Source organism: Stenella coeruleoalba, assembly GCF_951394435.1.
Source record: "Stenella coeruleoalba genome assembly, chromosome: 12".
Classification (NCBI taxonomy): Eukaryota; Metazoa; Chordata; class Mammalia; order Artiodactyla; family Delphinidae; genus Stenella; species Stenella coeruleoalba.
Genome location: NC_137158.1, coordinates 65,840,349 through 65,912,437, shown reverse-complemented (window position 1 = coordinate 65,912,437; position 72,089 = coordinate 65,840,349). Strand labels below are relative to the sequence as shown.

The following is a 72,089-nucleotide window of genomic DNA, read 5'->3' as shown; positions in this document are numbered from 1 at the left end:
ACAAAGAAGAGGGTCGAAGAGTGACCACTGGGTACTTCACGGTTAAGTGAGTGGGGAGATGAAAAGAGCCAGGTGGGGAAGGATTGAGAGGAAGCTAGCCAGTAAGGTAAGAGGAAAAACTGGAACCTGTGGCATGGTGCCCTGACAAAGGGAGTGATCGCTGTATTAAATGCTCATAATTTAAGTACAGTGAGGACTGAGAAATGTCCACTAGCTTTAACATATGGAGGTCACCGATGAACTTCGCAATAGTGTTAATGGCGTGATCAAATGAAAACATCACTCTTTGTGATCCTGGTCACCTATGTATTCATTCATTCAATAACTACTCAGAGCACCTACTCTGTGACAAAGCACTATTTTAGACATTTGGCATTTACCAGTGAAACAGACACCCACACCCACCCCAGAAAAATACATGCCCTTAAGGGGCTTAGATTTTATTAGAGACACACACAATAAACAATAAGCATAATAAATAAGACAGAAGGTGAAGACTGCTATTAAAAAATAGTGCAGGAAAAGGGAAATCAGGGATGCCAGAGGATTGCTGTTTAAATAGGGGGGTCAGGGTAGGCTTCGTAAAGGTGACATTTGATTAATAGCTGTAAAGAGCTTTCTGAGCTAAAACTATACTCCAAGATTTTATTTCCCTCAATGTCCTTAGTTTACATCCCTCAGCTGACATTAAGTAATCAAGTATATCTACAAGACCTGTGACTTTAAAGGAGTCCCCAGATGTTAATTAGTTGAATAAATAAACCAGGAGTAAAAACCAGGATTCAGCCTCCACTTACTTCACTGTTACTCAGGATAATCCAATTAGTACTGTGATCTATCAGAACCACTCAACAAAGAAAACTCACCTTGGATTAAGTCTTATGAAGGTTCATAAGATATTATCAACTCAAAAAAAAAGCCATTAATGATAGATTATTAAAAACTGAATTACGGGGACTGGCGCAGCGGTTAAGAATTCACCTGCCGATGCAAGGGACACGGGTTGGAGCCCTGGTCCGGGAGGATCCCACATGTCACAAAGCAACTAAGCCTGTGTGCCACAACTACTGAAGCCTGGGTGCCTAGAGCCTGTGCTCCACAACAAGAGAAGCCACTGCAGTGAGAAGCCCGCACACAGCAACGAAGAGCAGCCCCCCCCACCGCTCCCGCTCTCAACTAGAGAAAGCCTGTGCGCAGCAACTAAGACCCAACGCGTCCAAAATTTAATTAATTAATTAATTAAAGATTAAAAAGAAAACTGAATTACGTGTACGTTTAGCTATTCATAGAAGAGGCTTAGTTAAGCAGACTTGCTAAATAAGAACACCAGCATTAGGAAGTTACTTTCACATGACACAGACCTGAAATTCAACTTGGTGTTTCACATGAGGCAGGCAAGGGCCAACAGCCAGTTTCCATTCTGTCTGGGGAACATGCCCTTGATTGCTCATTCAAGACTGTTGATGTCTGAACCACACACACTCCATGGGGCTCCCGGGTACACCTCCCTCCTAGGAGAACCAAAAATGCATCATAAGTAACAGAATCATTTCACACAAGGTTTCATTTCACACAAGGTTTCCAATCTTAAATTCTTTATGGAAATATATGACCCAGTGCTAGGGGCCAATCATCAGGAACCTGTACATTAAGGTTTTTCATGGTGGAGAGGAAAGAGTTGTGTTGAAAAAGTCTAGTCCAGCAAGGTCCAACAGAACTTTCTCCAATGAGGCAAAAGTTTTACAATTGGCCCAGCCCAGTACGATAGCCACTAGCCACACATGGCTATGGAGAACTTAAAATAGTGCAACTTGGGAATGGGATTTTTTATTTTAAATATATTAAAATTTAATTAGAATGGCCACTTGTGGCTCTTGGCCACTGGACAGGATGGGACGGCTCTGAAGCCCTCGATTCTAAGTGATGCTTGTATCTGTTTCCCTTTCTATAGGAGGCGGATTGACAAAGAGGATTTTTAAGGTGACTTCTATTTCTGACATTCTCTAATTCTGAGTTTTTCATCGTAACCACTTAAACAATCATAAACATGATCACCTTTCTTCTAAATATGTGAGAGATGAAGTGACTTTTTACCAATGCCCCAGGATAAATGTCAGTTCTTATGACCTAGGTATTTCTTTCCTTTTAATATTTTGATATTTGATTTTCTAAAAAGAATCCCCAAAGGAGCAGGCAACAAAAACACAAAACCAGGGAACACAGGATACTGTATGCTATGGTATAACACAGGTATAACATGTATGCTATGGTATAACATGTGAAAAGAAAAACTCTTTGAATTCTCCCACAACTAGCTCTTTCGTGTCTCTGGCATGCAGAGCTGCTAGTACATTCAACTGTTCATTTAGTTGATGGGTAAGGCTCTGTCCTGGGCAGTATGAATACAAGATGTTGAAAACAGAGGGCCGGCCCTCAGGGCATAATCAGAGTGGTATCTGCCTGGAATCCTATCACATGGTTTCCAGAGCACAACAGTCTAGCATCATCTCTGTACCCCACATCTGGGCAACTTCATAACAATAAGAGCATCCTTGCTAAATGCTGACACTGCAATCGTATAAAGCTCTGTTTTCATCTGGCTCTGCCCTCCCCGCTCCTGCACCCCCTGACAGCTGCAGAGACAGTATTGTTTTTGAAGAGTTGAAAGCCTACTTCCTTGGCCCACATTAGAAATCTGACCCGGAAGTGTATACTTTCAAAATGAGCACATCTTCACAAGCAGACCATTTACTTCAAGACATTTCTGATTTTCTTTCTTTGGGGTTTAATGATAAATTTGGAAATCTTTACATTCATAATTAGTATCTTGTTAATTAAAATTATATGTAAACCAAGAAAACTAGTAGTACCAAAGTACTTGTTCCAATCTCAAAACAGAAGTTCTAAAAGAAAAAACTTCAACTTGACTATCTTAAACATTATCCTTCTTAGATAAAATCATCTCTTTTGAATTTTAGCAATTTTGAATACACTTTCTTCCATAGCTGAGATGATTTGCTAGAGATATTTTCTTAAAACTTTCAACTAGTGCAAATCCAAATATGCACATCAGCTTTAAGAGAAATCATAAACTTTTTAGCAACAGAAACAATATGCCTGCCACCTCCTTTGCAATGGTTTTACCTCGAAAGCTATAATAAAACATTAGTATTTCTTACACTAAGCATCATATAAATGCTTAAAGTTAAAATCCCAATTTCAAAAGAATAAGAACCAGAGCCTATATCCCGCCTACACAGACACCAGATTAAAGACATCTGGAACATGACTGCGATTCCAACACAATTCTTCAAAAAGCTCTTGCTTCCCTGCACACAAAATGCTACATATGCATTAATAAACCTGACAAAAATGTAAACGAGAGACATGCCAGGAGTGAAATTTCTCTTTCAGAATGTTTTCAATCTAATAAAATTCTTATTAATTGAAAAATGCAAACCTTGTAAGTCAAACGCTTTGTTAGAACTTCATTATTTTAAAAAGGATCTACATTTACAATTTCATTTCGGTGTTACGGTAATCACAGATGAACACAGTAATTTTGAGCAAGAAGTATTTTAGTTGTACATACCTCGAGGAGTCTTGTCACCTCTCACGGAATACCACCACTTCAAAAGTAGAATTCAGCAGAGTTTTCAAAAGATGCTCACAGCTATTGAAGGTGATCAGCCTTCTGAACAAATAATCATGACTCCTTTTGGCTCCTACGCCTGCACATAGTATGTGCTCAATAAATGCTGAATTGACTAGCATTTAGCATGTCAAGAATGACATGTGAAAGATTTATTTTAGTGAGAAAGTCACAGATGTTTAACACCAAAAGTTAAAGGCAGGGATAGATGCTTTTTTTTTTTTTTTTTTTTGCCATGCGGCATCCAAGATCTTAGTTCCCTGACCAGGGATCAAACCTGCACCCCTGAAGTGGAAGCATGGAGTCTTAACCACTGGACAACCAGAAAAGTCCCAGATGCTATTTTTTTTTAACATCTTTATTGGAGTATAATTGCTTTACGATGGTGTGTTAGTTTCTGCTTTATAACAAAGTGAATCAGCTATACGAATACACATATCCCCATATCTCCTCCCTCTTGCATCTCCCACCCACCCTCTCTATCCCACCCCTCTAGGTGGACACAAAGCACTGAGCTGATCTCCCTGTGTTATGTGGCTGCTTCCCACTAGCTATCTATTTTACATTTGGTAGTATATATAAGTCCATGCCACTCTCTCTGTCCCAGCTTACCCTTCCCCCCGCCATGTCCTCAAGTCCATTCTCTACGTCTGTGTCTTTATTCCTGTCCTGTCCCTAGGTTCTTCATAACCATCTTTTTTTTTTTGGATTCCATACATATGTGTTAGCATATAGGTTTTTTTTTTCACTTTCTGACTTACATCACTCTGTATGACAGACTCTAGGTCCATCCACCTCACTACAAATAACGCAATTTCGTTTCTTTTTATGGCTGAGTAATATTCCATTGTATATATGCGCCACGTCTTCTTTATCCAGTCATCTGTTGATGAACACTTAGGTTGCTTCCATGTCCTGGTTATTGTAAATAGAGCTACAACGAACACTGTGGTACATGACTCTTTTTGAATGATGATTTTGTCAGGGTATATGCCCAGTAGTGGGATTGCTGGGTCATACGGTAGTTCTATTTTTAGTTTTTTAAGGAACCTCCATAGTGGCTGTATCAACTTACATTCCCGCCAACAGTGCAAGAGGGTTCCCTTTTCTCCACACCCTCTCCAGCATTTATTGTTTGTAGATTTTTTGATGATGGCCATTCTGACTGGTGTGAGGTGATAGCTCACTGTAGTTTTGATTTGCATTTCTCTAATGATTAGTGATGTTGAGCATTCTTTCATGTGTTTGTTGGCAATCTGTATATCTTCTTTGGAGAGATGTCTATTTAGGTCTTCTGCCCATTTTTGGATTGGGTTGTTTGTTTTTTTTGATACTGAGCTGCATGAGCTGCTTGTAAATTTTGGAGATTAATCCTTTGTCATTTGCAAATATTTTCTCCCATTCTGAGGGTTGTCTTCATCTTGTCTATGGTTTCCTTTGCTGTGCAAAAGCTTTTAAGTTTCATTAGGTCCCATTTGTTTTTGTTTTTATTTCCATTTCTCTAGGAGGTGGGTCAAAAAGGATCTTGCTGTGATTTATGTCATAGAGTGTCCTGCCTATGTTTTCCTCTAAGAGTTTTATAGTGTCTGGCCTTATATTTAGGTCTTTAATCCATTTTGAGTTTATTTTTGTGTGTGGTGTTAGGGAGTGTGCTCATTTCATTTTTTTTTAAAGTAGAAGCAAATGGAGTCATTACTGACTTGCTCACTTTAATAACCTCTTGTGTCTATTTCTCATTAGAGTTTATAAATTCATGAAGCTATTAATTCATTAAACCTCACTCTAAGAATGTTAGAAAGTTGGTATTTACGTTTTCCTGTTGTAACAGAAAGCACGATTCCAAAGGTTAAGTGACGGGCCTGAGTGTGTGAGAGGCACAATTGAAACCCAGGCTTCCTGCCTCCGAAGCCAGGTTACTGGCCCTAGTCGGCTGAGTGAGTTCAGATGCCTGTCAGGGGTTAACGACCCTGCAGCATGTCAGCAGGTGCATTGCAACTTGTATCCCTCAAGCTGCATCGGGCCAGTAGAGGCAAACACCAGTACCGAAGGGCATCATCCTGGCCAGCACAGGGTGACCATGATCTGTTTCCATCACATTCCAAGTGTTAGCATTTGCAAGTGATGTTCACTGCACCAAGTCTGGAGTGTGGATGCCAGCCTCCATGGGCAAACTTCAGATGAAAAATACAATCCCTATAGCACAACTGGTAGGCCGGTTTGTTTTCACCATGAAGGGGAAAAAATGGATCATTTTCCAGCCCAAGAAGGCGTAGGTCTTAGTTTGAAGCTACACCCAAGTGGGAAAAAGCAAACGTAGGTTTCATAAAATTTCTAACCCACCTTATTAAATCAGATTTCATCTGTTTATTAGTCCCACAACCTCCTGACTCCCTTCGCGGCTCACTGAGGCCTGGTTTTAGCTCGCTTCACACACCCACTGATTTCAGCTGTGTGAAGGAATACCGACACTTCAAAAGTAGAATTCAGCAAATGTTTTTAAAAGATGTTCACAGCTATTGAAGATGATCTGCCTTCTTAACAAGTAAGGCTGCTCTCAAAAGAAGCTTTTATGAGTCTGACATAAAGTGTGCAGTTCCTCCCCTGGTATTAAAGAACTCTCTAGACTTTCAGAAGCCCCTTAGGAAGAAGCCTCCTGGGAAGCATCCTGAGATTATCAACTTGTTGGCGATTGCGCGACCTTCAGCCCTGCTTGCCAATGTGTGTGTTGTTCAGCCACTTTCCTCATCTGTAAAATAAACGGATTGAGTCAATCTCTAAGGTCCTTCCTGCTCTAATGTTATAAAGATGTTTTCTGAAATAACACACATGATCAAAATTAGGCACATTTTTAGCACTTACTACATGCCAGGATAAGTGCTAAAGCACTTTATTGCACTAAGCACTTTATTTACATTACTTCACTTAAACCTTAATAATACCCCTATCCCCAGGCAGAGACTCTTAATACTTACAGCTGAGGAAAGTCAGCATTAGCATGCTTGAGCAGTAGAATCTTCCTCAATCAACTTTTCCTTAGCCAAATCCAGCAAATGCACTGACTCCAATTCATTTTGTAAAACTGCACTGTGATGAATGCCTTCAGTACAGTGGATGCCAGCGGCTGGTAGCTTCTAGTAGGCAGGGTCTGCATACAGTTTCCCCCTGCAAAGCTGTGTGCTTACCAAAAGTTAGTCATGTTTGTTCCCAACCTTGTTTATGCCAGTTACACTTGGCACTGCAATAATGTAATTTAATAAAAATAGTACATAAACCACTGACATATAATTATATAAAGAAAATAGTATTTCAGTAACTCAGTAGGATGCTTTGGAACGATAGGACAAATCATACACACACAAAAACATTGTTGAGTTAAACATAGGAGATAATACAGTAAAAGATTAGGGGACAGAAATCCCCAAAGTCTAGAGAGTTGGTAAATTTACACTGTTTCTCCTATGTCTTTAAGTTCTTATTCCATTTTGAAGAGAACGAGATGGGGGGTTTCTCAGATAATGCATCACAAAAGGAGATTTTGCAAGAAAGGCAGCATGGCCCTACAAGTGCAGGAATCACACATGAAAACTAACAAAAGAAGCAAATCTGTCCAATGAATGTGTATTCCTGATGTAAATAAAATGTTTATGGTACGTAAGTCATTGGGGGTGGGACTTCTTTATGGAGGGGTATAATTAATGTAATAAACTACACATATTTGAAGTATACAGTAAGTTTTGACATATATATAAGAAACCATCCTCATAATCAAGATTATGAACACATTTGTCACCCCCAAAATTTCCTCATGCCCCTTTGTAATCATTTTCTCTACACCCCCCCATTAATATTCCTCCGCCCATCCCCAGGCAAAATTGATCTGCCAATACAGGTTCATTTGCCTTTCCTAAAGTTCCACATAAATGGAATCATGTAGTATATACTTCCCACACCCAGCCCGGCTTCTTCCTCTTCAGTGTAATTATTTTGTGACGCATCCCTGTTGCTTGTATCAATAGTTTGTTCCCTTTTATTGCTGAGTAGTATTCTACAGTACAGATATCCCATATTTTGTTCATCCATTCTCCTGTTGATAGACATTTGTGCTGTTTCTGTTTGGGGCTATTACAAATAAAGCTGTCAGAAACATTCATAAACAAGTCTTTTTGTGGACATGCTTTCATTTCTCTTGGGTAAATACAGAGAAGTGGAATAGCTGGGACACAAAATAGGTATATGTTTTTTTTTGTTTTTTACATCTTTATTGGAGTATAATTGCTTTACAATGGTGTGTTAGTTTCTGCTTTATAACAAAGTGAATCAGTTATACATATACATATGTTCCCATATCTCTTCCCTCTTGCGTCTCCCTCCCTCCCACCCTCCCTATCCCACCCCTCTAGGTGGTCACAAAGCACCGAGCTGATCTCCCTGTGCTATGCGGCTGCTTCCCACTAGCTATCTATTTTACGTTTGGTAGTGTATATATGTCCATGCCACTCTCTTACTTCGTCCCAGCTTACCCTTCCCCCACCCCGTGTCCTCAAGTCTGTTCTCCAGTAGGTCTGCGTCTTTATTCCTGTCTTACCCCTAGGTTCTTCATGACATTTTTTTTTCTCTTAAATTCCATATATATGTGTTAGCATACGGTATTTGTCTTTCTCTTTTTTTAAAAAAAACATCTTTATTGGGGTATAATTGCTTTACAATGGTGTGTTAGTTTCTGCTTTATAACAAAGTGAATCAGTTATACATATACATATGTTCCCATATGTCTTCCCTCTTGCATCTCCCTCCCTCCCGCCCTCCCTATCCCACCCCTCCAGGCTGTCACAAAGCACCGAGCCAATATCCCTGTGCCATGCGGCTGCTTCCCACTAGCTATGTACCTTACTACGTTTGTTAGTGTGTATATGTCCATGACTCTCTCTCGCCCTGTCACAGCTCACCCTTCCCCCTCCCCATATCCTCAAGTCCGTTCTCCAGTAGGTCTGCGTCTTTATTCCTGTCTTACCCCTAGGTTCTTCATGACATTTTTTTTTCTCTTAAATTCCATATATATGTGTCAGCATACGGTATCTGTCTTTCTCTTTCTGACTTACTTCATTCTGTATGACAGACTCTAGGTCCATCCACCTCATTACAAATAGCTCAATTTCGTTTCTTTTTATGGCTGAGTTATGTTTAACTTTTTAAGAAACTGCCGAACTGTTTTCCATCAGCAGTGTATGAGTGTTTCTTACTTTGATCTTTGCCAGCAATTGGTATTCTTTTCTTTAAGTCATTCCAATGGGTGTGTAGTGGTATTTCATTGTGGTTTTAACTTGCATTTCCCTAATAACTAATGATGGTGAGTACCTAATCATGTGTTTGTCACCTTCATTTTTTTGGCAAAGTGTTCAAATATGTTGCACTTTTTTTAAAATGGGTCATTTGTTTTGTTACTACATTTTAGGAGTTTTTCATTATTTTCTAGATACAAGTCCTTTTCTTCCAGTCTGTGGCTTGTCTTTTTATTTTCCTAACAATGTCTTTTGAGAAGCTCTTAATTTTAATAAAATTCAATTTATCCAGTTTTATATTTTACATTTAGATCTATGCTCCACTTTTAATTTTTTTTAATGAGGTATGAGTGTGGATCCAGGTTTGGTTTTCACAAGTGGTTATCAAATTTTCCAGCTCCATTTGTTACATTATCCTATCTTAATCGAATTCTTTTTACACCTTTGTCAAAAATTAACCCATATATGTAAGTGTGGTTTACTTCTGGACTCTATCCTTCCATTGATCAACTTGTCTATGTCTGTGCCAACTGGAGGAATCTACTCTTTTAAACTTTTTTTTTAAAGTTTTTTTTTGATGTGGACCATCGTTAAAATCTTTATTGAATTTGTTACAATATTGCTTCTGTTTTATGTTTTGGTTTTTTTGGCCCCAAGGCACGTGGGATCTTAGCTCCCCAACCAGGGATCGAACCCACACCCGCTGCACTGGAAGGTGAAGTCTTAACCACTGGTTTGCCAGGGAAGTCCGTAACTAACTTTTTTGATTTACTGACCAACTCATGTCTAGGTTTGTCAGGTGCCTTTTACCGTATTCCAATGGTTAAGAAACTTGATATAACAGGAGAGGCAGGAGAAAGGACAAGATAGGAAAGAGAGATGGGCAGGTACAAAAAAGATAAAACAGAGATATCACAACAGGTAAAAGGAAAATGATTAGGAAAAGCAGACACTTTTAAAAAATGGCTTTTTCCCAACTCTGCCATCACCAAAGACCACCCCCACCTAATACAACTCTATCTTGTTTTGAAAGGTTACGTCTGTAAAATAAACAACATTTATTAGGTATTAATTCATTTATGTTCTCATATATTATTCATCAAAGGCATATACTACTGCCAGTGTTTCTGAGCAGTATGAGATAACCAAGGGTGCTACAACTCCTGCCCAAAATAAACTGACCTTTTAGATATTCTGTGCAGCTTTGTGGCAGGCAATGTTCTGATCTCCATTAAGCTTTCTGAATTATTCACAATAGCCCCTGGGACTACCACCATCTCACTCTCAGCCCAAACTACTTTCTTCTTAGAGCCATGAGGCTCTGGAGCTTCAGATAAACCCTAGCCTAGGGGCTTCCCCTGGCTTTACTTTCTTCATCAACCACTTGCTGTGTCATCAGAGTTTCAGAAAAATATGTGATTCGTTAATGTAATGCAAATAACAAGAAAGTGTAAGGCACTGATTGCCAACCCATGGTTTTGCAATAACTAGGAATATCACTAATTATTAGCTCAAGAGATAACCCCTACACCATGAAAAATTTTAATTGTCTCAGACATGTAACCAGCACTACAAATAAACAGTGACCAGGTTTAGCAACTCAGAAAAGTCTGAAATACCAGAGCTTCAGACAGAAGAGTACTGAAGAGAAACTCAAAGTGAAACACACCAAGGGCAACTGTTTGAAAAGTTTGAAAAGGAAAACTCTGCCCCAATTGGGTTGTCAGATCCGACAGCCTGACAGGGTTGAATCCAGAAACATCTCAAAGTCAGATCCCAAAGTGAACAGAATGATGGATTCTTAGTGTATATTGTTAAAATGTCACCTTACACTAAGACGCAGTTCTCCTCAAGCAATGACTGATCTTAACAAAAGGAAATAGAAGTCAACAAATGAATGCACAAAAAATGAGGTAAAAGACACAACTATTGATTTCAAATATTATTTCTCCCTTTTAGAAGTTAGAAGTGTTCCATTTGTTTTCTTCTTTCTAAAAACGGGATGCTTTCAAATGTGCTCACCCTCACGCAAGGGTCTCAGCAGGGCCCCTCAGAATTAATTCCACCGGGGCTGCTGAAGCAAGGGCTACTGTACCTTTTACATCCAGTGCCTTGTAAAAACAAACCCAAAGTTCTCAACCCAAAACAAAGTACCTGGGCTTCCCTGGTGGCGCAGTGGTTGAGAGTCCACCTACCGATGCAGGGGACGCGGGTTCGTGCCCCGGTCCGGGAGGATCCCACATGCTGCGGAGCGGCTGGGCCCGTAAGCCATGGCCACTGAGCCTGTGCGTCCGGAGCCTGTGCTCGGCAACGGGAGAGGCCACAACAGTGAGAGGCCCGCGTACCGCAAAAAAAAAAAAAAAAAAAAAAAAAAAAGTACCCTCCCGCTGATGTCATTTTGAGGACTAGGAGAAGGAATCCAGACTTAATTCCCAGTCAGCCGTGAACTACACGGACTTATTTATATAGATTTAAGTTCTCTGGGCCTCAGTTTAACTCTACAATGAGTACAATAGTCAATACGATTTAAACACACAAATGAATGTAACAAAACAGAGAACCAACTAGTGGTTACCATCGGGGAGAGGGAGGGGGGAGGGGCAAGATGGGGGAAGGGATTAAGAGGTACAATCTACTATGTATAAAATATATAAACTACAAGGATATATGGTATAGCACAGGGAATATTGCCAATATTTTACAATAATTTTAAATGGCGTATAATCTATAAAAATATAGAATCACTGTTGCACACCTGAAACTAATATAATGCTATAAATCAACTATACTTCAATTAAAAAAAATACACACACACACACACACTATGTGTATACGACAAAAAACACAGTCCCTGCTTTAAATTCTGGTATCTCTAATTCTATGACTTTATGGCTATGAGTTTTCTATAATACTTTGAGGCTTGTGAGAAATGCAATTAGATAGCTCCAAACTTGACTTTAAGATATGATCTAAACTTTCAAACAAGTGTATCAGAACCACTTGGCATGGTGTCCATCACCAGGAAACAGTGCTATAAGGGCAGATTCCATTTGGACACTGACAAATGTAATCAATGTTTTTACTGAACACCATGAGACAAAGTACTTTGCTTATTTTTACAATGTTTTTGCTGTCCCTGAGGCTTAGCAATACCAAATCGAGCTTATATAAAGTGATTATCACAGTGCTAAAGGCTGCCATTAGAAGAAAAGTATTCTTTAAAAATACATTATTTCTAGTACATCTATACAACACTTTACTATCTTCAAAGATATTTCACATTCAGTAGATAACATTTATCCTGTGTATAGAGAGCTGAAAGAACATGAAAAGAACAAAAGCTCAAGAAAAGCTTTTTTTCTTCCAAAATTTAACTCTTTACTAGAGAAACAGCCTATATAATTAGCAATCTAATTGCTGCTAAATTGAAGTCAAAACAATATAAGCAAGGTTTAAAGAAATGGAAACCACTAAGAACAAATAAGATTTTCTTCCATTAAACTTAATTCTTAATAATCACTGCTTAACTTTGGTTTTTTTCTATAATAGTAAGAACTGTATTTTCTTTTCAATTGCAAAGGAATTTTGTTGATATAAATTACACTATCACAAGTGTAATATCCCAAGTCGTTAAGGCTTTAAATGAAATAAAATTTACGCCTCAGATGTCTGTAGTAAATAATGGTAAGACAGGCTGGGAATCCACTGGAGACTCTTTCTTCAACCATGTTTCCTGTGTTCTTATGACTTTGTGGATTTCAATCCATTGGCTGAGTATAATACCTGAAATGAAGGGGACGAGGAAATTTGAAAGATAAGCTAAACTAGACCACAGTGCAAGTCAGCAAGAAGTTTAACAGCAACTCAGTTCTCATTTTCTTATAATGAAGAAGGATATAATCCAGTCTTTTTATTATGAAAATTGTTACAGGTCTAGAAGCAACAACAACAAAGTGTAGAATAGGATTATCTACTTAGTCAATAGGATTCCCTATAACCAGAACAATAATTGTGGATTATCCACATGGAACCACCTTTGTTATACAGAATGCTTATTTTGTTGCAAAGGGAATTTACACGTGGTACATCACTTTCAAACAGCATAAAAAGTTCATAGTTTTTATTAGCTGCAGTAGTGACTTTGAAGTGGCTACCTGAATAGTGGTCAAACCCTCAGAACGTCTTCTCTACTACCTTTTCTTATCAAACAATCCCAAGTTCAAAAACCTGGAATCCTAACAAAAAATAAAGTGACACACTAAAGAGAGAATACAATGTTAGTTTCTGAAATTTTATTATTTTTAATACATACATTTCACAAACAGAAACCTTCTAACACCACACAATTCCATAACCAAATGTTTCAATTTTATCAACATTCTTTAACTATTTACACTGTCTTCCCTCAACAAAAGTGCAATCCAAGACATTTGACAAGAAATCTTCACTGATAAGAATACATTTTGGAGCTGGTGTTAATGATGCCCATTCATTATATTTTCTTGCAATTACCTGGAATAATAATAAAGTCAACAGGACACAGAGATGAGCTGGGTTAGGCAGCATCCTTTTATAGGAAACAAAACACTGAACAAGAGCACTTTCTCCTCACCTCCTCCCCAACCTCCGACTAAAATTACCCAACAGCTGCTACCATGAGACTAAAGAGAACAGCAACCTGGAGTTACTGACCTGGGCACAGGAGGAGAGACTGCATGTTAAGCATTGATCTTACAGGACAAAACAAAAGATTTCAGCAAGTCAGTTTGGGTGATCTAATAAGTTACGTTATCAGTTTAATCTGTTAGTTTTAGGACTTAAACACCTAATAATATTTTCCTGATGAGTTAATTTCCCCCCAGACAGATACGAAAATACTTTTTACTCAGAAAATGAATGAGCTTCTTCTACAAAAACTGGGAATTAAAGACTGTTTGGGGAAAGCTCTTTCTTAATTACAATGGGATAATTCACCCCACTCCCTAACTTCACAGCAAATGTCTATCTTTTAAGGTGTAAACCCAGTATATCAACTGCTTCAAGCGCAACCAGAAGAGAGTGAAGAACTGAGCTGGCCTGAGAAGAAGAAGATGAGATGCTCAGAAACAGTCTTCCCATTAAACTAAAGCAGGTGATTTTATTTGTTCAAGGTATAACTCTTAAAACTAAAACAAGTTAAAGCAGATAAAAATCACTTATTAGTCACTCATGAGTAGGTTCATGTTACTGAACACCGTATCAGAAAAACAAAAAGTGGATCTCTTGGGTGACTAATACCCTTTAATATCCAAACCACAACAAAAAGAATCATCTTTTCTGATATATTCCAATTCCTATCAAGGTACTCAGAGCAAAGTACTTTGAGAAAGTGTGGAGAACATATTAAGGTCAGCAGTTTCCAAAATGAAATTTATTCTTCACATGGCTGCATACTCAATTACATTTTATTCTCAAATCAGCCAAATTTTCCATTTTAGACAAGAACGCAATGCCTTAAAGGCAAAAGATACTCTTGGATATGATACCTGTGCCTCTCCTTTTATATCAATTCAGCAACCATAGAATCCTAACTTAATCATCAAAATAAAGGCCCAAAGCAAATTTTACTCACTTACAGTGAAACTTCCTCATACTTATTTCTCAGAGTAGACAACAATATGAGGAGAAAATAGTGAACGCATCAGACGCTACACTTGCAGAAGCTATAGGCTGAGGAGCTTGATGAACGTGATCTACACATAAACTTGAAGCTTCAGAACAACAATACAAGCAGGTTTCTCTTTAGAAATTGAGGTGGGTTAAAGAACAAATATTTTACTATTCATTTTAAGTTCAGAAATAAAATCCAATGGTACTCTGAAGACAAGAGAAACTCACCAAGTTTTATAACTGGGTACGTGAGAGAATCAATAGCGAAACAGCTAGTTCAGTTACAGCTTTGTGTATTAAACATAAATTTGCAAGGGATGTGTCCTATAGACCTCTTTTCCTTGCATCAAATACTGTGAAAGCAATGACAATTTGCTGCTTCTTACAGACATTCAGCATTTCCCCTCACTGTGATACTCTTCAGATCATCAAACATCAAACTGGATGTTGTCAGCCGAATTACAATCATGCAAACCGAAAGATAAAGAATATTAGTCAATCTCTCACAGTCAGCTGTGTTCTTTCTAACAAAACATCAAATATTCCATGTAGCAGAACTGAAACTCACTTGCAATGATGCCTGAACACTTCTGAGAGGAAAAACAACTGTTTTTCTGAGGAAAAAAAAATGGTATAAACGAAATAATAGAAAATATTCACATAACCCCAAATTTAGCTGCCCATAAAAGGATCATATTTTCAACATTCTTTTAGCATATATGTGTATTATAGTTGAAATTATCAAATTCATTTTTGAGAACTCATATTCCAATCCCAGTTCTCTAAAGGTATGGGGTGTCAGTCTACTTAAATCAGAAAGCTCTAATAAACAGAAGGCTGGGACTTTGGAAAGCTCAATGCTCTGACCAATCAAGTTCTGTAAAGTATCATCTTCTTCACCAATGGTAAGGTATCACGGAGATCTTCAGAATAATCTATTTTCAAACATATTGTTATGCATTATAATCAGTGATATCCCAAAATGAAACACTTTAAAAAGAAATACTAAAATTATTCTTTTCCTCAAAGGTTCACAAATAATTTTTTCCTTTCCTTCGTAGGGCAAAATCTTTGATTTGGGAAACGCAGCGTTAAAGGGGTAAAATGCAGCCATAAGCAATCTGGGGGGAAGACAAGTACGGCAATTGGTTCTGAAACTCACCAGTCCGGGTCTGTGGCTGTGAGATTTACCTGTGAGAAGGATCTGACGTCAAATGGCACTTCGACAGTGCAAGCTGTATAAATCAGTACCGCTCAAATCATGTTATTCTTGGATTCTCCTTAAGAGCTTGTTTGACCAACTTCAAAGACACAGTTCAGATGACAGCGTTCTGCCTGTTTGCCCTCTTGAGTCAGTCTGCATCATTTCCAAATTCATTTAGCATATTCTCTTTGTTATAGGTCAGCTTACCTAAAAATATATACTTTCATATGCCTTATAATTTGGATATTATTTTCAGTATGAAAACTGGCTGCTAAACTACAACAGGGATAGAATCAGGGCTCATGTCCACCTTCCAATGATCTGTCAGTGAGGGGAAACTGCAGGCCAGCATGCACTGCGGAACGCCAAACCAAGGTGGACAAACACACCATCAGCTCTCCAGGCACAGATTACATTCACTTGTCACATGTTTTTCCCAAGGCCCAGAGAAGATCTAAAAGTGGGTCTTTAGACAGTTAACATTTTAGTAAGAGTTTCTTCCCAACTCCTACCGTGCTCTCAGTTTACGACCACATAATCCCTTTCCTAGATTCACCCCATCTTCCCCACCACCCTAAAAGCTGCCCGAGAGACTCTTAGTGATAGTTAACCGCTCCGCCAAGCTCACAGGAGTACCGGCTGGGCTCTGGTCATGACCACAGACTAACACTCGGGAGTCAAGAGAAGGCAAGGGGCAGCCCCCCTTTTAGTGGCACACATACACAAAGGAACTCTCCTTTCAATTAGAAAAGAAATGAATGTCACAGAAGGCTTCCCTAGAAAAGATATGTAATAAAGTAATAATATCAATAAAATAGCTATTACTAAAGCAAAGCTTTCATCAATAAGCTTCGAGAACTTTGAAGGAGGAAAATGGCTTCACGAAATGGTAGTCCAGGTTGCCACAGTGTGGACACTGCTGGACGTTGCTGTACTCGGAGAAGTACTGCATCCCAATCCGCACGTCGATCACTGGCTTCCCGCAGTGCTTACAGTTCAGGCGGGCCTGGGGGGGGGAACACAAGATGCCGTGAGCCACAGTACCCCTCTACCTCCCAGCGCTGCCAACGTCAAACCAACGAAAACGTGAGACTGCTCTACCTGGGAAACTGATCAAGAGTTTAGTAAAGCATCCCTTTTATTACCCAAAACAGGGTACGCAGAGCATCAGATAAGCATGAGATATACACTCAAATATTCACCCATCAGCCTGACAGATTAATGACTCTTCTCTCCCGATGTGCAGCACTGCTAGTAATTACTACTACTGGTGGGAAGAAAATTCTCAACTTGTACTACCTAAACTTCTCCGGTAAAGTTCCCCTAACAATTGGAAATCTCTGCCCCCTGGATTTTAAAAAGTGACTGAAACCAACTTCCCTCATCCAAATCTGCATGAAATTTCTTTGAAGATTTTTTTTGTTTATTTTTAAAACACATATACATTTTTCATTCTACTGGTTACTACATTTCTGTTTTCTTTGGGGTAAAAATAAAATTTCCCTAAAATACTCTAGTAAAATTGAGGATCCAGGAATAAGGGCCACCTTTACCCTGAGGCTTCTGGAACCTGCGAGCACACTGTACCTTTATTCATGCCCCAGCCTCCCTCTAACAGCACAAGACCCAAGCTTTCAGCAATAGGTCCAAGGACTTCAGTGAATAACCAGAAATTATAACAGACTCTCAATTCAGACTCATTCTAAAAAGGTAAGAGAGAAGTATCATCTAATTCTGTCCTCAAAACGCTCCTGTAGGTAGGTAGTAGTACATGAATTTTAGATGATGGAACTGAGGCACATGGTGATAAAGCAGAAAGGCTGAGATCTGAACCACAGTAGCTTACTCCAGAGCCTGCCCTCTTAGCCATTACACGGACTACCTTTCTGTAACCTGAGAAAAACGCCCTTTTAACTGACTAATCTCTCTGAACAATATTAAAAGTGAGATTCTAAGCAAACCGCTCTCTTTAACCTATTACTCCTTTCTAATGATGAATCCCTGCTTACTTTGGTCTCGAAGTCTTATCGGAAGACACTCCTTGATGCCTTAATAGTGTCTAACACTTGCACCTTCTCAGTGAACATAGTTAATTGATATGTTTTTAAGCCAAAAGTAATCAAACCTGTTTTCCATTTCAGGAAGGGGCCAGAAAAGAAGTGTTTGGGCTTAAATTGTTTTAAGGAAGAAATATATAGTGAGGAACAGCAGGCTGGGTGTGGCAGGATGCCATTCTGCTTTTCTCCCTGAAGATGAGGAAATAACCCCAGTGCCTTTCAGTGGTGGAGTAGAAAGAGCACCAGACTGGGAGTGACAGGCTGTGGTCACGGCTGTGACACGTGTGGGTAGACCTGGGAAAAACATTCTAATTGTTTAGGCCTCCACTGTACGTGGAAAATACGAGTCTTTTCCTGTGCTAACACTCTATGAGTTACAGGCCCACACATCCTTTCACTTCCTTGCTTCTTTAAAAGATAACCCTGTCTGGTGTGTGTGGGAGAGAGGCATCCCTTCCTTTTGTTCCTCTCATTTCAAGAGCTGGCATCAAGGAACAGCGGGTATTATAAAATGCTACAGTGAATAACTAAAAGACGATGATATCTCACTTCCAAGGCTAAGTTTTAAATGGAAATGTGGTCCATGTATGAGAATAGCGTAAAGGAGTCAATCCTATCTGGAATCAAACGACAGGCTACAGATGGCCATTCAGGTCTCTCACGACCATATTTCTCTTCTAAGATCACTAGTACAGACACAGCATAGCTGAAATACCAACTGTGCCAACCTTTTAATTCAACCAACACAGCTTATCTTCTGAATAAACTAATAATGGTAAGGATATTCTCTTTATAAAAGTCAAACCATAATGCTAAAGATATAAAACTGTGTAATAAAACTAATGAAATGTTTATCAGGTATTTATATTAAAGACTTAGCCACTTAAGAGGGAAGGAAAATACCCCTCCAATCCATGAATATCAAAGAATTATATAACAAGTGTTTTCTTTTCCAAAGCACTTGGAAATAAATCAAGATACTTCCAAGGATTTTGTTTTGTCTCCTGTGTTTCTGTGGACTTATGTAAGGCATTTTCCAATGTTAATACTTCCCTCTTTTCCTCATGACAGCTAAAGTTCAGATGCTTTCTTAGCATCAGAAGATGCCCCCCCTTAGCAGAGCTTTAAGGACTACAAATCTTTCAAGTCAACCTCAAACACCTGACAGGGCAGGCAGTTCCTGGATAACTGCACTGTCCCACAGAAAGGAAACAAAAAGAAAATCCTGTCTATTAAAGAAAGTGAAACTTTCTTCTTTCCTTTTAAATGACAACTTTTTCTTACTAGAAACTATGTTAATCATATAAAACATTAAAAAATATAAGTAAGCAAAAAGAAAACTAAAGGAACCACTCAGCACCCCACAACCCAGAGACAACCTCTGGTAATAGGCTAGCGGGTTCCTTTTCATGTTCACTTTTTACAAATGGAAGCATGTTATTCTGCCATTTAAAGGTGGCTTTTTTTGACTTAAAATACTGAAGATATTTCCCACATAATTACAAGATCCCTTTTAATGACTGCCTAGTATTCCAGTCACAGCAGCACCGTGCTGCAGTAAATCAACCGTCACTGCTGGACTCTGGGGAGTCGCACGGCTGCTCACTCCTGAAGCATGTTCTCCACACCCTCCCACCTCCTCCAACATAACCGCAGTGCTGCCTCTAACTCCTCTGCATTCATCTGGGGACAGAAGCCTGAGAGCACCCACTACTCGCTCGGAGGGGTAAATACCAACCTGACAACATGGAGAGGCGGCCAGGATGTCATAGGTGTACATGGTGCCCAGCTGGTGCCAGCTGCCATCCCACCGCGACTTACACTTGATGCAGATGATCTTGTGAACCCCTTCCAGGCAGTCCACGCACACTGCGTACAGATGCATGAGCCTCCCTGTACACAGAAGACACGATGCTGAGAGTGGCTGGCCAAGAAATCACCTTTTGTCACCAAAGGGGATTAAAACAATGGCTCATCTAACAGTTATAAGCAAAACTTTATCATTTGAATAAATATATAAAACAAAATAGATGATATTTATCATATATTCCCAAGTTGTCCTTTTACAATAATGATGGATTACTAACTATTGTCAATGGGACACATACTTTAAGTTCAATCTTATTAAATACCTGCTTCAATTCATTTTTCTGAAAAGTGCTGCCAGGTTTATAATACGGACGTCCAAACTCAAAATGACCAAGCCACAGATGCTCAAAAGCAGCTGTGATCATGCAGGACTTTCTGCTCAGAGATCTACTGTGGATTATGGAGGCTGAACCAGCAATGTTGGTCTGTGTTCATGGGCTCTCATCCATCAACAAGTCCCATCATGAAAAAGTCCAAAGTCTGTCTTGGTATTGGTAGCCCAGAATTACACCATAGTCAGAATTACCATGTTAACTGTTCTTGTCTCCAAAATTGCTCATCCATCACCACATCCAATTTAGGAACCAGAATTGTATCTTACTTGTGTGTGTTTTGTTTTTCTTTTCAGAGGAGTTCAATGTCTTGTTATTTACTGGGCTCCTGAAAGTCATAAGCCCATTCCTCCACTATTTATCAATATCTAACGCTTGTAAAGGAAAGATGTCACGCTAGTTTATATGGAAGGGTTCAGGTTCAAATCGGGGAAAAGCTGGAATGTCCAGCATCTGTCTGGGCAATGTGTAACAACAATAACACTGCTCTCTATGTGGGGATCGGGATCCCACTGTGATAAAAAACTACCAGCAGCAGAATACATACTCCTAAGTGACTTCTTATTCAGAGTGTGCTGCTCGTTGCCACCAGCCAGACCATGCTCTTCATATTTTCAGTGGTTAAGGACCAGCCTGCTCCTTACACATTAGAAAGGGGTATACAGTACTCACAGGGAAATCTTTCATTTCATTCATTTACGAGACTCTCTCTCCCTCTCCCTGAGGGCAGGAACTATGCCCTCCTTGAAGGCTCAGTGTCTTGCACAATATCTGGAACGCGGAAAGCACTCCATAATTGTACATTACATGAATGGATGCGATATATTAACAGCCTAAGACGTTAAAACCTTGGAGGTCTCTATGCCAAAACATGGGAAGGGTGACAAGAGCTTCTTACAATACTGCCCACCTCTGTTGTAGGGCACTGAAAATAAAACAATCTCACACTCAGAGTGGCCTGGGGCATTTCAGGATGTCATTTCAATATCTAGCAGCCACTGGAAAAGGCTTCATTTCCAATCTCCGTCCTAGACGGAGTTCTCAAACACTGCAGATCTCAAACATTCAAAGACATCAAGGTGGCTGCTAAGAAGGGTGGGGACAGGGACAGACGGAGAAGTCACATGTTGGTAGCAATGACCATGATGATGAAGTTGACAGGGAACTTTCACTGAGTGCTTACCAAGGATCTGACACTGTGCTAGGAGGCTACGTGAATCCTTTCATTTAACCCTCACAACCAACCCTCTAAAGTAGGCGTTACTGTTATTCCCACTTCAGATAGGAGGAACTGAAGCTTAGAGAGCTGGAATAGCTTGCCCGAGCTCAAAAAGATAATAAATAGCAAAGTCCAGACTTGTCTGACTCAACCTCCAGGCTACATCACGGGAATTCCTGGCTGGAAATTTGTTTCAGTTACTGTTATATATTGTCCTAAATACTGAGAATTTAAAATTTCTAAATTCTAGGGTTGTGAGTTCAAACAAAAAGCAGATTTCTGAGAGAATAATTACCTACGGTTCTAAGTGGTAAAGAACTATTGTACCAAAAGAAATTCCTAACTCGATCAACCTTAATAAATTATTAAAACCAAACAAAAACATCTTCTTCTGGAAAAATGAGGGAAGAGAGGCTGGAGCTGGAGGCTGGGGAGGGCACTGAGGGGGAAAGGGCCCAGAGCAAGGGAATGACGATCCACACGGCCCACCACTGGAAATTACACATTATTTCAGCAGCGTGTAATCAACTGCAGCCTGGAATCCTGTGGCCTGGAATGTGCCTTCCTACTGGAACTGAAAATGCTTTAAGGAATACATGGTTGAAACTCTGTGATGGAAGAAGTTATTGACACTGGCTTGTTATAAAAGAAGATGGCATGGACTTCTAGATGTGGCAATAAAAACACGGACATATGCCAAGGCCCCACTTACGGCATTGACTTGTCTGGTGCTGATAAAACAACCAGATCCTCAGATTTTATCGTCAACAGTTAAACTTCTCAAGACTTCTGTAGTGCACACCTAACGCATCCATTATCTATTTGGATAATGTGTGTACGTACTTAGGTGTGTACACACACACACACATACACAGAATTCTTAGGCCTGTCTAATTTTTACCTTTCTCCATCCACTCTGATGGGTACCCTTAAGATCTGGTCCTGGGCTCTGTCATATACTCCTCCTTTTCTTTCTCTTTTCTCCCCATTCAAGGCCTCTTCCACTCTTTTACCCACTAATTTTATAAAATAAGCTTCAGTGTTCATCCTAAATATTTATTTCTAATAGCGCTTGTGAAAGACACCTCCACTCAAAAGTTCCAACATCTCTTCAAACCCAATACACACAAGTACCCCATCTTCCTTCCTCTAAGATCAGGTCCCTTCCCCAACTTTCTCTTCTCCTGTTCGTGACAATACTGTTTACCTGGTCTAGAGCCAAAGCGAGCCAACAAGGACGCATCTTTATCCCGTAGAGTAAAGCTGTCTCCAAAGCTGTGATCTTCCCTTTAATATAATCTCTTACAGCTGTTCCCACCTTTCAATCCCCACCATCACCACCCAGCTGTCTCTCTTCTCCTTGCATCTAGAATACAGATTTCAGTTTCAACTGTATAGCTTCCACCCCTTTAAAACAACTTTTCCCCCAAGCAACCATTGGCTTTAAAAAAAAAAATTGTTAAACCCTTCAATTCATCAATATGGCAAAGCTCTTTGTTATGGCTTGAAAGGACCCACAATCTGTTCTCCACCTACCTTACTCATTTCCTACTCTAGAACCTCTGCTCCAACCAGATGGTGCTCTTCGGTTCTCTCACTGTCTCCTGACCTTTTTATGAACAACTATTCCTTTGCTTACATTACTCCTTATCAACAAACCCCCAGTGTAGTTAGACCGTGTACTTATCAAAGTCCAGTGCCCCTCTTGACATCTGCCTTCACATTACCTCCTTTGACTACCCAGGCCAAAGTGTCCCCTTCCTCTTTGGAAACGACAGGTTGCTTCACGTACATAATATCCAGGCGATACCAGTTCCAAAGGTGGTACTAGTGCCTTAGGCCTGGTAAAGTTAGTTACACTTTCGCAAATGCATCTTATATCCTAAGATTATAGACTGATGAGTGGCAAGGACTGATAGTACCCAGTACAAGTATGCAATTCATAAGTTTGATTGATTGGTGAACAGACTAAATGAAAAGGATTTGTCCATCATGAATAGAAAAAGGACAACTCTCCTCTCATGTACCCTGTACCCTTGTACCCTCATTCATCTTCATAAAGAATATTTCCAATCATAAAATGGTGAAGTGAAGATGTTTCCATCTACTTCCCTCTAAAATTATCCCCACGCAGGATAAAGTACAAGTAACAAAATACAAATTCCATCTTCCATGAAACTATGAGGTACTTGCAAACCTGAATATGAGATCAGAAATTAGATGGAGAAGTAATAAATGGTTTAGCTCTGAAACTGGAAAACAAGCACAGGGGAGGTTGAGATGAGGTGCTGAAAGAGAAAGCGTGGGGTATAACAAATTACTAAATAACCACACATTCTATACAACTTTTTTCATCAAGAAGCAGAGTCTGTTGAATCATCCCCTGAATCTGGGATAGCCTTACAACTTATTTTTTTGAAGAACAGAATGTGATGGAAGTGATGTTACTCAGTCCCAAGCTTAAGCCTCAAGAGAGAGAGGCCATGCAGCTCCATTCTCACCATCTTTAATGCTATCCTGAGAACACCATGTGAAAAAGCCCAGGCTAGTCTACCGGCAGATGAAAGGATATATAAACAGGGATAAGCCATTCTAGCGGAGGCTCCCAAGGCCAACCAGACTGTCAACTGCTAGACATGTGTGAGAGGCCATCCTAACCAACCAACTCATAGAATTGTGAGAAATTATAAATCATCACTGTTTTACACCACTAAGTTTTAGAGTGGCTTGCCCTATAACAAAGGCTAAAAGACACAGCACAGTAGGCAAAACTCTAGAAAATGAATGAGACCACCCCTCGCAAATTCAGCTCCCTTCCCCTGCTGAGAAAGATGAAACAGAAATAGCATGCATGAAACAAGAGCAGGATGCTATTAAAAAGAACTTTTGGAAATTACAAATATAATAGATAACAGAAAATCTTAAACTCAGTAAAAATACTGGAATATAAAATCAGAGAAATCTTCCAGAAAGCAGAATAAAGATAAAGAGATGAACAGGGCCAAAAATATACATAATAAAGGATCTCCCCCCTCCTCAAAAAAAAAAAAAAAAAAGGATCAATCTAAGAGGTCCAACATCTGATTAACTGTTCTACAGAGAAGAAAGAAAGAAAGGAGGGAAGGAAGGAAAGAAGGGAGGGAGGGAGGGAAGGAAGGGAGGGAAGGAAGGAAGGAAGGAAGGAAGAAAGAAAGAAAGAAAGAAAGAAAAAATGAAAATGGGAGGAAATCATCAAAGAAATAAATCAAAAGAAAATTTCCCCAAATTGAAGACTATAAGTTTACAAAATCAAAAAGCCAAGAAAGCATCCTGCCCAACAAATGGAAAAAAAGACATCATGGTGAAACTTCAGAATACTAGAGAAAATCTAAAAACCTTTGGAGGATGGGAAGGAGAAATAAAGGGCCAGGAATAAGAATAATATTAGATTTCTCAGTAGCAACACTGGAAGACAGGAGACAGTGAAGTAATGCCTTCAAAATTCCAAAGGGAAAATAATTATAGCTTGGAAGACTATGGGAAAATATTCCAAAGGGAAAATAATTATAACTTGGAAGTGTGAAGATAGAATCAAGATACTACCAGACTTTCAAAAACTCAAAACATCTATTCCCATGCTTCCTTTCTCAGAAAGCTCCTAGGGGATGCTTCTTAACAAACTGAGGAAATTTACCAAGAAAAAAGAGAGTATGGGATCTAGGCAACAGAAGATAAAAAATAGGAAAGAGATGAAAAAATTCCTAGAAGGACAGCTATGTAGTACAGCAGGCATTAAGTGCAGCAGGACAGACAGGAGCAGGAAGATGAAAGGCTCCATGAAAGAAATTTCTAGAAAATAATTCATAAAAATGTTTGACAGGTATGTGGACATGTTTTTGAAAGGTGGTTTGTAGAGCTGCTGGAGAGTTAGAAGCACCAGCCAAAGCTTCAAAAAAAAGGCTAAGCAAATGAAAATGTGAAGCAATTATTAACTTTGATAAAAACAAAAGGAGTCCCAGAACATACAGTTCTCTAAATAGGAAATACATCTATACTTCTTGGCTCAGCACTAAATATTTATATACTCATAGTAACAAAATCATTAAGGATTTAACTAAGAATTGTGATGGATTATCCTGAGAGAAAGGGGAAGATGCAAGAAAGCATGAACCATCATCCACCTTAAAAGTAAATCTAGAGGTAATATGTAAAATCGGAGAATGAAGATAGCAGCTTTAAAATTATGATGGTAAAAACCTGAAGAATCAGTTAAGATTTGAAAGTGTCTCACTCTGAGAAGTGAGACAGCAGGGGTGGGTGGGAAGAAGATAGGTGGGGATATATCATTTTTACTATAGGCTTTTAAAGCACACTTTTAAAGTTATAAACGGGTTATATGTCATGGATCCCATATTTATATAAATTCAGTAGTTTTACATGAATTGACAGATTTCTCTGTCAACTGACCCACCCCGTTATTCATTTTCTGGCTGAAATGTCCCAGTCTTTGTACGTCATCCACAGCGCTAATAGTAAGAAGCTCCCCACGCCTCTCCACCAGGGTAATATCTGAGCTTTCATTTTCCTTTTGCTGCTATCAAGAAAGTCTCACCTTTCATACATTTCAAGATTAATTCAACTAATCTAAAAACACATTGACCCTTCCCTCGCTGTGTTATGTTTACAAGGATCAGAGAGAATACACAGCTTGCTGGGCACAGTAACATAGGTTTCAAAGGCACCTACTTTATAGCAAGTGAAACATTTTTATGCAACTCCTTCTCTAAAGTTCCTCCCAATTACGAAAAACTATACACCTGAATCCTCTCTTCAAATTACAGCAAGACAGAAACATAAAATTACCCACCAGGACCACTGTACTTGGTATAGTGTGACATCAGAGGAAAGGACACCACCTCACTGGGCAGAGCTGAAACATTCAAAAGTTAGCTAGCTCCTGACTAGAACAAAAACACGTCATCAGTTAAAATTAAGCCCCAACAGAGCCATCCCTTCTTGTTGGCTTTTCACTTCTCACAAACAGAAAACAGGCAAGGTGAGCGAACACCTGTACCTTGGAGGTGACAGGGAACATCGTATTCGATCTCATCGTGTCTCGAGGGGCTTAAGAACAGAGTTCCGTCCACCAGCGGGAACTGCTCGAACACCGGGAGTGCCCGGTGGCACAGGGCACAGTTCACCACGTTCCTGTGGCTGGCGCTGAGGGCCGCGAGGATGAACTTCCGCAGATCCTCGCCCTGGCCCATCTGGGCATCGTCCTCCACCCGCACGTGGAAAGTGTTCAGCTTGTGCCGGGGGATGTGAGTGAGGAGCTCGGACAGGTCCAGGCGCCGCAGGAACTGCACGGGCGCGTCGAAGTGGCCCCCCCTGTGAACTGACAACCCGGCCGGACTGTAGTCAAAGTGGGCGTTTCGGAACACGTGGCCCCCCGCCAGGGCCTTTTTGTGAGGCTCCAGGTGGATGGCGTTCTTTAGGAACTCCCCGAGGTACCTGGAGGAGCGGGGGCCGCTGAAGTGGGCGGGGGAGAGGATGGAGTAGCCGGTGGGCGGGGACTGGCCCGGGGAGCCGCAGGGGGAGCGCGCCCCGTAGGCTGCGGCCCCGCCGCCCTTCTCCTGGGAGTTCTGCCGGTCCATGGAATGCCGGCGGGGCAGGTCGTGGCTCAGGCCTTTCTGGGGCTTAGTGGGCGGCCGGCACTTCTTGGCCTCCTCCGCCGCCTCACCGGGGGGCCTCCCGGTGTTCCTCTCCGACCCCGACTTCTTCTTTTTCTCATCCTGCATCCGCTTCACCTGGTACCAGTCCGTGTCCTTCTTCAAGTGGCCCTGGCCGCAGCGGCAGGAGCAGAAGCGGAAGGCCAGGTCGTAGCCCTTCTTGGTCCACATGTTCTGGCGGCACTGCTTCTCGTTCCAGCTGCGGGCCCGGCCGATGCAGTTGAACTGGACCAGGATGCTGCTCTCCCACTCGTAGAAGCACTGCAGGTGCATCCAGGTGCTGTGAGGGCAGTGCTCGTTGTTGCACACCACCTTCTGGTAGTCGTCCTTCTCCAGGTCAACCGGCCTCCCGAAGCTGCAGATCAGCGGCGTGGCACAAGGGGCTTCTGGGGAGAAACAGAGAGAGAGAGAGAAAGTCAGCTAGCGGGCTGTGGGATTCCAGCCCACGGCCAAGTGTGAGGTCAAAGCTACCATCCCACCTTAGCCCATTCACGCCAAAGGTACGATTTTTCTGGTGTGGAGATTTCTACTACTGGAATAACACCAGACAGGGTTCAAAAACATTCACCATTTTCTTCTGGTGTGATGTTGTACCAAGGGAATTTATTTTCTGATTATCCGTTCTCTGCTGAAAAACATACCAGTAAGCTTCAAAAAGTCCAAATCCTTCACAGTGCAATTAGCCATATGTCAGTACTTGTAACAGTGTAGTATGAGGTCTTCCTGAGACGTGGGTGTAATGAAAGGCAGTTTCAGGGTTCTTTTAAAAATGAATCACTCCTGGGGCTTCCCTGGTGGCATAGCAGTTAAGATTCCGCCTGCCAATGTAGGGGACACGGGTTCCAGCCCTGGTCCAGGAAGATCCCACATGCTGCAGAGCAACTAAGCCCGTGCGCCACAACTACTGAGCCTGCGCCCTAGAGCCCGCGAGCCGCAACTACTGAGCCTATGCGCCTAGAGCCCGTGCTCCGCAACAGAGAAGCCACTGCAATGAGAAGTGCAAGCACCGCAACGAAGAGTAGCCCCCACTTGCCACAACTAGAGAAAAGCCCGCGCACAGCAACAAAGGCCCAGTGCAGCCAAAAATAAAATAAATAAAATGAAATTTTTTTTAAAAACCCACACCATTCACTTTATAAAAAACAGACACACAAAATGAATCACTCCAGTGAACTAGGAAATATGATGGAGCCACTGAACCAACAAGTTCAGGTGGTAGCTCCAAAAGGGCCCTCGAAACACTATCACAGGATTTAGGTTATACTGAACACCACAGAGAAAAGCAGACAGACTCGCCTCATATAATACAACATGCCACCAGACGAAGCGGCAGAGATGATGGGACCCACAAAGCCTATGGCTATGTTACAAATCATCCCCTTCAGTGTCGGATTCCAGGAACTTAGCAAAATGGCCCAAACTGACCTGTCTATCCCCGTGATCACCGTGGCTTCCCCATCTACCTCCCGGGTGTCACAACGCTTAATCTTCACTTCTCCAAACCCCAACCGTCCAGTGTAGCAATTCACAGCATGGACTCTGCAACCAGACTACCTCGGTTAGAACCCCAGCAGTACCACTGATAAGCTGTGTGCTCAGTGAACAAGTTACTTTACTTCTCTTTGTGTCAGCTTCCTCTGTAAAAAATGCAGGTAACAACTGAATGTACCTTATATGGCTCTTAAAAGGATGAAATATACAGATACACAGGTGGTGCTTAGAGCAGGGACTGGCACGTAGTAAACCTCTTCCCCTTCCTCCCAGTCTTCAAGACCCATCTCTAGATGCCAGGACTCCCCTCTTCCCTTGCATCCTGATCTCCCCACCCCCAGGAAGGTTCTGGACTGAACCTTACTTGAGTCCCCACTGTGGTTGGTCCCCACCGGGTGATGACTCAGGAAAGGACGCCTATTACTCAGCTTTATGCTCCTGGCACCACTGGGCTCATGCCTTGCACACATCCAGTGCTGAATAAAGGTGCATCGAAAAGACACTGGCACATGAAACCCACACATGACAAGCAGAGCAGAAGGAAGAGAGAGGGCTGTAATCCTAGGCAGAAAGACTAGCACAGGGAAGCACACTGAAAAGAAGTAGAAGAGTGGTATGTATACTGGGCAAATTAACTGTAGTCACCTGAAATGTAGACACCTTTAGTATCTTAAAATGTTAGTCAATTAAACAAAGTTCAGTTGCTTTTATCTTTAATCCTTCAGAGGAACAGCCTCAAAGGCAGTGACTCTGTAATGTAATGGCAATAACCAAAGTGATATTAACCCAGGACTAAGGAAATCAAATTTAAAGAATGACCTAGCAGTACCTTTGCATTCACGATACGCCAAATTTTAAATGCTGAGATGGACTTGATATTTCTTTTAAAAGTATTTTCACATTTCACACACTAGGTGTTTAGAAAGTAAGTAAATGAATAATGTCATGCCTCTTTTTCAAATTCCTAAGCCTTACAATTTACAGAAACATATAGGAAACTTTTTTTTTTTTTTTTGCGGTACGTGGGCCTCTTACTGTTGTGGCTTCTCCCACTGCGGAACACAGGCTCCAGATGCGCAGGCTCAGCGGCCATGGCTCACGGGCCTAGCCGCTCCACGGCATGTGGGATCTTCCCGGACCGGAGCACGAACCCGTGTCTCCTGCATCGGCAGGTGGACTCTCAACCACTGCGCCACCAGGGAAGCCCAACATTTTTTTAACTGTAAAAAACAGGACTGGTGGCATTCAAAAATCACACCTATAACAAATTAGCCATATTATAGAAATGTATTTGATTGTTTCCTGAAAGCTGTTTCTAAATTTACAAAGTTCCTAGCTCTTAAGAATAGCAGGCCCACAAAGGTATAAATGGAATACAAACACCTGATACAACCAAACCTTTAAGGGGGAAGTGGAAAGAAGGGAATCCCACATTCAGTGAGGTCCTGTGTTACACACCTCCCCTGGGACATTAGTCTGGGCTGTGATAGCTTGACTAACAAGCAAGATGAGAAAAGGTTCCTTTACACAAAGTCAGCATGGTTTTAAAAAATGTATAGGAGGGCTTCCCTGGTGGCGCAGCGGTTGAGAGTCCGCCTGCCGATGCAGGGGACGCGGGTTCGTGCCCCGGTCCGGGAAGATCCCACATGCTGCGGAGCGGCTGGGCCCGTGAGCCATGACCGCTGAGCCTGCGTGTCCGGAGCCCGTGCTCCGCAACGGGAGAGGCCACAACAGTGAGAGGCCCGCGTACCGCAAAAAAAAAAAAGAAAAAAAATGTATAGGAACACTCCAGTACCTGTTTCTACGGCTTCACCGCCAAATATTCCATACTCAGCTTGTATTTCTCCCTGCCCAAGTGAAAATAATCAGGGCTTACCTTATTCTGGGCAAAAATCTCAAGTAGTTTCAAGTCTGGACAATAAGATAATGAGGCTGACGTCACTTGGGCAATGTCTGTCACTCTCTTTCTCATCCTGTATCCTTCCTCCCCACTCAGGCCTCGGTCCTCCCCCACCCAGTAAAAGGGAAGGACCTGACTGTAGTCATTTACACTGGCTGCCCAACAAACCCAAAGCCCCTGACACACTCATCCACGCTAACAGGAACCCCCCAAAGCAGACACTGCCATTTTCAGCTTCTCAACTGTGAAATTTACTGTTTTCACCACTCTTAGTTTCAGGCATCGCAAGAAGATGGGGAGTTCGGCGGGGTGGAGGGGCGAGGAGGGGCTTCTGAAGTCACATGAGGCTTCCTAGACAAAGCCTAAGGTAGGGACTCGCTCATTTTCATCATTGTAAACCCACTACCGTGAAGATTGTATCATGCCTAACAAACGTCTTGTTGAAGGCAAGTACGGCCCAGTCGGATTTAGGACTCTGCAGCGACTGGATGCTGGAGGAGGGGCAGGGGAGGAAGGTGGCCACTGGGGAGTACAGCCCACTGCTCCGCCCCTGAGTCGCAGCAGGCCTTCTAGACTCAGCACAGGATTCTCTCTGGGGCAGAGCCTGGCCCTCACCCTCACTTCCTCAGACTTACCATAATCTATTCTACCCTCCTTTGGCATCCAGCTACCAAGTGCAAACTTTAGGGTTTCTGAACAACTATTTTACGACAGGGATCTGTTCCATACAGTAATTCTTCTTACATGGGAACACATCCCCTTGTTTGCAGAGCAAGTTCCCCTCCGGGTATGACGGTTCTGACCAGAGGGTCCTCATCGCTGAGTTTCCTGCAAGGCCAGAGCATGGTGACTGCGGATACGGACTCTGGAGCCAGCCAGCCAGCCTGCATCGACTCTCAGCTCTAAACTTGTTAGTTTTAAGACCTTTGACTAGTCACTTAACCTCCCTGCGCTTCTATCTTCTCAGCTGTAAAATGGCAGAAATAAGAGCGAGCACCTACCTGAAAGGGTTGCCATGAAAATCAAAGGAGTTATTAAGGCAGTTTGGACAGTGTCCAGCACATAATGAGCACCAGTTAAATGTAAGCGATTATTATTAAAAGCTTTATCACTTTATATTACCTGACGGAAAAACCAAAGGACTTTGAATGTGTTTAGAGCAAAGCTACAACCAGGAAGTGACCGTCCTCCTTTCTCCGTCTGTAAATAAGTGCAAGAAATGTTCTGCTTCCCTACAACGAACAAAGCAGGGTGGTGTGCGTAAAATAATTCACTAAATATCTACTGACAAGTTTTAAAGAAGAAGGAAAATTAACTTCTTCTAACCCCTTAAAGATTTTCTACTCAGTGTCAGACAAGTAAGTATCTTGCTATGTGTATTTTTCAACCTAAACAATCTTTTCCAAGCCTGGATAACAGGGATTCATAAAAGGCATGGCTGTATTTGATTCATGAGATGTGTTCCTAAAGAACTTACATAATTCAAGACTGATTATCCCCTAGTCTGGGGGTAGAGTGTGGGGAAATGCATCCTCAGAATGCATAAATCTGCAGCCGTGTGCTGTATTTTTGCTTTACTGGTGCTTTTTAATATCAGCATTACCTCTAATATTTCTCAGTTGTGCCTCATAAATTGACAGCATGGCATATCATAGTGTTTTATCACATTTCTGTTCCAAAGTTACAGATTTTCAGGATGTTTTTCAGTACCAGTATTAGCATACTTGGATATTTTGAAAGCTATAATAAAGGTTTAAATTATAAGTTAATTTTAAAATAATAACACAAACGTCACCAAAATCCATGAAAAAGTTCTATAAACAACAAGAGTTCACATAATATTGCCAAGGGTTAGTAGGTATTTCTCTTTAAAAGAAAAGGTAATGACATTGGGTAACAAAGCATTTTTATAAATCAGTTGACCTGCTGGCTTTGAAAATATGAGATGGCTTGATGCATAACTTGGGGGAATGTGTCTGTTGAAATTTTCCATATAATGTGAAGCTTTTATTATTATTTATGTGTCATTAGTTGAAATTTGCATAATTCAGTTCGCATATAATGGGATCACACTGTACTAGGAAATAAATTAGCAGCCTGCCTTCTCTCCTGCTTGGAGATTTAGATCTTGAGCGTGCTGTATCAGGGAGAACGACACAGCACCCTAGCATTTCATGTACTGCATGCACCCTGAAGGAGACGTCGGTCCAAGAGCCCTCGGAACCAAACCACAATACCATAGGATGGGAACAGAACCCCAGATTAAGCATATGTGTATGTGCACTAGTGTGTGCATGTGTGCCCGTATGTGTGCACGCATATAACTGCAAAGAGACTGCCCAGTTGTTAAACTATCCCACTGTCAAAGACTCCAGAAAAGACCTCACGTCATCCTCAAGTACTATAATCCAAATTTAAAGCATTTTCCTTGCTTCTCTGAAACACTCTAGAACCTGATTTTGATTATCCTTGTCAGTGGCCTCCCCTTTACCTGCACAAATACTCAAAATATGGCCATAATCAAAACTCCTAAATCTTATTTTTTACATGTAATTCCCATTTTACCACCTAAGTTATAAGCACAGTGTGCTCAAAACGTTGACCTACTTCTCTCTTGATGCACCCAGAATGGTGCCTGGAGACCAAAGGCCACAGTGGAGTTGGCCCCTCCCCTTGCCTCTGGATTCCCAAAGCCCTCAGCTAAAGACAAATGGCTTCACCTCCCCTCAGTCTGTCCAACAGGTAAAACATATGGCTGCATGATTAACTGGCAACATGGGTTATCTGCAGACCAGGTACCTGTCAAAGAATACGATCCATAACTCACTGCTGTTCAATGTCTTCCAAAAGCTCAACTGAGAGAAACAATTTTTAAGAAAGAGTCCATAGATGATGTCCACACATTCCTCTAGATCAGAGTTCCAGTGGGGTGGTCTGGCCTGCAGTGCCTTATTAAACCAGTACAGGGTTTTTTGTTATGAAGTGTTAAGTGCCTTTTAGATGTATCATGCCCTCTCTGGGTCATCCAGGCCTCCACTCCAGCCCCATTCATATACTTACTCATATGCCAGGACCCTAGATTCATTTGGGTGCGTGAGCCCTGCGTTAGATAAAAGCTATCCCTTAGTTAAGCCAGGTGTCCCAGAGTTGGTTACTTGGACCACATTGTTTTATTCCCTGGACAGGCTGTTTTGAATGACGTGAGCAGGCCTAATAAATTTGTTTTATTTATGAAGGGACATTGTCATGGACATTGCTCAGTATTTTATAACATCTTATAAGTCACTGGTTTTGTTTTGCTTCATTTGTTAATCTGATGGACACTGTAGTGCAGGCCACTTCTTCTGTTTGCCTCTTTCCTCTGTGTGCTACAAATCTGAAAGCCACATTTGTGACCTACCTCTTGTAAAGCCTCAAGACGTCCTTTATTTTTCCCAACAGTATCATCTCTATTACTAATATTCTCACTTATTTATTATTTCTTATAGTATTACATGTATTTTTGAAAGCCACTTTATTTTTAGAAGAAGGAGGCTATAAATGATCAAAACAAAAATCCAGGGCTTCCCTGGTGGCGCAGTGGTTGAGAGTCCGCCTGCCGATGCAGGGGACACGGGTTCGTGCCCCGGTCCGGAGGATCCCACATGCTGCAGAGTGGCTGGGCCCATGAGCCATGGCCGCTGAGCCTGCGCATCTGGAGCCTGTGCTCTGCAACAGGAGAGGCCACAGCAGTGAGAGGCCCGCGTACCGAAAAAAAAAAAAAAAAAAAAAAAACCAAAAAAACAAAAAACAAAAATCCGTTCCCCACCTCTCCTCATAACCTTCAAACCAGCTTTGCCTAATACGTGTCAAAATTTGGACTTGATGGGGGCCCAGGTGTTCCCCTCCCTTCTCACTTTCCAAAGTCGGCCATAGCAGGGTGCAAAGTGAGAGGGGAGGCCGGTGCTGACCCACGACCCCGGGAGCCCCACAGATACAGCACCTTCAGGAAAGGCTGCCCCCTCTGCCTTGCCTGCGGCACAAGCGGTGGGTCCTGGAGCCGCTCTGCTCACCCGCTCCGTGCCTCTCCCCCATCCCACAGCCCATGCCTCTCACCCACTTCCCCTGGGCCCAGCTTCCCACTCTGCTATGCATACCCAGGCCTCTACTGTTCCCAGCCCACCTGGCTTCTCTCAGACACATCTCGGGCTGGCTCTGCCAGCCAACCTGGCCCCTCTGGCCTCCTTGCCCCACCTGGACCGTGCAGGTGCCTCCCCCATCACCTGCTCCCAGCCTCACTGGTGAAATTATACATGGTGAAGTGGGCTCAGACTCCCCCCCAACTCCACCCCGCCTTGTCTTCTTCTGGGGGTGTGTGGAGGGGGGTCTCTCTCCTGGGCTCTAACCCACAAAGTCTAGACTCTTCCGGGCATTGTCATCCTCATGTGGGCCCAGTCTTGCCTCCGCTTAGCTCTTCCCAACAGCAGCCTAATTACCTCCCCTTCTCCCCTTCTCCCCCCTCACCTAGCAAACCCAGGAATTCAGTTCTGGAAAATATGAAAAGGAGAATCCCATGTTCACTGCAGAGACTAGCTCTAAGGGGAGAGGCAGAAAAGAGAGCAATGAACTGAGAAATTGCAAGTATTACAGATGTGGCCACACAATCTGAACCTGCTGCAGGGTCACATCACCACTGACAACTACAAGAATCCAACCAACTCCATCTTCCTAGGATGGCTACTGAAAAAACGCCAATGTAAAAACTTAATAGCAAGAATAGCAGATTACTGTAGTCATCTCGATTTTATTAATGGCATTAGCAGTTATAATGACAACTTGTTTTAATCATAAAAGTCATATTCATTGGTAAACTAATCATAGATACATGTACTCACATATAAGAATATAAGAAAAAATAAGTTTATACCAGGTGCCAAGTGAAATAAGGCACATGTGGTCATATATATGTGTACATGAGCATATCTATGAATAACTAGATATCACCTTATCAATGTAATTTCATACACATGCACGTGTACACACGCACACGCCTACTCTAGATGCAATATTATTTCCACAGTGAACAACAACAAAAGACCCTTGCTTTTGCTAACCAAGTTCTTAAACAGTTAAATTTGAACCTCGAGATCCACAGTAAACCCATCCTTTTGGCAATTACAATTGCCAGTAAACAACTGTTTGCTTTATGGGTTGCCCTTCCTCATGTCACTCTTTGAATACTGGCCAGCTCAGCATTAGCCACGGCAGGAATCTGTCAACACCTTTTGGAATTCTGACCACATTCTCTAAGATATTAATCATCCCTTGCCCCCCTGCTTAGCATCAAAGCAAATTCAGTGAGCATCTTCTCCTTGCAGTGACACAGGGCTTTGAAGCTTGCGGGTCCAGCAGGTTTGCTTCATCTTTTTTACAGACACTGGAATAAAAAAGAATGATGAAAAATATAGAAAAATATACACAAATGAGTATTTGGAACCAGGATATATTGTTCCACTCTGTGCACAGATGTGATGCCATCAGCATTTCTGCTTTCCTCCTTCTGCTCCTGGAATGAATCAGGGAACATCAATACAGTGCACGACAACCCTGAATTTCTTCCATCGTCGCAATTGATCATGAAAATGGTAAAGGTTTTTCATCTGCAAATATTATGGATTTGAGGCCAGATTTTTTTAATCAGCATATCCTGATAAGTAGACTTAACACCAGTTTACTAGGTCTGACACACTAAAATCTTCTGAATCTTTACTATAAAGAAGTCAAATACAGGATAATATGAGTATTTGACTACAGGTCTCTAGAGATCTGGACATCTGCAAAACAGTACAATAGTTATATTCTCAAAATGCTGTAAAAACTCAAACTATACAGATAAACTTCATATAGGAAATATTTCTAAGTGATCTGGTCTCTGAATAAGTCAGTTTTCTTAGCAGGTTTATTATACATAATTACCTAAAGAAAGAGCCTTCAAATTTTCCAGGATACTAATAAACACTCATTTGGGCAAATGTATGGCTTCTTTTAGTAGCTATCATTTAATAAAGACCCTGTTTTAGAAGACGTAATAAAAACACCAGGGTTTGTCTTAGGGTTAAACACTTAACTACAGAAGAAAGAAAATACATGGGGTCTCTGAAAATCAGCTAATAACAAGTCAATTCAAATAACGTTTTTAAACACCTGTTATGTGCCCCGTTCAGAGTCTAACATAGAGGCTGCAAGTGTTGAATAAGTTTGTAAGCCATACTTTCCTATATCTTTGAGTATCTTATACTTTTTTGTTGAAAACTGGACACTTTAAATAACATAAAGTGGCAACTCAAAATCAGATTCTCTCTCCTTGCAGGATATGCTTCTGTTGTTGTTACTGCTGTTTGTTTAGTGACGTTTAATTCTGTAAAGTCTCTATTTTTTCGTCACGTGTAGCCACTGAAGTTTCTGCTCAGTTAGCTTAGTGGTCAGCTAATAACTGGACAGAGACTTCCTTAAATGCCCTAAACCAATAAGTGTCCCATCCTTCGCCAAGGGGCTGTGTGTGTTGGGCAAGCCTTCAATGCTTCAACAGTTTACAACCTTTCTTAGCCTTTACTCTCTGCTTACTCAGAGCCTCAAGGTCAGCCAGAGGTGAGAATGAGGGCCTCCTCAAGTCTTTCCTGGACATGCTCAGAGCGCTGCCATGTGCACAGTCCTCTAGAGCACCAGGAATACACCAGAGCTTCTCAAAGTCCCTGACCGACCTCCTACTTCCAAGACATTCTTTTTAAGTTTTTTGACCCATTTCTTGTTTGCTCCAACTGGTATCACTGCTGCAGGCAGTTGCAATGATAAATAATTGCTGCTGAGTGTTTTCAGCAGACAGCCTAAGAGGGCTTAGAACACTGGGTGACCTCTGAGCCAGGTCAAATGGTGAGAGTTCCCTAGGGCTAGGGCTTTTGGGGAAGCTCCAAACCTGTCCTTCTCCCTCTAGTGACTACGAGGTTGCTTGTTTTAAAGCTACCATGCATACTACTATATAAAAAATAAACAACAAGGTCCTACTGAATAGCACAGGGAACTATATTCACTATCTTGTTAACAACCTATAATGGAAAAGAATCTGAAAAGTATATACATATACACACATACATACGTATGTGTGTGTATATATATATATATATATACACACACACATAGACACACACACACACATATATACAGCAGAGTGATTCAGGTGTCACTCTGCTGTATACCTGCAACTAACACAACATTGTGAATCAACTATACTTCAAATATATATATAACTTTTAAAAAACAAAGCTACCACAGAGCTAGGGAGAAGGAATGGGAAAATAAAGCAAGTTAATAGAAAACAAAATTCACTGTTCTTACTACAATTCAATCATTTCCCCAAATAAACACTCCTAGGATTACTGCAAGCCTTTAGTTAATTTCTAGAATTTTGAAAAGTTGATTTTGATCATTTTTGCCAGTGTTCTCATTGTTTCTATGGAAAGGCAGATTTCTAGATGTCCTTCTTCTGTCATTCCAGAAGTGCTTCTTAATATAGATTTAAGTTTAAATACATATTTTGTTACAGAAAAATGATAAGATGATCAATAAGAGAGTTTCAAGCAGGACGATACTCTTTCTTCGGATCAGACAGATTCTGGGTAAGAATTTAAAAATAAAGAAAAATGTAAAATTTCTGACCATTATCTTTTAAATGGCTGATAATGGTTAGCAAGTTACTATGATATTTGGATTCTGTTTAAATACATTAAAATGACACCATTTACAATAAACTGGAGACTGTATCCTCTGCATTTACTTAAACCTTTTAAAAAACTGGGTGTGACAGTATTAATATGCAAAAGAAACTTTGTTTTCTCAAATTCTTTTAGAGGATACACAAGCAAAAAAGTTTTATCACCACCTTCAAGTCAGCCTTCTAAAAATTACACTTTGACGACATCATACACACATTCAGGAACCTCGGAAACTCCCAGACTGAAGCCCCATGTCCTTTGGCTATGATCAAGGAGCTCCAAAACTAGGTCCCCAGGCTGGATCTCCCACCTGGTCACCCACCACGCCCTCGCCCCAAGCCTCTGCTTCAGCTGCCATCCCTCCCTGTGGGGCAGTGCAGAGTGCAGATCAGAAAGGGAAGGAGTGGACCCGGACCACTGTGCCCACACCATACCTCAAACTCACCAGGGGGTTAAAACTCATTTCTTGATTAATTGGTGAGTATTTGAAGTGAAAACTAAAAAAGTTTTAAAGTAAATGTTCTCAAATATTTTGAGATCTTTCTCTACTAAAAATTTTTAAAAGACTCTTAAGTCCTGTACAAAAGGGAAGCTAATACTTTCAAAACATTTTGTCAACTTGTTTTAATTAGTATGGGAGCTATAGTAAAGCTCACTTAAGCATATCTGTCTTAACCTCTGATTTAGTTTATCCTCCCTTATGTTATTTTAGTGTGTGAGACTGTTCCAAAGAGGGTAGCAAGTTGAGTACAAGGAGATTACATTCAGTTAAACATGTTTTTATGCTTTGAGTAGGATCTAAACACAAGGCTTTTCACTCAGACAAACTCAGACAAATCTATCCAAATAAACATGGAAGCCTCACATTCTCCCTCAACCAAAAAACAAAACAACAATGTGCTCTTCAACTATATTTAACAACTTGGGGTTTTAACATTCTCTTAATATGTTGGATTTATTCTCCTAGACTCACTCTTTTCTTACATTCAGTTAAACTCACAAGCCTACCCAGCCTCAAGTTCAAACTAAACAGAAAGCTACAGCCTTCTCTTTTACCCATTTTTAAATTTCCATTCTGGCTCCAACACTCTGACATCAGTAAGAAATCTGTATAAATAATGACTTTAAAGTAGAAAATTCATATTTTTCTTGTCTACCAAAGGCCATGTCAAGACCTAAAAGGACATGGACCCAAAATATGTCTGGTTTAGGCTGAATATCAGGATGAAGATAATGGTTTCATAGTTTTCCCTGAATGTCTCTTAAAAATACCAACATAGGGCTTCCCTGGTGGCGCAGTGGTTGAGAGTCCGCCTGCCGATGCAGGGGACACAGGTTTGTGCCCCGGTCCGGGAAGATCCCACATGCCGCGGAGCGGCTGGGCCCGTGAGCCATGGCCGCTGAGCCTGCACGTCCGGAACCTGTGCTCCGCAACGGGAGAGGCCACAACAGTGAGAGGCCCACGTACCGCAAAAACAAAACAAAACAAAATACCAGAATAGAAATAAGACAATCCCTTGGTTCAGATTCTACAAACACGTCCTGAGCCCACAAGAGGATTCTTTAGTGATCTGCCCAAGTCATTCAGCTGGTAAGGGGCCTTCCCTCTTCCATTCCCACCCACACTGTACACAGATCAATAAAGAACACAGAGCCAGTTTATAAGGAGAGGAGGCAGTGACCAACAGCTTTGTGTAACCAGATCATAGTAAGTAGTTCTATAATTTGGAATAGTGTCTCATTCAAAATTATAGAACTGCTTACTATGATCTGGTTACACAAAAGTTTATTCAATATGGTCAGTGTCCATATTAATCCTCAGAATTATTTAAAGACTAGGTCTACAGAAAGTCAAGTTAAAGAAGTAAGTGCTTAGGGCTTCCCTGGTGGCGCAGTGGTTAAGAATCAGCCTGCCAATGCAGGGTACACGGGTTCGAGCCCTGGTCCGGGAAGATCCCACATGCCGCGGAGCAACTAAGCCCATGCGCCACAACTACTGAGCCTGTGCTCCGGAGCTCACGAGCCACAACTACTGAAGCCCGCGCTCCTAGAGCCCGTGCTCCGCAACAAGAGAAGCCACGGCAATGAGAAGCCCGTGCACCGCAATGAAGAGTAGCCCCCACTCGCCGCAACTAGAGAAAGCCCACATGCAGCAATGAAGACCCAACACAGCCAAAAATAAAATAAATGAAATAAATACATTTATTTAAAAAAGCAAGTGTTTACACCCAATTACAATATAAAGGTTTCCCAATCTTTGCACTCCTTAAAAACAAAGATAGACAATGAGGTAAATCTACTCTAGCTAACAGAACTGCTAATTTCAAAAAATAAATAAATAAATAAACCATGAGCAAAGGCTTACTCGTTTCTTAATGAGAATAAAGCAACTTTTTTTGGAAAGCATGTAAAGAAACGGCACTCTATCAGTATGGAGACTATCGAATAGGGCAGCAGAAAGAGCACTGATGTTGAGAAACAGAAGCTCAACCTGCTTCTCCTGAATCCTGTTTGGGTCAACATGCCAACCCCCAAGAAGATTTTTAGGGTTACTACTGTATGTAAATCAATAAACCCCCAGCACAACATGGTTAAATTCATTTCCGTACTCTATCTGTACCCTAAACTAAACTAAATCCTTACACTCCTTTGTTTTCCACGTGCCTTTTCTGTCCTGCTGAACTCCCTGAAAAATATACTCTTTCAGCTCCCCTGCCTTCCCATCAAAATAAACCTGGGAAAATACTTTATAGCAGTGGTCCCCAACCTTTTTGGCACCAGGGACCAGTTTCCTGGAAGACAATTTTTCCATAGATGGTGGGGGGGACTGGTTCAGGCGATAATGCGAGCGATGGGGAGCAATGGGGAGCGGCAGGTGAAGCTTCGCTCACTCATCCACCGCTCACCTCCTGCTGCACGGCCCAGTTCCTAACAGGCCGGGACTGATACCAGTCCACGGCCCGGAGTTTGGGGACCCCTGCTTTACAGCAATCCTTCCCACACTGGCCGTCCCTCTGCTGTGATCTAGGGAGAAAAGACAAAGCTTTTGCCTGTAGGCCACACCACTCAGCCTATTTCTAAAATGATGCATCAGCAACCAACAAGCAACTTATAGAATCTGTTGCAACAAGGAAAGACTTGTCAAAGGAGAGGCGTGTCTAAGTCTTATACAGACCTCAGTAAAAGTGAAAATGAAACTCAAAAATAAATTATGTCTATGTCCAAGCCCAGTAGTTCACCATATATACACACTCAACACAGCTGTTATAATATGACTTGTTTTCAGGAGAGCATGCCATAAAAGTTCCTACTGCAGAGGAAGCTCGACGTTTAGAGCCCAGTGATATATTAAGCCAATGATGTCATTATAACTAGACATTCATTCCTTTTCCAATTACTAACTTTTGTGGAACACAGATATAATTTCATAGTATGACTATTTTCAAAGACTCAAAACTATTCATTTTTAGGCTTCCCTGGAGGCACAGTGGTTAAGAATCCACTTGCCAATGCAGGCGACACGGGTTCAAGCCCTGGTCCGGGAAGATCCCACATGCCACGGAGCAACTAAGCCCATGCACCACAGCTACTGAGCCTGCACTCTAGAGCCTGCGAGCCACAACTACTGAGCCCGCAAACCTAGAGCCCGTGCTCCACAAGAGAAGCCGCCTCAATGAGAAGCCCGAGCACCTCAACAAAGAGTAGCCCCAGCTCGCCGCAACTAAAGAAAGCCTGCACGCAGCAACTAAGACCCAACGCAGCCAAAAATAAAATAAAATAAATAAATTTATTAAAAAAACACGATTCATTTCTAAACTATTCATTTCTAAACTCATTTATAAAAGAGTTACCAAAAATATCCAGAAGGGATTCCCTGGTGGCACAGTGGTTGAGAATCTGCCTGCCAATGCAGGGGACATGGGTTCGAGCCCTGGTCTGGGAAGGTCCCACATGCCGCGGAGCAACTGGGCCCGTGAGCCACAACTACTGAGCCTGCGCATCTGGAGCCTGTGCTCCGCAACAAGAGAGGCCGCGTTAGTGAGAGGCCCGCGCACTGCGATGAAGAGTGGCCCCACCTCGCCGCGACTAGAGAAAGCCCTCGCACAGAAACGAAGACCCAACACAGCCAAAAATATCGAGAAATTTGTCTTTTGCCATAAGAGAATTTGTCCAGTTAAATATAGTTCTATTAAAATATATAAATATATACAAATGTATATGATTATATTGCATATGAATTCTAAACAGTTTTTCCAAATCTGTCAAGAGAAAAACATTTCAAATTAATTCTTTAAAAATTCTTCCAAGTCATCTTTAGATCACATATCTCATGGAACATTAAAAAATAAATTATGAGGAAAACTGATATATTCCAAAGTCAAAAATTTCAAATCTGACTATCGCAAAGAGGAGGCTTGTTTTTAATCGACCAAATCCCAAGAAAAACAATGATTTTAAAAAACACATCCATACATTTACATAAACACACTGATACAGATACATACCCAGTATCACGTGCCTGAAGAAGTTATTTTGATAAAATCCATAATACGGTTTGGTACATTCACAATTCTTTAAACATTTAAAACGCAAAATGTGAAAGGGAGGTAAGGAAACAACTGAAAGTCTTAAGTAAGCATTCCACGTGCTTTTACAACACAAACTCCCACTCCATAGGACCCTAGAGGCAGATAAAGAGCAGAAAGGCCTGAAGTGAACGCAGATACAAACTAAAGAAAGTGTGATTACAGATACAGGCACACCAGTGTAAATCATGAAGTACAACAGGCCAAGAGTAAGGCTCTGTTAATCAAATGGTTAACATCACAATACAGTCTGCGGTTATAATGAAACCTGGGGACAGATGATTCACAGATCACAACAAAACCATACACAAGTCAGCTCTCCTCAGGCTGGTGAAAGCATCCTCCCAAAGGCTTCAGCCTCCACAGTCCTTCCCCACAGTGGGGTCAGAAACTCTAGAAGGAGCTCACTCAAGGAGTTGGGCTTGCCCTGAGACCAGCAGGTGAGCACTGCATATTCTCTGGGAAAATCCACATAGCGAGAGCTCCCAGACCTGAACTTGTAGAGAAACTAAAGGCTCCCCCAAGGAAGCAGAATAAGGATTTTGGAAGAGTAACATTCACTTCAAACTCTGTGGGGCAAAGCCCAGGTTGGCCCTGGGTTCTTTCAACAAATCGGAGTGTGCATTCATCACTAAGGGAAGCAGCCACACCACCACATGACAAACAAAAAACAAACACCCAACTAGAAAACACTAAAAAACCCCAAATCATGACACAACCATTTGCTTTTTCAAACAGATCTATGGTTTTTTTGCAAAGAGTTAGTCACAAACAATAACATGTTATCCTCGTTTTCCACAGATAAGAATAGTTGGGGTCAGAAAGGTTCATCAGCCTTGCAAAATGGCAGACCTCAAGCTATGACCTGTGTCTCTCAAATCTCACACTCTTTAAACAAGCAATGCGTTTGGGAACCTCTTCCAAGCCACAGACATTTGAGAAGCACAGGGCAGACTGGATCAGCGTGACACACAGGGTGCAAATAAACTCTTGGTTCAATTCAGTACCACATTCTCATTTTACTAACACAGAAATGTAATTTCAGCCCAAGAGCCAGAAAGACAAAAGTGAGAACTTTCTTAGGATTCAGGATTTAAGTTCATTATCACAAGGAAGTTATGGGTAATTTAGCCTTAAGAGGCCTCAGTTTGTAGCAGAGGCGATAAGTAAATAACAAGCCTTTATCTACAAGTTTCAAAGTCCTTGGAACTGGCTCGAATAAAAACCGCAGGGGATTTTAGGAATGCGCAGGAAATGACAGGTGTTGAGCACAGGAGCTTCAGCTGTCAACCAGACAGCAGTGGTCAGGGAGTAGGTCAAGGAGGGCGGCAGGAACTGTAACCAATTCCAAGAAACAGAGCTTTGCAAATTAAATACAAAAAGGAAACAGACCCTCACAAATGTAACAGCATTACTGTGCACTGATACCCAAATGAACTCAGTCACTACCCTGATGCCAGGCCCAAACTGCTTTTCCTACAAGTAATTTCACAGACAACTTTCTCCACTCTCCCCTTTCTCTTGAGGTTCTATCTCTATGTGGATGTTCTGTGATCATACAAAATTGTAACATGTCTAATCAGCAACACCTTAAACAAGGCAAAAAGATAAACAATAAGCCAGGGGAAACATATGTCAAAAAGTATCCTAAATATAAAAAGACCTTGTTTAGAACAATGAGAATACAACTATACCATCAGTAAAATGGACAAAAATCACAAACGGAAAAAATACAAATGAATCATATACATATAAAAAGACATTCATTTGGCTGGCAATCCAATAAATGCAGATAAAAATTACAGCGAGATGTGATTTTTCATCTATCTGACTGGCAAAGGTGAAAATGGCTATCAAAATCCCTGTGGAAGGGTGAGAAGAAAGAAGCACTCCATGCAGGGCCAGCATTAGTGGAAACAGGGAAACCCTTTCTGGAAAGCGGTTTGGCAACATGTATCAAAGCCTTGAAAGTCACACGCCTGCTGACCAGTGATCTCACTTCTAGGACTGTAGCCTAAAGAAGATAATCGCATCCTCACTATGAACTGTGATCCATTAAGAACAGGAAGTGTCAGTTCAAATGTTCACTATCGCCACAATCCCAAGACCAGGAAGTCCTCGTGTCATAACGAGAAGGATCAGATTGACAGGAGCATATGACCAGGAGCGTACGACGTGTCAGCTAAGTGCTTCCTTGGTCAAGTGTTTTCTTGTTTCACAAATTCAATTTCAGTTCAAGTACCAGAATAATAAGCATGAGGCCTTCTAAAAGTAATTTAAATAGCCCTATTGCCTCCTTAATGGTTTTATACTAAATTTAAGCCCTCTACTTAAATACTTGTTCATTATTCATACACATGTCTGCGTATCAGTCAAGATGGAGCCAGTATCACATAGGATCCAACTGCCACAGCAGGGTCAGGCACATCTCTCGGACACGAGTGTGCCTTTTCTGCAAAAAGGGAAGGAGGCTTCCCTGGAGCTCAATGCCACCATCCTCCAATGCAGACCGCAGACGGCTAGGTGTCCCGCTTGGCTTCCAGTCAGCACTCCATAAAGGGAGTCAGCATCATCACTGTTCCTGTCGCTGGCAACAGCTTCTCCTCCTTCCTATGGGTCCATGGGTTCTGTAGCCCCAACACACCTACCATCCAGGTATCTTACCTAATTTCCTACTGAACTGCAACACATCGTCGGCATTTGTAAAACTAAATGCCTAATACAGTGGAACCATATCATTATAGGGCTAACGTTAACTCCAACATATAAGCACTGCCCAATAAGAACAGATCTGAGGAGTTGGAAACAGAAGAATTCTTGGAGCTGCCCTGTGTATCAGACGTGCTTGTTTCTGCCTCTACCACGGAAGCATGCTTCCCGTTTCCCAGTGTCAGGCTCTCTCCATGGCTTCTGGCAGCACTGTATCTGTTCGTTAACAACAGTCACCAAGCATCCCAGACTCAGCCTCTCAGATTACAGACTGCACCTGCTGCCAATCAAAAATAGCCAGACCTTGGGCTTCCCTGGTGGTGCAGTGGTTGACAGTCTGCCTGCCGATGCAGGGGACACGGGTTCGTGCCCCGGTCCGGGAGGATCCCACATGCCGCGGAGCAGCTGGGCCCGTGAGCCATGGCCACTGAGCCTGCGCGTCCGGAGCCTGTGCTCCGCAACCGGAGAGGCCACAACAGTGAGAGGCCCGCGTACCGCAAAAAACAAACAAACAAAAATAGCCAGACCTTGATTCCCCCCATACCCCAGTCTCCATTTCTGCCCAGACACTGAGGTTTGTCAGGCATAACAAGTAATGTGTCACTTTAATAAGAAGTTATGTTGTAATACTACAGTTCTACTAAATATTATATTGACATAGTCATCACACAGGAGTGCTCATTTAGAAACCTAAAACAGTTTGTGATTTAGTTTCAACACTAGCATCAAAAGACTCTCCTGAGATGCTTTTATAACTTGAAGGGACATCATCTAAGATATCAAACCTATGCTAACCCCTGGGAAAAACATCCATTTTTTAAGTGAGGGAGACAAATATCTCCGTCACTTATAGGAGCAACTTGATACCCTGCTAACTTTTGCCTACAGTCATTCTATCAGTTTTATAAAGGCATATGCCTTAAGGCCATCTATTTCTAATAAATTTCCAATAAAATGAAAAATAGAAATCCGGATTTATGACACTATCTTTTGCTATCTATCTGTAACTGGTATTACAGGGGTGATACTGAACTGCAACAAATTTTGAAGGGGTCCAGAATATGCCAGTGTGGGCTAAAAATTATTTTGAACTTAAGGCATTTGAGTTCCTGAAATCGCTTATCTGCCTAAAAGCAAAGCCTCTCAAAAGAACTCAATTGTCATAAAGCCCCTCCCAAAAAGCAACCTGGGAACACTGACTTTTACCACCAGAGATAACTCTCCACACCACACCTAAACAGACATTGTCACGAAACTATCATCGCCCATCTATTCTCTTAGGGCCCATTTATCTTTTCAAAAAGTCATTTGTGGGCTTCCCTGGTGGTGCAGTGGTTGAGAGTCCGCCTGCCGATGCAGGGGACACGGGTTCGTGCCCCGGTCCAGGAAGATTCCACATGCCGCGGAGCACCTGGGCCCGTGAGCCATGGCCACTGAGCCTGCGCGTCTGGAGCCTGTGCTCCACAACGGGAGAGGCCACAACAGAGGCCCGCGTACCAGAAAAAAAAAAAAAAAAAAAAAAAAAGTCATTTGTTTTCTATAGGTGTCCTTTCTCCCCCTCTCCTACTCTAAGAAGCCACTCATTTTCCTAGAAGTGCCCTTCTCCCCTCCCCTTCACCTATTAAGATGGTATATAAGCCACAAATTATAATCACCCCTTTGAGTCACATTTCTTCTGTGAGTAAATCTGTCTTTTCTCTTGCTGCTCTGTCTTTTGTCAGTTTAATTTGCAGGCCCCAAATCCATAAGCCTAAGAGGGTAAAGTTTTTCCTCCCTGACAATTTAATTCAGTGAAATACACTGCACTATATGTGCATATGAGAACCATGCTAACATTTTTATTAATTATTCTAAACAGTTATAAGATTAACAGTTAACACTTCATTTTTAGGTTTTCCTCTTCCTTCACTTTTCTTTAAATTTCCTCTTAATATCTTTCATTTCTAATTCTTATTGTTTTCAAGTATTATCCTCTTAAGTATAATTTAGCAGAAATAATTTGTTTTTTCTTTCTACTTCTGATAAATCAGAACATATAATTATTAAGTATTAAAAATGCTACTTATTTTTTGCCAGTTTATAAAAACCTCTCAAATACAATCAAGCTAAAGCATCCTGTTGATTAAATAAAGCAAGTTACTATTTCACCAACCACTGAGAAGTGGAAGCCTTCTGAAACACACAGATTTAAAACACATAGTCAGGGCTTCCCTGGTGGCGCAGTGGTTGAGAGTCCGCCTGCCGATGCAGGGGACACGGGTTCGTGCCCCGGTCTGGGAGGATCCCACATACCACGGAGCGGCTAGACCCGTGAGCCATGGCCGCTGAGCCTGCGTCCCGAGCCTGTGCTCCGCAACGGAAGAGGCCACAACCATGAAAGGCCCGCGTACACGCCAAAACAAAACAAAACAAACAAAAAAAACACATAGTCACTTTGTAGAAAACAGTGACATCCTCCCTCACCAGTTTATCATTTGTTTCTGTTTTTTTTTTTTTGCGGTAGCACGCGGGCCTCTCACTGTTGTGGCCCCTCCCGTTGCGGAGCACAGGCTTCGGGCGCACAGGCTCAGCGACCGTGGCTCATGGGCCCAGCCACTCCGCGACATGTGGGATCCTCCTGGACCGGGGCACGAGCCCGTGTCCCCTGCATCGGCAGGCGGACTCTCAACCACTGTGCCACCAGGGAAGCCCCAGTTTATCGTTTTAAAACTGATTCGATGAGGATAAAAATAAAATGACAAAGATAATTAGTCCAACCTGGCACAGAGACAGATACTCTTCTACCAAGATATGAAAAATAAACCACAGGGACAGCCCCTCCCTCCAGAGAAAGTCCTTCTGTTCAGATGGCCCCAAGTCCTCCCTTGGCGTTAGGTTCTCTGAAGTTCACCTCAATTAGCTAACCTCCCATGGCTCGCAAAGCATCAGGATGCTGGTGCCCACAAATTAGGACGGACTTTCCAAACAGCAGCCTTGGGTGCTGTGACACTTTCATCTTGCTGTGCAGAAAGGCAGTGTGTGCAGTGTGCCCACTACTTTACTGAAAAATCACAATCAACAGTCTGCAACAAGTTGTACCACCAAACCTTGATTAGCTGTATTAAAAGGAAGATTGCCAAAAGATACTCATTCTGTTAAAATATACAATAACTTTACAAGCTTGCCAACAACGTATGATTATCCCCCCTTGCAGGCTCAGCTGACCATGCCTTTGCTTATAAACCTCAGGGATGGTTCTGCACTGGTGACGAAAACATCCAGATTTGACTGTCTGGCCCCACTCCCTTTCCAGTCCCATGTCCTACCACCGTACCTCAAACCAGCCACAGACTCCTGGCAGCAACCAGAACTCAAGGCTCTTTCCCACCACCTCCTGCTGAAACATCCTTCCTCTGCTTTCAGAGCTACTGCGTCTCTTCCTGCAGCACTCAGCTCAAATGTCCCCTCTTCCAGGAAACGAGTCCTTTCTTCCACTAGGCACCCATAACTCATTATCACACCTCCCGATGTTTGTATGTCTCTGTCCCAGCTCCACCATAAGCCCGGGGGGTGCAGATTCTGAGGCCTCCAAGTATAATTCGACATTACACTTCCAGTCATAGAAGCCAGTAGGCACATAATAAATGTTTAGTAAATGCATGAGTGCATACATGAACAAAATAGTGAATGAGCAAACGAAAGCACAAGCTAATGAATGAACTTTCAAGTTGTTACCTGGGGAGAGAGGAGGGTCTTTTTGTTTACTTCTCAATAATATTAAGCCCCGGCTCATCCCGAAAGAACACCCTCAGTGCCTCACCTCCTCTGAGCTACCCTTTACTTCCACGTGCTCAGTTCACTTGCCCCTGTCCTCAGACACAATCCCCAGCTTTAATCCAGTATGTGACCAGCTCACAAGCTCCTGCTCTTTATTCCACAGCTGCCCTTGTGTAGTACAGGCAATAACCTACTTGCACTTATTTCCATAAAGACTCCCAACTAGACCGTAAGCCCCCGGGCCCAATTCTTCTGTCCTTGTAATGCCAGAGCCTGACACAGTGCCTGACAAATAGCAGGCACTCAAAACATATGAAATGGATAAATAAATGAATGAAGAAAGGAAGAGGAAACTGTTCTCACACTATGTTTTTAACTTTTTTCTTTTGGCTAAATCATCTGATTTTTCAAGGTAAACTATGATCAGAGAGAGATGATGAGGGAAGAAGAGAAGACCCTGTATAGTCAAATCAATGCCTGAATAAGAACCTGTATGATACCACAGTCTTTTTCTATATTAACACAGAAACCATCTTACTGTCTCTCAGTGTCTGTTTTCAACAGAATAGTTTAACAAGCTTTGTAATTGGATAAGGCTGAACAAATCACAAAACTTATAAAAGATATTGTTGATAGTGTCCATATCTGCCAGACCCTATGCCAAGATCTTTCATATACACTGTTTTTCTTAATCTGCAAAAACATTCCAAAGGGTTGCATTTAGAAAATGAAAGCTGAGAGAGGTTAAGTCACTTGCCCCAAAGTCACTCTGCCAGTAAGTTGTGGCACCTTGGGTTACACCTAGGTCTATTGAAACAGCATGCTTTTTGACTCAAACTTTAAAAATTCTAGGCCTTACTTCTTAAGATTAGAATAATGGTGCAGACAGAATTTCAAAGGCTTATGCTTTCATCTTCACTAACTATCACCAGTTGCTAAAATGTCATTCACCATTATTAGGTACTTTGTTGAATCCTTGTGAGCCAGCAAATCACTAGAGAGCACAGGGGAAATAAATGCAGTCTTCGAAAAGCGTGGCAGCATCTGCTCCAGGCTCTTGATCCACATGGGGCCTTCCTACTGCTGCTACATTTGGGGGGTATCAGCAATTCTCCAGCATGCCTTTAAAACAATAAGAACTAGGAACTGAAGAGGCTGTGGGGAAAGGGCACTCTGGCCACAGCCCTTCCACAGGGCAATCTGTAAGCATGTATTCATTAAAAGTCATAAAAATGTGCATATTCTTTGACACAGCAAGTCTACAGGTAAGAATTTATCTTAAAGAAGTAACTGAATAATGCCCAGAGATGTACAAATAAGAACTTAAAGATCAAACAACAGCAGAATGATCAGTTTATCCAAGATGCAGACATAAGATGGCATATGAGGCAATCATTAAAAATAGTGATGCACCTGCATTTACCGCTCTGCTAAAATGTCCACAAAATATTACACGTGTTAAAAGCAGATTATAAAATATATGATCTGATTTTTTTTTCCCTGAAAACTGTATATGTACTTTTAAAAGTCTGTAAGAAAAAAATTTAAAAGGCTATAAGAATATGTATCACAATGGTGATCTAAGTGGTAGGATTACATGCTTGACTAGAAAGTCAAAGAGAACTTTGCCTACCTTCTCTATTTAAAAAAAATTTTTTTCCACTACACCCATTCTATTACTGGCAAAATAATAAAATAACGAAATATTTTTAATTAAATCAACTCCTTAAAAATTCCAAGGAGCTGGTGATCAAAATCAATCAACACAGACCTTTTTTCCTAAAGTCTTCCTTTTGATACCTTCAAACTCTTTAAATTGTACATAGCTAACAGCCTGCAGTAAGTTCATAGGAGGATTAAGCTGCAAGATATTTCCCACTTTATCTCCTGTTTTCAATTCTCTATGGAATGATATATATTCTTGGACTTATAAGAAAGCTGACATTGAAGGCTCAGGTCCTGTAACAAGTAAAAAGAGAAAGAGTAAGGACTGTGCATAAGACACCATTAGCAGAGCATGGAATGGTTCTTACTATGATATACAAAGTACACAACATGAAGCTTTGATGGATGAGGGAATATTTTCTACCAATCTCCATTACAAAGGTGGATTTCAAAAGACAAGGTCTAAAGCCAGCAGATTTTTTTTTTTTTTTTTTTTTGCGGTACGCGGGCCTCTCACTGTTGTGGCCTCTCCCGTTGCGGAGCACAGGCTCCGGAAGCGCAAGCTCAGCGGCCATGGCTCACGGGCCCAGCCGCTCCGCGGCATGTGGGATCTTCCCGGACCGGGGCACGAACCCGTGTCCTCTGCATCGGCAGGCGGACTCTCAACCACTGCGCCACCAGGGAAGCCCCAGCAGATATTTTTAAAGACATAAAAAACTAACTTTTAAATAAGGTAAGAAAACTCCAAGAGGACAATGGTGTTCTATATATCTTAGACCCTCAAATAAATATTCCTTGATTTTAAAATAAATAGCAGGCAAACATTCTGCATTTTCCTTCTGATGGATATAGGTAATTTAAATGTAGTAAAGAGGGACTTCCCTGGTTAAGATTTCGCCTGCCAATGCAGGGGACACGGGTTTGAGCCCTGGTCCGGGATGATCCCACATGCCGCGGAGCAACTAAGCTCGTGCGCCACAACTACTGAGCTGGCGCGCCACAACTACTAAAACCCTTGCGCCTAGATCCCATGCTCTGCAACAAGAGAAGCCATGGCAATGAGAAGCCCGCGCACCACCGTGGAGTAGCCCCGGCTCGCTGCAACTAGAGAAAGCCCGCAGCAACGAAGACCCGACGCAGCCGTAAGTAAATAAATAAAATAAAGAAACTTTAAAAATAAATAAATAAATGTAGTAAACATTTAAGTAAACACCTGAAAAGAGAAACTATTTAAAATATAATACAAACCTAGGACTATAAAAGTGTGTTTGATGGCCTAAGTATGAGAAAAATACAATTCGTGTTTACGGGGAAGAGGTGGCACTCCAAAAATCTATTTGTAAGCAGATGTATGAAATTCCGAACACATTTTCCATCAAAACAATGTTACTGTATTATGATGGTTACCTCCTGGCCTGTTCTGCGAAGATTTAGTCGCTCCTGAGAACTATTTATCCCACGCCTGCATTTTAGGTGAATGGCACTAGTGGTCTGAGTGAAGAACCTAATATGACCAGCAGCTCTCCTTCACTCACCGCTGAAGGCTCTCAGCTCCCTCTGCACAGAGGCCCTCTAGCTAAGAGATGCCACCCCCCAGGTCACTCCCTCTTCTCCAGCTAAGAGATGCCAACCCCCAGGTCACTCACCAGTCCATGGCGGGGGAGGGGGAGGAGGGCCCGCCCTCATGCCTCAAGGTAAGATAACTCTGCAGGACCATCCTAGCTCCAGAGCTACCTGTAATCACTGCATCACAGTTCAACTCCTCCCTCTGCCCGGCCCTGCTTCCCTCACTCCCCCACCAGTAACGATTCCAAGAACACATTCAGTAAACCTCTGGCAGGTAAATCTTTGTCTCAAACGCTATTTCCAGAATCTAAGACAAGTGGCTACCCCTTAGCAAGCTCATATCATATAAGTCAGTCACTGTGTGTGTGTGTATATATATGTATCTATATATGTGTGTGTGGGTATATATGTATATATATGTATATATAAATAATACATAATAGATATAGATATCTTGTTATATATGTATGGGTAGGTACTATAATCCCATTTTAAATATGCAGAAACTGAGGCTCACAGAAGTCAAATGACTTGCCCCAGATCACAGAGCAAGTAATTTGAGGAGCCAGGTGTACTGAATGCAAGGTCAATCACCAGGTAAACTGACTCCATCTACTACAAAGAACTGTTGAATGAATGAAGGCAAACTCAGCAGCCCAGGGGTTCTGGTGGCAGTCAGGAATGAGTGGAGTGGTGAACCATGGTCATCCATAAAACAGGAATTTATAAAAGGACTTGGGATCCTGGCCCATTAAAAAGTAGATACTACGACCAAGGTTCATATATTTTTAGGCCTCAAGCAAAAAAGCAGTGGCCTAATGGAACCAGAATTCCAGAATGAAACTACGCGGGTATAACCCACTGCATGATTACTAGATCCTAAAAATAATGACTGGCAAGTCTTGTCCACCTACAATCAAAATGTTGCAATATGTGCAGACAGATGTTTACTATATCGGAAGAGGACAGCGCTTTTACTCCAGTCCCCACAGAAATCTTCATAAACCTTCATATCTAAAAACAAAATAAACCTTCATATCTAAAATAAAGCTTCATTTCTAAAAATACTAATAAATTTCTTTTTAGGGCTATAAAGTCCCTACAATTGACATGCAACTTACCCAAGGAGCACAACTGCAACTAGTTCAACTCCTTCAATTACAACCCCGCCCTGGCTTCCCCAAGCTTTCCCTAACTAGCAAATCTTTTTTTATAGAATCAGTAGTTATTTATAACTACTGACTAACAGTGAAAAACTAAGAACTAATATTATCCTACCCTGGTGTCCATGCTGCCCAAGAACCACAAGACATAAAACCATTCTATAAACTCCATACAACTACAAACAAACACTATTAACTTTAGGTGAAGTCATTAAGTTTGCATGTTTGCAGATGCAGATCACAACTGACTCGAACAGTGAGAACAAACTGTTTAAAAGATTAATAGAATGTAGATTTACTACACCCTTGGAATAACTGTTTGATTGGTAATATTTATAATCACAAAATCTAATGTCACAGCTAAATAAAATATTGAAATATACTTGGAAATACCATAATAGTTGATTAATGTCATTTTTAAATTTAAAAATAATTGGGCCTTATCAGTTGATTCTGAGAGCTTGCACATATCAGTTGCCCCTTCCTTTAAAAATTCACCAATGGCACCTCTCCCACCCCTACATTATAAAACACAGCTTTAAACAGCAAAAAACAAACAACAGAAAAAAGCATTTATAATTTCCTTATTTACCAATTTTGCACACAGGAGGCCTCAGCATCTATGTTAATTGTCATCAACTGCAGTGAAAGGTTCTTCAAATTAAGGTGCATCATTCACTGAGACTTCACACCAGGTCAGAACCAAGAATTTGGCAACATAAAATTCAACTCACTGCTCTAACATAACTCAAGTTTGTACCTTCTCTAACTGTAATTACTGCAGTGTTTGCCCCATTTCTTCCTTCCCCCCCACCCCATTCATTTAATAAAACAAGCTCCAAATCAGAAATACATACCTTCACACAGATATATACAGAACTGCTAAATATACCTTAGATTGCCACTTCAGAGGAGAGCAGTAATAGGGACACCATAACCAGTAGCTTAATGTTTACGAATGAGAAGATACCACCAGCCCGAGAAAAACATTTCCTCACACCGCCTTAAAGTGGCCTAATCTTTTGGAGAAAGAAGAGGAAACAGTCAACCTGAAGCTTCCACTCGGACAATAAAACAGCAGGGTAAGCCAGAAACACCCTGGGAATACCAGACCCATGCAGATGTCCTCTCTTGATTGCCACCTCTCCTTTAATACTTAACACAGCACTTGTAACACAGTAAATGTTTAATATCTTTTGAATGAGTGAATGATAGCTATCATTCACTGATCACTTACTTTTCTTGAGAAACTTTACTAAGCTTGTTACAAATGTAACAAGCCTTTAAAACAAGTACTGGGGGCTGGGTAGGGAAGGGACACTCTGAGCCTCACAATAACCTTATGAGGGAGCCAATACAATGAGTATATAATTCTTTTCCCCAATTTTACAGGTGAGGACATTGAGGCTCAGAAAAACCATCCTTCCCAAGATGACAAAACTCTAAATGGCTGAGCCAGTAGTCTGTCTTCTTTCCTTTTGCCACATCAATACCAAAATGAAGTTTAGAGCAAGGAAAACAAAAGAACATGGAGAATACAGTCTGGCCAAAAGTTGTATTTTCAAACATTCACAAATGGGATGTTTCTGGAAAAAAAAAAAAAAAACTTCCCATTTCAAAATTGCAGAGACACAGCCAATGGGGCCTAAGGTTCTGCTCCTAACAGGCTACCTTTAATCTCCTCTGTTCAGATCACTGTCAGGTTCTTCTAAGTGCAGGTAACCTGTTTAAAAAGTGAGTGATCTGCGTAAAGAATGGCTTCAAAAGCTGAAACCTACAAGTTAAAAGCCAGATATAAAGAACCTAATCTCCCTTCATTAAAATACACCTATATTCCCTGTCCTGAAAAACTGCCTGACCAGAGGAATTCAAAGAACAGTCCAACTCCGAAAAAGTGTTTGCCCGAAAAAGTGTTTGCCCTATAACTAAAATTATGTCTCTGCAGTGACAACAGCAATCCTGTTACATCTTCACTATTCCTTAAATGCACCCTCAAAAGGTGCATTCAGGCACTACCTAAGATTATTAGGCTTCCTTCTAAAAATGTGAAGCAGAATTAAATAGAGGATGATTTTTTTTTTAACTCCGGGCTGAGAACGGAAGTCAAGTTCAGATTCTCTTCCTTCCTCAAGCGAGCAAGAGAATTAAAGAGCACACCCCCACCCCCAGCGACACACACACACCCTACAGTAAAAATGTCTTGGGGCCTCTTCACCTGTGGCAATCGACACAACAAGCCTCGGTTTTCTGGGATTTTAGGCTCTCCTTCACTCTGGGGAGGGGAAGGCGGGTGGGTGAGGGGAGCAGAGGCAAGATGGAACTGGTGCCTAAGTTTTCAATCGGACCATTCTTCTCAACTTGGGCAGCTCTTTTTTTCCTTCCTTCCTTCTTTCCTTCCTTCCTTCCTGCCTGCCTTCCTTCCTTCCTTCCTCCCTCCCTTCCTCCCTTCCTTCCTCTCTCTCTCCCCGGTCCGGGGCACACGCTCGGCTTTGCCAGCGCGGGCACGAAGGGCAGGGCCCGAGCGGAGCGCCGCCGCAGCCAGGCACCCAGGAGTCCCTTGGAGTCTGGGGCGCAGGCTGCACGGGGCGCGCGACCTGTGCGCCGCGCGGACACCGAGCCGGGGCCGCCGATCGATCGCCGCCGCCGGGCGTGGGGACCGGGAAGGGGCAGCCGCGGCGGGGCGGAGGGGCGGGGTGAGCACTTCCTGACTCTCGCATTGTCCACGCATCGCCCGCGCCACCCAGGGCCCCGCCGACGCGCCGTCCCCGTCGGCGAGTAAGTTGGCGCTCGCCCCTCCGGCCCCGTCTTACCGTTCTTGGCGTCACCAGCGGCTGCAGTCCCCGCGGCGGCCGCCGCGGCCGCGGCGCCGGGCCCCGCGCCTCCCGCGCCCGCCGCGCCCCCGGTGCCCGGCACGCCCGCCGCCGCCGCTCCGCAGCCGGCCGCCGCCGCCAGGGCCCCCCCGGCCACCGCGCCCGCCGCGCCCGCCGCTGCCAGGGCGCCGGCTCCATTTTCCTGCTCGTCCCCGCTGCTGTTGGCGCGCTTGTTTTTGCGGCCGCCTTTACTGTTTTTGGGGTTGGGCATCTCGCGAGTGTCCAGGTGCCCCGGGTCGGCGAAGGCGGCTCCCAGCGGCTCGGCGCCCGGTCCGGGAGGCCGAGAACGGAGGGCGCGGGCCGGCAGCTCCTCTGGCGCCCGTCTAGCCGCGCGGCCCGCGCCGCGCCATCCCGGCCGCCGCGCCCTCCCCGGCTTCCTGGAGCCGGCGCGCGGCCACCCGAGGCTCGCAGCCGCGCGGGCGCCGCGGGCTCGGGGCGCAAGCTAGACGCTCCCGAGCCGGAGGGAAAAGGCGGGTCTCGGGCTTGTTTTGATTCGGCTTCGCTGACACGCTCTGGCCCCGCCTCCTCCCGTGACGACACTGGGGATTCGGCCTGGCCGCGCCCACCAGGTGACCTCACGGTAGCCCGGCCCGCCCGCGTGACGTCACGCCCCGCGCTGAGCCGGCCACCTTGGAGTGACGTCATCGGGGCGCCCTCACTCCCGGGGCCCTGCTGCACCCCGGCGCCTGCGGACCGACCTTCCTGAAATGGCCCCGAACGCCAATTCAATGGCATCTGGAGTTAGTCGGGGGCCTCCTGACCTTCATGCAACTGAGGCTTAGAACAATATGGTCTGGGAAAAATAGGCGGGCAACCAGAACAGGAATGGAAAGCAGAGGTTTTCTAATTAATCATCCATCGAAAGGCTTTGCCATTCAGAAACAATCGTAGATTCAGAAATTAAAGAAATAGAGTTGAGTTCCTAGACAATGGGAGAGCACAGCAGAGTCCGTGAATGGAAGGCCGTAACAGCCTAGTGGTGAAACCGCTCTCTCAAACAGGACCACCATTCAGGGATGTTACTGAACATCGCAGGTAGTTCCTGGAGGTAGTGCCTGGAGGGGAAACCCAATCCCCTTGGATAGGACTGAGTTGTCCTGAAAGATAGGTGGCCACTGTTGTGAGCAGGTGGAGATTAGAAGGTGACACCTGTGATAAGGGGCAGGTGGACTTGAGGGGCAGGGGACCCTGGGAAGAGTTTCACATGGTCTCTTTTTCTGCAGCTCTTTTTCTGCTTTATGGAAAACCAGCTCTTTCCCAACCCTCCGGTCTCAGCTCAAACACATCACTTCCTTCATGATGATATAACTGACACACCTCCCCAGAAGAGCTATCAGAAGTATCACCTCATCCATCTCTAATTATGTTGTCAAAGTATAAGTTTACTTATTTCCTGGCTATCTGCTTCTCAAATGAAAGCTCCATAGGTAGGAGATTTTATGTGTCTTGGGCACCCCAGCGGACAGCTAGCATATATTTGTTGAGTGCATAAATTAAGTACTCTCCCCATAAACTATAGAGCGAAAACTATGTTAGCTGACAATTTACAGTTCTCCCTTCCTATGTAGTGTGATCTCCTTTAATTAACTCAGCTCTCCAGTAAAGAATCTTAGGCTGTGTTCTGAAGCATAAAGAGGTAGACAGGGAGGTACCCGCAGAGACTCTGACTGGGAACTCTGGGCATTTATAGCATTTATAGCATTTATAGCAGAGTCTGTTCCAGAGCCTGGAGCTAATGGAAAGAGCACTGGATACTCAGGAGCAATTGGTGGTTGGACTTTTCAGTAGCGAAGTGATGAATCTTTTAATTCCCTAATTTTGTTTGAGGAAAGTGACTCTTTATAGAGGGCCACCTCATAGTTATAATAGATATTTTGTGCCTATACTTTCATGTCTATTTCTCTCCCACCCCAACTCCCCTAAGCACTAGAAGAGCCGGGATTGTCTATCTTTCTAACTAATTCTGCAGAGTCTAGCATAAAGCCTGACCCACAGTTAGTGTTGAATAAAATTTTGTTGAATGGAGGATACCTAAAGCATTCTTCTTCTGGATATATTTTTCTGAACCTTAAGGTCTCAGCTAAATCATCAATTCTCTAGGAAGCCTTCTCTGATACCCCAAAGTTAGATTCATCCCCATGTGCTCCCTGTACCTTGCCCACCACAAGAGCTTGCACACACAGTATTGAAATTGCCTATTTACTTGTCTCTTGTCTGGGCCCCCACTAGACTATAAGCTCTGTGATGGCAGAAGCTGTTTGTCTTAGTCTTCACTATATCCATGGTACCTAATGCGGTGCATGGTACACAGTAGGTATTTAATGAATGCATGACAAATACATGAATAACTAAATGGACAAATGCTTTGAAGGTAGTAGATGCAGCAGGATTTGGTGGCCACTTGGACGTGAGGGATGAAGGAGAGAGTTAAGAAATTCCGAATACTAGAGGAAAGGATGATGGTAGTTAATGAAAGGAAGACTTCAAGGGGAGGGTATTGGTGCTGTGGAGAAATGTAGTGAGTTAATGTGGGCCACTGGACTTGGATTAATTTCATTACTGATATCCCTCACTAGACATGGCTGAGAGATCTCAAAATATTTTGGTAACTTTGGCTTTGACTTTTTTTTTCTTTAAGTGTTTTGAGTTTTGGTTTTTTCTTTAACGGTGAGGATGAAGAAGCTTTAAAGTACAGGAAAATTTAGATAATTCTTTTCTTGAATAAGCGCATTGCTCTCATGCCATATTTAATCAGAGTAATCGTGCATGTACCCTGCAGACAGACATTCCCACCAGCTGCCTCCCACCTCTACATAACTGAGACTTCAGAATTGGAAACTTTCCCACAAAAATATCATAATTGGCTCAAAGCACACAGACACCCAGCCAGTTGCTGTTCTTGTTCATTGTGTAAGCCACCTCCTTCTCATTCAAACTGAAACAAAACGAAAAGGAGGAAGGAGAAGCGGGCCACTTCTTCCATGCCCAACCTTGCTAGTCTATTTTTAGCCTTAGTCAAATTTGACACACAGGCAATAGTTCTGATTTTATTGCAACAACAAAGAAAATGTACTAAATTCAAGATGTTAAAAACAAAACTTAAGTACAGTTAAAAGATTCCATTTTCTACTTTGCATAAAACATGCGGAATTTCACAGGAATCCTACTGTTCTAGCCCTTTTATCTTTCCCTTTTCCCCACCATTTCTGAAGGAGAAAGAGAGGGAGGAGGGAGGGAGGGACAGAGGAAGGACAGAAAGAAAAGAAAGAGAGAACCAGGTTAAAAAGCACAAGATGGAAGAGATGTCACAAAGCCCTCCCCTCAGATGCTTCCGGGGGAAGAACTCTAGGAAAACTGAGGAAGCCACTGAGCTCTGTAGAGCCACACTTGGCTTCTCTTTCTTTAATTTCCCTGATCAACTCATGTGCTCTGAAATGAACTTCAGAAAAATCGTACCTCTACCCAAGCTTTCCTTTCTCCAAACATCATCACTCGCTCCATCACCCAGGTCTTTGCAAAATTCAATAAAACACAGCAACAAATTAAGGTCACCGAAAGTAAACAATTTACACCCTGGAGAAAAGGAACAAGCTAATCTTCAGGGCTGGATGAGACTAAGTGGTCATTGTTTCAATGTTCTTATTCTGTTTGGTTTTTTTGTTTGAAATTTGTCCCTGTCTTCTGAACTCTCAGGGTGAACTAACTCATCTGGGCCAGAGTTAGCTTGATCTGCTAACATCACTTTAAGTAAATATAGCTTGAACAATGTATATTATCTCTTTGCACCAGTTTCTTCCTCTGGAAGTAGCTTCTCCTTTGCCCACAGGTTTACTTTGAGGAATAATGATAATTGTGATTACAAAGAACTTTGACAAAAATGGAATACTAATATAAATAATAATATGGATTATTAAATGTCATAGATCTGCTCTCCTATTAGGTCATTCCCAATTATCAACAGTAATTTTTTCTCAAATATGTCCCCTCAAAATCTCTGTTCAGGCCTTTAGTTTGACTTTTACATTATTTCCATAATATACAAAAGCAGTCACATAAAAGGTCAGAATTCTGCTCTCAGTGACCCCTGTACTGGTTGCTGACCCCACTTCAGTGACTTCTTTGCTCATACTGTTGTCGCAACTCAGCATTAACACTGTCTTGGACCCCAGTAATCTAAACAGGATGCTCCTTTCAAGGAATAGGTCAAGTATAATCGTTTGCAAGACAGATTTCCCTGGACTCATACCACCCCATACTCTCATTTTCCACCTCTGTGTGCCTACCACCTGGCTCCACCAATGTTTTCCAAACTGTGGGTCATATTCTCCTGACAGGTTTTAAAATTAATTCAGAGGGTTTCTCTCAGGATTTTTTGTAAATTGGAATAGAAGAGAAAATATCAGAATGCATTGCATATAGAAATTAAGTATTGTTTTGTAAAACATACATATTATTTTGTAAAATTTAGTTTTACACACACACAAACCCAAACAAATATATATATATATATATACTGAGTCATGATGTAAAGTCCATTTCTCATTGTGGGTGCAGACAAATGAACAATGACAACAAAAAAGTCTGAAAGTCACTTGCTATACCATACCATGAAGTATCAGATTTTATACAGGCTCTCTTTCCAAGGTCTTCTCACCACAGGGAGAGCATTTTCTCTCTCCCATTATATTTTAAATTCTCTGAAGATAGGCACCATATCTCATCTTTTATATTTCCTCCGATGAGCCTACCATCAAGAGTGCTTTGCTTGCAAGTACAACAAACACATATGAAACAAACAAAACAAATTAATCACCTATTAACCTGAATGGAAACACTTCTTTTCTCATACAGTGGTCCCCTCAGGTCCCCAGGAGATAGGTTAGCAGAGGCTAGCATTGTCAAAGAAGTCTTCATTGGAAAGTGTTGAAGATCAGCCTTTTAAAAAGGCATGAAAGCAAGAATAAGTATGGAGCATACAAAGGGGAGAGAGGAAGCTGTAGACACTCTAGTGTTTGTCAGGTGGAGCTGGAACAATCAGATCACAATGGGCCCAGTGCAGCAGTGGACACACAGCTGGTTACAGACCAAACCTTGATAACTGCTAAGAAAGCTAGAACTCACCCGCCCTCTTTCCTTCCCTTGCTTTCTTTTTCCCCAATAGTACTTAATTACTATACTACATATTTTTTATTTTTATTACTATATGATATATTTTAATGTTTATTTACTTTGTTTACTGTCTTTCCTCACTAGAATGTAGATTTCAAGAGGGTGAGGATGTCTCTGTTGAATCCTCAGGGCCTAAAACAGTGCCCCGCAGATAGTAAGTGTTCGACACATATTTGTGGAATAAAAGAACATATAGAAGAACACCAGAAAAGAATAGTTCAAACCAGAGGTCAAGTGGGGGAAGAAAGAGCCTTCTAAAACCATATTACTATGTTCTTGGTAGACATAACATCCTTCTCCCATAGCTAGTGTAATATTTAATCCAAAGGAGACTAGCTTTTGTATAGCAAGGAGCCCTATGACAGCCATATCTTCTACAGCAATTGCAGTGACCACGCTAATATCACTTTCGACACCTTATGTCTCCTCCCAAACTGGCACTGAAACTTCCAAGACTCTTTCATCACCTAGATTTCATCTTCAAGATCCTCTTTGTTTCTTCCCAATTAAATCAGTGTTTTTCTACACTGCCACCCTAAAGCACGATTTCACCACTATGCTTTTGTCTCTCCTTCAACTGTCTACAAGGTTTGATTTAAATAATACAGCATTGGTCTTCTCTAAATACCTCTTTTAATACTGCACTAGTTCTATTGCTGCCTACCAAATTACCCCACAATTTAGCAGCTCAGAACAACAAACATGCATTATTTCAGTTTCTGCGTCAGGAATCTAGGCATGGCTTAGCTGGGTCCTCAGGCTCAGAGTGTCTCACGAGGCTCCAGTCCAGGTGTCAGCAGGGATGCAGTCCTGTCAAGTCAAAGCTTATCTGGGGGGAGGATCGCTCCTGAGGTTGTTGGCAGGATTCAATTCCTCAGGGCTGCTGGCCCGAGGCCTCCCTCATTTCCTTGTCATGTGAGTCCCCACAGAGGGCAGCAGCTTCATTCGAGTGAGCAAGTGAGACAGCAGGAGAGAGTAAACAAGACAGAAGCCAGTCTCTTGCAACTTAATCTCAGAAGTAACATCCATCATCTTTGCTGCACTCTGTTCCTTAAAAGCAAGTCCCTGGTTCAGCCCACGCTCAGGGGGAGAGGATCACACAAGGACATGAATACCAGGAGATGGGGATCATTGAAAACCATCTGAGAAGTTGCCCACAAGTATGTTAATATATTGCTTGCAATCCAAATTCTAATTCCTAAGGGCTTCAAGTTTAGTTTATAAGACAAGAGGGGTGGATTGTGGTAATCACTTCATAATGTATACGTATATCCAAACATCGGTCTCTGTACACTGTAAATATAAACAATTTTTATTTGCAATATGACAAAAAGAGTGAGAAAAGGTACTGACTTGTTCTGGTTCTTTCTTTTTAAATTACTGTTTCAACTAATCAATCTTTGATGACTAAATTTCACGAATTTAAAACTTTTGCAAAATGATTTTTGTTTAAACTGTTTCAGTCGTCTTATTCAAAACACTACTGACGGGGCTTCCCTGGTGGCGCAATGGTTGAGAGTCTGCCTGCCGATGCAGGGGACACGGGTTCGTGCCCTAGTCTGGGGAGTTCCCACATGCAGCGGAGGGGCTGGGCCCGTGAGCCATGGCCGCTGAGCCTGCGCGTCCGGAGCCTGTGCTCTGCAACGGGAGAGACCACAGCAGTGAGAGGCCTGCGAACCACAAAAAAAATAAAAACCCACTACTGATGTTTAGAACAAACACACAGTATAGTACATTATTGGATCCGAATGCCTGCTTCAAGGACACAACTTTTTTAAGTGCTAAGGTTACTGCGTGCCTGTTTCCGGAGTTAATTTTGATTGATCTTAAATAGAATTCTCTCTCAAGATTCCTCTTCCTCCTTTATTTCCACTTAGAACAATTTCTACCAAGGGTATCCTGAGAAACACTGCTTATGAAAGATGTGCCTCTATTTCTATGGTTAAATAAGTGTAAGAAACACTGCATGTTTTATGAGTCATGATATACATTGCTATAGTAAAGACCCTAAGACGTCCAGCAGTAAAGAAACCTGCTTACTCCTAACTTAGAATTTCCCAAGTCTATACAACCTATAAATTCCTTTACATGTAATACCGTTAACATCCTGTAAAACTAGAGTTCTGCTAAATAGTTTTTTGGGAAAATAGTGCCTTTGAGCAAAAAATAACTACTTCTAGCATTAGCATTCAAGTGAATAAATACAATGGTGAAAATTCAAATGAAAGGTAGACAATGGATCCCTCTTGTATGCAACCAGTTCTTTGGAAAATGTCTTGGGAAAGATCTTTAAAAACTCTATAAACTCCAGCTGTTATAATGATAAGGATGCATTAAATACTAATTCTAAATTATGTAAAACAGCTGAACATTCACGATACTGCTTCCATTTTCAGAAATGTATTTATGCTATCATTATTCCATTGAAGAACAAAACAATTAGTGTCCACAGCCTACTAAGGACTACTTTTTTTTCCAATGGGGAGACATCTTTACCAATATTACAACCAGAAGTAGCGTCCAACTTTTGTTCAGAACTTTTGCTATAATAAATACTCTAGAATCTGAAAATAAATCTCCTGTACCCTCTGAGTATGATAACAGTTCTTTTCTTTGCCATCACATGAAGAATCAGTTTCACCTTTAGTCCAGTTATAAGGGTTGTTATGTATGTTGCTGGAGTTAATTTTGCTTAATAGTGAATAGAATTCTCTCTCAAGATTTCCTTTCCTTCTGCAGAATATTCATTCTGAGTGCTTGAATGTAAATATGGTACTGCATGTATTGAACATGACCACAAGTTTGCTACTCCTCTCTTCAAGAGGCCAAGTCTATTTCCCTCCCCTTGAGTCTGACTTGGCCTTGTGACTTGCTTTGGCCAATTAAAAATGTAGCAAAACTGATGTTGCTGCAGGTCCCATCCCAGCGTTTGCTCATCCTCTCTTAAAGCCAGACATTATGCTGTGAAGGAGCCTGAGCTAGACTGTGGAATGATGAGAGTCCAATGGAGGAGGTGACAAAGACTCTTTGCTTTTGACCAACCTTGAATCAGACTCCTCAGGGTCCTCTTGTTGATTAGGCCAGTTTATCAAAAATATCCCACCCTTAGTATCTTATTGCCCTGGCCTGCCCTCAGCAAGAATCCTATCAAGTTGGTTTAGCCAGACTCTCCCTACCCCTGATGTTTTCTCTCAGTAATTTTCCATCCACTGACCCCCACTGAGCTCTGCGGCTATAAACTCCTAGTTTTTCTTGTTGTGTTTGGAGTTGAGCTCAATCTCTCTCCCCTTGTAGTAGTCCCCCTGAATAAAGTCTGCCTAACCATCTTAAACAAGTTTCAGGAATACATTTTTCCTTAACAAAGGATCTTGGACAGCTGGAAGATAAGAAGCTGTCTTCCAGCCTCAGCTAAGCTCCTAGCTCAATGGTTCTCAGCCTGAGCAGTTTTGCCCCCAGGGGCATTTTTGGTTGTCACTTCTAGCATCTGGTAGGTAGAGGCCAAGGATGTGGTTAATCCTGCAATGCACGGGACAGCCTCCACAACAAAGAATTATCCCAGCCCCAAATGTACTGCCAAGGTTGAGAAATCCTATCCTAGCTGAATGCAGCCGTGTGAGTCACCACAGCTTCACCATATAGAGCGGATTGTCCAGATGAGCCCGTTCAAGCCACAGGATTGTGAGAAATGGTACCTAGCTGCTGTTCTAAGCAGCTCTTGGGGTAGTTTCAATGCTGTGCTCTTGTTTAACCACTGAGGAGGGGAAGGGAAGGAGTCCTGACTTGCAGTGTTTGCACCTGCCCAAGGTATAAATGCTCCTACCATGGCCAAGTTCAGGCTGCCAACATGAGCCACTGAACACAAGGCTATAAAGAGGCGTGACAGTTGGCTCTGTGAATCAGTAGGACTTGGTTAGACTGTCATAGGCAACTGAGGCAACATATGTAAAACGTCCTTTTATATCTGAATTCTAGGCAGGGGCTTTCCCATGTTCCGTTGACCACCTAGTCAGGGGTCTCTACTTATGTACTGTCTGTGATCACATTTCTACCAGAAGCTTCTTGAAATGCCGAGACATTGATTCCAGTATTTCTGGCTTGTGCCATTTTTTACACCATTAAAACTGTCAAATTGGGTTTAGTCAAGAGGCTCCCACAGAGGATCACAGCATGGGCTCCACTCCAAAGTAATGCCACAGCACTCTCAAATCTGTAGTCCTGAGGCGAACGGTCTGATTTGGAATAAAATATTGCTCTCCCTAAACTGTGGGTTTTCTTTGTGAAATGTAACTTCTGAACAATAACTAGAGGATCCAGGCTAAAGTGGAAGCAGGGGTGGCGAGACAACCACCTAGGCCAGCTTTGGGCCCATGCTAAGGCATGCTTTTGTTCAGAAAAAAAAAATTTTTTTTTGGCCACTTGGCTTGCAGGATCTTAGTTCCCTGACCAAGGATCGAACCCTGGCCCCTGGCAGTCAAAGAATGCAGTCCTAACCACTGGACCACCGGGGAACTCCCCAGAAAAAAAAAATTTTTTCCCAGATAGATGGAATTGCTTCTAGCACATAAGCCCAAAACATTCTTTGTTATTTCCTAGAGCACCCATTCATCAGGTTTCAGGGTGGACACTGGATTTAGGTTCTATTAAGTGTTATTAGAGCTGTGTGGTTAGGAGACTATGCACAGAGCCAAACTTCCCAGGTGTCAGGCTTGGCTTACTAGCTGTGTGACCTTCGGCAACATATCTGTGAAATAGGGATAATAATGGTATCTATTTCAGAGTTAAGACAGATAATTTTTGTGTAGTGCCTAGCACATAGTAAGCTCTCAATAAACAATAGCTATTATTTTTATTAGCAGGAACATTTGAAGTTTATATTCACTGTTGCTACTCAAAGGCCCTCCTTTTAACTGTAAATGCGATTTAACATTCTACTTTTTTAACTGTAAACAAGTTTTTTTTTTCTAAAAGCAGTGCTGGTTCTAGGTCAAGGATAAACTGTTTTCAGCACACAACTTTAGTCTCATCCAAGAACAAACCACACACTACTTCCTGTTGTGTGCAAATACAGGTACCTTAAAGAGACAGTCAAAACCAGGGACACACACGGATGCGAAGATTGCAACAGAGTGCACTCTGGTGTACACAGCTGGCAGCCAGAATGGGAGAAGATTATAAGAAGCAATAGTTTCTTTGCCCAAGAGTTTGAAGTTGATTTGTGTGGGTATAAGAAGTTATTGCAAGTTACTAGATTAAAAAATAATGCAATGAAAACAGTATTTTTGGAAGAATAGTCTGACATTCAGTAACATTCAGGACTGATAGGATAGAAAAAGTGGTGACTCAGAAGCCAGCAGAAAATCTCCTGTATCATTTTGGGGATGAGATCATGAGAGTTTGGGATTAGGAGGTCAATGGGGAAACCAGAGGAAAGGATGTACATGACAGACATTTTGAAGGAAGAAATCATAGGCCCTAGAGACAAAAATCTTTGACCTTAAAGAAAGGCAATCTCATCACTATCTTATTTGGTTTAGATGGATACCATGAATTTCAATACCCACAAATAAATTGGTAGCACATTCCATTCTGGGAAAGCCCATAAGGGTAAAAAAGAACCCAATATTTACCCTATTGGTTTGTTTGCTTTTTTTTTTTTTTTTTTTTTGCGGTACGCGGGCCTCTCACTGTTGTGGCCTCTCCCGTTGCGGAGCACAGGCTCCGGACGCGCAGTCTCAGCGGCCATGGCTCACGGGCCCAGCCGCTCCGCGGCATGTGGGATCCTCCCGGACCGGGGCACGAACCCGTGTCGCCTGCATTGGCAGGCGGACTCTCAACCACTGCGCCACCAGGGAAGCCCGGTTTGTTTGCTTTTAAAGAACAAAATTAATTTACTATTAATCAAGATTTGAAAGCTCTAGTTAACACTGGGCATTTTGCCACTAAAAGATGCTGCCCAGTGAGCTAGATGTCTTTTGTACCAACTCTGGATTAAGCCAACTATCCTGGGTTCAATGGTTTCTCAAGACATTTTTAGGTTTCAGTCTGAGATGAAAGAAGTGCCAGACATTTCCTGCCCAGCCTCCTAGGTGACTCTGTTTCCTAACCTAGTATCCAAAGAAGTAGATGTAACTACTCAACATGTATTTTTCTGGTACCAATTTTATGCAAAGCTCTGTAATAGATGGCTAGCAAGCACCGTTCATTTATAAGTCACGAAGGTGTCATGACCATAGCATGAACAGGTTAAACAGAAGGAACTTCAGATTTGCTCCATTTACCTTTAACTCACGTGTGGGATATCTTCTGACTTCTTGTCTATAGGTGACAATTTGATTCACAGTCTTTTCCCTTTGTCTTACCACAGAAGAGAAAACAGGCATGGATCAAATTACCAGCTGATTCTTTTCTATTTTATAATGACAACTGCATTTGGTTTATTTTCAAAATATTTACTGAGCATATAATGAAGGTCTGTGCCACATCCAACTGCAGTGATGAAGAAACAAACCCAGTCCACTCTCATGGAGTTCAGAGCCTGGTGAGAGAAAGCCACAGATAATGTCCTTATTCTCATGTCTTTCTTCAAAAGGACTTACAGAGAACAAAGAGATGTGCAACATAAGAAAATGAAGTATATTAGAAGAAAATGAGAAAGATAGGGCAAAGGGAAAGCAATGATGGGATCATACAATAGAGGTGGACTAATACACAAAATAAATACAATGAAGGGGCTTCCCTGGTGGCGCAGTGGTTGAGAGTCCGCCTGCCGATGCAGGGGACACGGGTTCGTGCCCCGGTCCGGGAAGATCCCACATGCCGTGGAGCGGTTGGGCCCGTGAGCCATGGCTGCTGAGCCTGCGCGTCCGGAGCTTGTACTCCGCAATGGGAGAGCCACAACAGTGAGAGGCCCGCGTACCGCAAAAAAAAAAAAAAAAAAAAAAAATGCAATGAAGGCCTACATGTATTTGCTAAGGATCCACTAGGAATTTGGCTCTAAGCTTTTTAGCAATCTCTGTAAAAGAAGAAACATGGTCAGTCACACAATCCACAGCTTCCACCAGATAAAAGCGGAATAACTACTCAAGAAAAATATAGCTAGTCCTGATATAAGGCCAAACAATCAAACCCCCAAGGATCCTACAAATGCAATACTATTGATATCCTGAAGAGCATCCTCAATAATATCCTTATAGTGAAGGAGTGGGGCTATTTCTTATAGCACATCTCAGTGTGAGCTGATGTCTTATCATCAAAGTCCAGTTCAGTAAAAGCAATTTTACATGGTTTTGCCTAAGCAGAAAAATTCATTATAATGTGAAATATGCATAAAGTCCTATGGGAGAACAGAGGGGACACAACTGCAATTTCATTGTTCAAACCGTTGGAGCGTGGGACTTCCCTGGTGGCGCAATGGATAAGACTCCGTGCTCCCAATACAGGGGGCCTGGGTTTGATCCCTGGTCAGGAAACTAGATGCTACATGCATGCCGCAACTAAGAGTTAGAATGCCACAACTAAGGAGCCCTCATGCCACAACTAAGGAGGCCGCATGCCGCTCCTAAGGAGTCCAGCTGCCAAAACTAAGACCTGGTGCAACCAAATAAAAAAAAACCAAAAAAACTGCTGGAGCAGATGTCATCATTGAGGAGAGATTCTGGGAACTTCTATTCAATTTCCAAAGGAAATATGCAAGTTTTGATGCAAACACCTAACCTTCTTAAAACTCGAATTTTTATTATGGATGCAATATTGTTTTAAAAGGGCATTCTCACCATGGCAAAATTCACATTAAAAAATCAAGACACTTTCAATTGAAAGATTCTCATTTTCTCTACAGGGTACATATCTCAGCTCACCTTTAATATTAAATATAATGAACAATAAATTGAGGGAAAAAAAAGAGTCTACTAACCTGAGGGGTGGGTGCCCATAGAATCGATGAGAGGTTAGAGTTATATCAAGTTTATGGTAGGCTCCCCCGCAAACCCAAGACCACAAAACAAAAGGAGTTCTTGGGAGATGAGTTCTGATTCCATGTTAAACTGCATTTTTAAAAAAATGATATGGTCAGGAGTTAGATTTCTACCTGATAATAGAAAAAGAAAGGACACACAGAAAAAGAGGTTGTCAACATAATTCACACATCTGGTATCAAAGAGTCTTACATTGCTAATCCACTTAATGAAAAGGGGTGACAAGATTTGTCTTGAAGGGAAAGAAAAGCAAAAAGAATGTAAATGCTTCTACGGTTGGTTTTATGAAGGAAGTATTTTTCTTCAATATTCAAAGAGGTGTGAAAGGGAAGTGGCATTTTCCAGCTCTTTGTACCATGACCAGCTTCCTCATCAACAGGTTCAGGGCAGCCTGGGTGAACCAGTCAAGTGAGTGACAGCAGGGTCTCCATAGCTCGGTGATTGAGACTAACACCAGATAGCAAAGGATAACGTTAAATCCCCTCAGATAAAAATGCACAAAACGAGAATGATTGGCACAGATGAGAAATTTACTTGCCCACCACCAGTCAAAGAGCACTGAGAACCATTTGCACTGATGCTCTATCTCCCAGTACCTGTGATTAGCTGCTGAGATTACAAAACAATATTTAAGATCTTCACCCAGCAGTGCTTTAGATACTAAGGTTGACAACATTGTGTGCGTGACAGAAATAAAAACCGAGTATTTCAAATCCATCTGCCACCCTGTAAAGAGGGTGGATCACTCAGCTTAAGAATCTTTTGTCTGCTGAGCACAAATGAAGTCATCCTTGGTACTACAGACACTTGGAGACAGTATTAAGTGATGGGTGAGGAGGCGTGGGCGTGAGATCTATTTCTAAGCAGAGAGAGGGGAAAGGTGGGCGGGAAGGAAACTAGAAGGGTAGGAAGCTGGAGGTGTTATGAAAGGGAGGGAAGAGGAAACACAGGGCGCTAGCGACGCATCAACTGGCGGGAGGGAGAGGGAGAGATCTGGGGGAGAAAAGAGATTTGAGGAAGGAGACTCGCCTCTTCGAGGAAATGTTTTGCCCTGTAACCAACTGCCCCAGTCTCCATATACGCGTATATCACAATGTAAAACCTCGTGTAAAATACCAGCCTCTCAACACTGCCTTCCGGGGTGGATTTTCTTTGGGGGAACCAAAAGTCATGTTTGATCCTACTTCACAGGTGGAGTGGGTCGAGAATAGAGGTGGCCCTGAGAGGACAGGCACATCCATCCAGTGTATTTTCCTAACTCTGTGACGAGCCAATAAAAATCATGGAAAGCCTGCAGCCATCTTTGTCTCCACATCACTCTTCCCACTTCATCCACTGAGTGTCCAGATCCTGTAGATTCTGCCTCTCCAGTCTCTCACAAGTAGACCTCCTTCCTTTCTATTCCCACCACCATTTCCCCTGTATGACCTTCCCTGACTTCTGGCAGGGCTCAATCTCTCCCAGCCCTCAATACCCGCCACCCTTTTCTGTAATTCACTTCCCCCTTGGATCTGTTCTAACTTATATTTTGAATTATTGATATTTACGCAGACACTGACTCTCTGAGTACACCGGTAGCTATATGAGAGCTGCGTTCTCCTCAACTTTATAGATTTGACGAATAGTGTTTAGGAAATCTTCGTGAAAGCAAGGGAGAGAGAAGGAAAGGGGAATGAAAAGGGAAGTAGAAAGGGATGGAATAAAATGAAAGGGGAGAGAAGGAAGGGAGTGGAAGAAATTCAGTAGCATCTTTTTATCTGGGGTATGTAATAGGTCTTCCGTACAAGTTTAATTTTGTTTCTTCTCAAAATAATCTTTTCCGTACTTTTTCTTTTTTCATAACCGCATCCCTATTTTATTTGGAATAGATGACTCACACAGCATTTATACATATTCAAATACCAGTGTTTAGCCCCACATTTCCCTCTTACCCTAATACCTCTTCTACTTTGATTTTCTTTACAATGTTCTTTATTCTTCAGATAGTAGAAAAATAGACTAAAAAGTTTGGAGGCTGTTCTAAATAATTTTATTCTACTGTATACTTCATTTATCCTTTCTGAGTATCAGAGGTATTTCATGAGGGCCAGTATGTTATATATTTCTAAAATGATTATTTTTCTCATTTCTCTGGCTCAGAGAAATCTGACAAGAACCTCTGCAGCTGCACTGGTTATAGTCTCAGACTGATCCCCAGCCAGGTGCAAGGACAATAGCTGTTTATTAATATACCCCAGGCCAGCTGTTGTCTTAACATGTGCAATACCCAGGCCCTGGGGATGAGGACTCTATTTTATCTGCAGCCTCCCCCTTTTTGGTAAGGAATAAACTTTGCTATCAGTTTTGAAATAGCTTCTAATAAGTTAAAAGAAATAAATTTTTTTATGCAATATATTTTTCACCCAAAGCACCAATGATAGACCCTAATGTCTGCTGTGAAATGATGGGTGAAATGATGTATGTGATTTCACTCGAGTCTGCCATGGAAATCAATCCTGCATGAAAGTACCCTGTAATCGGGTAT

At 42.1% G+C, this 72,089-nt stretch overlaps 1 protein-coding gene across 2 annotated transcripts; it reads right to left on the bottom strand.

The window, feature by feature from the left end:
• Nucleotides 1-16,461: 16,461 nt before the first annotated feature.
• HECA (hdc homolog, cell cycle regulator) lies at nucleotides 16,462-56,906 on the bottom strand. Of its 2 annotated transcripts, none has more exons than XM_079939021.1 (4): nucleotides 56,364-56,906; nucleotides 26,315-27,355; nucleotides 19,580-19,734; nucleotides 16,462-16,790 (listed from the first exon to the last, which is right to left on the bottom strand). In XM_079939021.1, exons 1-4 carry the CDS (start codon nucleotides 56,632-56,634, stop codon nucleotides 16,626-16,628), a joined length of 1,632 nt encoding a protein of 543 aa, XP_079795147.1. In that variant the 5' UTR covers nucleotides 56,635-56,906; the 3' UTR covers nucleotides 16,462-16,625. The 2 variants fall into 2 exon arrangements, with proteins under 2 accessions (XP_079795147.1, XP_079795148.1); XM_079939022.1 differs by lacking the exon at nucleotides 56,364-56,906 and adding an exon at nucleotides 27,611-27,746.
• Between the last annotated feature and the right edge of the window lie 15,183 nt (nucleotides 56,907-72,089).

Coding starts and splice junctions, on each gene's coding strand:
- HECA (XM_079939021.1), bottom strand. CDS start 56,634: ATGCCCAACCCCAAAAACAGTAAAGGCGGCCGCAAAAACAAGCGCGCC. Junction 27,356..56,363: donor CGCTGGTGACGCCAAGAACG/GTAAGACGGGGC, acceptor GTTTCTCCCCAG/AAGCCCCTTGTGCCACGCCG. Junction 16,791..19,579: donor CCGCCTCTCCATGTTGTCAG/GTTGGTATTTAC, acceptor TCCCCCCCCCAG/GCCCGCCTGAACTGTAAGCA.